Source organism: Papaver somniferum, chromosome 10, assembly GCF_003573695.1.
Source record: "Papaver somniferum cultivar HN1 chromosome 10, ASM357369v1, whole genome shotgun sequence".
NCBI classification, from domain to species: domain Eukaryota; kingdom Viridiplantae; phylum Streptophyta; class Magnoliopsida; order Ranunculales; family Papaveraceae; genus Papaver; species Papaver somniferum.
In genome coordinates, this window is record NC_039367.1 from 132,051,575 (window position 1) to 132,123,663 (window position 72,089).

Genomic DNA, 72,089 nt, shown 5'->3' on the forward strand with positions numbered 1-72,089 from the left:
TACAAGTAAGAAACCCGATCATGTTATCTGTCATCTCTAAGTTCAGTCACTCTTATGAGAATCTCGATGTAATCTCAGCGACATGTATACTATGTGACTCTAAACTAACTACAAGTTGGAGCTTTCTTATTCACTATTTTACACAAAAGTTGAAAATTTCATGAAAAAATTACAATGCAAATGCTTAACCAATCCCCCACACTTAAACTTTACATTGTCCTCAATGTAAATTGAGTCATCCAAAGTAAGTCAAGGTGGGAAATTCTAACATGATATGTGACAAGAAATCAGAAAAAGTAAATGCAAGACAAGAAAAAAAACTAAAAACAAGACAAGAAAATAAAAATAAGACAAGAAATACTCATCCTATGGGTTGCCTCCCATTTAGCGCTTGGTTTAAAGTCGTCAGCCCGACTATCTCCTTGCTTGCTAGCCTTAGCTAGGGTCCCATACGTTATGGACACCAGAATGAACATCACTTGGATACCGCATGACTTCAAACATATTGAAGCGAATTATCTCATCATCAAACTTTATAGTGAGTATTCCCTCGTCCACATCAATGACGGTTTTAGCCGTCTTCCAAGCAGCAGGGGTATGGATGCATCCGAACCATCTTCCATTTCTAGAACACAAAAATCAGCTGGAAAAACTAGTTGGTTTACTGATGAGTGCCAAATATTGTATATATTTATCCCTTTTTGTTGGCATTTAACTCATCTTTTGTGCATTAATTCTACATTTTATCCCATATTCTGTATTTTCATTGTTTTCCAGAATAAATATTTTTCTTACTTAATTTTGCATTTTTAGGTAATAAATAAAGTTTGGATGAATAGCAGAGCGGAAAAGAGCAGAAAAGTAGTGAAAAGCCGGGAGGAATTACACAAGGAAGCCGCGAAGAATGGTGTGCACAAGACCAAAAGGCTAGAAGTGGGCTTGAAGAAGAAGAATTGTCCTTAAAGAAGATATGGGCTTGGCATACCCAAGGCCCAAAACCCTTACTCAAACACATTTCCACTATCCAAGCCCGTCTCGGATTTCAGCCGTCAGATCGAAGCATCTCAGCATCCTATGGTCGCTCCATCATCGCACATCAAACTCCGAAGCCCCCGCTTTACATCGCAACGCCCATCTCCATCTTGGGTCGTCCGTTTTGCTACATCCCTTCATCCGACGGTCGCTCCACGCTTACCTCCGTATCGCCGTTGGATCCACCTACCATCTTCCCATCCATCGCTCCTTGTCGCAGATCATCAAACCGCGCTATCCCCGCTTCACACCCTAGCATCCAAAACCATCGACCCAAAACAAACACCCACCTTCTTCTTCCCCAAAACTCACTTCCCCCAAAATCTTTCTTCTTCCCCCGACAGTTGCAGTCGAGCTCTGCTCCTGCCTCTCTTCCATCTCCACCACGACCACAAGGACACCACCACCATCACCTACCTCTTCCCTAGTCGTGTCTGTCTTGTTCTTAGCATTAATTTTTGATGCTACCAAGAAGACAAACATAGCTAGGGTTTCACAGTGGAGAGAAGAATGAAATTGGAGCAGCGTTCGAGTAGAAGATTAGCAGAGGAGGAGAAGTACAAGCATGGGTCAGCGCTCAATTGCAGAGGAGACAACGAATTCAGAGGGTACGGTGAGTTTTCCCCATTTTCCCAAGAACCCTAATTTTATCAAATTTGGGGGAAAACATTGTAAACCCCAATTGAATGTTTTGGGTATAAATAGAGATGTAGGATGAGTGTAGAAACATCTCTGGGCTAGCCAGTGAGCAATATTTGCAGTTCATTTTCAATTCATGTTGAATCTTTCTTATGCATAAAAGTTGAATGTGAATTGTATGCTGTGTAATGTGGAGCATGTTTATACCTGTTAGTATCATGATTACAAGCATGTCCATGTTCTAATTCACTTGCTAGGGCTTAGAGGAAGCTCTTGATCATATGCTAGGAATGTTAATGTATTTGTGTGTTCTTTTATTGAGCTGATTTGCCTTAGGATGAATGCTTAGTCATTTGGGCTACCTGCTTGTGATCACCTGTGCTGTTAGAAGACAGCTGATACTAGGAGTGGAGCTAGGTCTTTGGCCAAGAATTCAATCCACTAGAGAGACTGCTTTAAGCCAAACTAGCTAGAGAAGCTAAATGCCTGTGATTAGTTGTGCTGATTAAAGACAACTGATGCTAGGGGTAATTTGGCTAGGATAGTTAGTAGTATCCTCATTGTAATCTTTCAGGAAAGAACAAGACATACATTGCATCATAATTTCCTTAGCCTAGGGTCAAGTAGTAGAATCAAAAGCCTTAGTACCTTCCTTTGAACTCAGATAACCTTAGAAATTTAGAAAACTTTAGCAAATCCTCCAAGTCCCTGTGGACAAAACCATTATTTACTTTTTCTTGCTTCAACTTCCCTGTGCACTTGCAGGCTAGTTTAGGTACTTCTTTCCTTTTACACCAAGTTTTTGGCGCCGCTGCCGGGGACTCGGTAGCGGTTTGCTTGTTTTCTGTTTTCTTTCTTGTTAATCTTACTTGTCCTGACCTGCAACTTGTTCCTGTTTTCTGTTTGCTCCTGCTCTTGCATTGATCTTGTTCTTGCTTCACTAAGTGCATTGCCTTGCACTACCTTGCACTGACTGTTATCGCAGTTGCTGTTGCTGTGGCTGTTGCTGCTGTGAAGCTGCTGCTGTTGTTGCTGTGAAGCTGCTGCTTGCTGCTGTTGGAGCAGTTCTGCTAAAGTTGCTAAGGAAGATCCAAGCCCAACTGGGCTAGTGCAACAAAAAGGGATAAAAAGCCCAAATTTGGGCTCCCTCCAAAAATCAAGTAAGCCTAACCCATGAGCTAACCCAACTGGGCCTCATTAAATTTATTTGGGCTTGTATTTAAGTATTTATATTTGGGCTTGTAATTATTTGTTTGTTATTTTTTTTTTTCTTTTGTGGGCTTGCACTTTAATTTGGACTTTAGGTTTATATCCCATCTATTGGGCTCCTAACCTTACAAAAACAATTCTGTTGGGCTGTGAGTTAAGACTTTAGGTTTATATCAAATACCCCTTTGTCCCAATTAATCCAAAATCTTTCTAAACCCATTGTGAAACCAAAACCCAACAAAACCAAAAATTCTAGGTCATGTTTTTTTTCCATTGACTGTGGGCTTGTTAGATGTTATTTCATCGATCAATGATCTTGTTAGGATATGGTTGTGACCTTTAGAGACCAATCAAACCGACTAATTAGAGTCAATCCAATAGACCCAATTGACATACCCACATCTTCTGAGGAAAACACACCGGACCAACCTGAGATAATGGAAGAACCCCGTAGCCTCAAGGATTACATGTATCCCACAAGGACAAGCCAACCCTCGTGCATTGTTTTACCAGAAGCTACTGGTCATTATGATCTAAAATCGAGCACAATACAAATGCTTCCCATGTTTAGAGGAATTGAAAATGAAAACCCTTACCATCACGTGAGAGAATTCGAGGAGATTTGTGGAACTATACGTTTCACTCAGATGTCTGACGAAACCCTAAAATTGAGACTATTTCCTTTCTCTTTGAAGGAAAAAGCCAAGTCATGGCTGTATGCTTTACATCCACAGTCAATTAGGACATGGGACAACCTCACAAAAGAGTTTTTCAAAAAGTTTTTTCCTAATCACAAGACTGCGACAATTCGTCAAAATCTGAACAGCTTTGTACAATTAGAAGGTGAAACCTTAGCTAGATATCTTGAGAGATTCAATGAATTGTTGCTTAAGTGTCCCCATCATGGTTTTGAGAAATGGAGACTTGTGCAAATTTTGTATGAAGGTTTAGATGTCTCCACCCGAACAATTGTAGAGTCTATGTGCAATGGACTCTTCACAGATAAAAGTGCTGATGACTCTTGGGCTTTCCTAATTGAAGTTGCTGAAAAAACTCAACAATGGGAGTCCATTCGTGAACCTAGAAAGACTACACCTGTAGATAAGGTCCATAGAATTGAGTCTAATTTTGAGGGAAATGCAAAAATGGCAGCACTTGCAAGAAGAATAGAAGCATTAGAACTTCAGAAAAACGTAAAACCTTCTACCACTGCTTTCTGTGAACATGTCAAAATGGCTATCTGTGATATATGTAACGGTTCTGACCATCAGGTCAGTGATTGTCCGGAAATGCATGCATTCCAAGAATCTAGGCTAGAACAGGCACATGCTATGTTTCAAAAACAAGAGCATAACCCTTATTCACAGACCTACAACCCAGGATGGAGGAACCACCCCAATTTTTCATGGTCTAAAGGACCCATTCAAGGAGGACCATCTCAACCCACTCAAAGCTATCAAAACAGTCAAGGCTATCAATACCCTAAAAGTCCTCAACAGCAGTCGTACCCTCAATACACTGCTGACAAGAAATTGTCTAGCATTGAAGAGAGTATCAATCAGTTGACCCAACATCTGATGAAGAATGAGAAAGCAACTGATCAACGAGTCTCCGCTCTAGAACTACAGATGGGTCAAATTTGCGATGCACTGAATACAAGAGAAAAGGGTAAACTTCCTAGCCAGCCCCAACAAAATCCAAAGAGGATATTTCAAGCAGGCACATCATCTTGCAATGAAACCTCACCCGATCAAGTCCAGTCCATCACCACTCTCCGAAGTGGTAAGATTGTTGAGAACAATGTAGGCATACCACAGTCAAATGAATCTGAGCCAAGCATATCATTGCCTACACCACCAAAGAACACCTCCAACTTAGAAAAGAAGCCTGAGCACATTAGCGAAGCCGACAATCCCACTGTTGTGAATATCCCTCTAACTCCTAATGCTCATGTTGCTCCATATCCTCAGAGGTTAGTTCGCCAACAGATAAGCACCCACTACAATGAGATGTTAGAACTGTTCAAAAGAGTCAACATCAACATTCCTTTTCTTGAGGCAATTAAGCAAATCCCTGCATATGCCAAATTCCTCAAAGACTTGTGCACTCAAAAGCGCAAGATTAATGTGCACAAACGTGCTTTCTTAGCTGAACAGGTGAGTTCCATCATTCTGAACAAAACTCCACCTAAGTTTAGGGACCCAGGTTGTCCAACAATTTCTTGCACTATAGGAAACCACATGGTCAATAAAGCTTTATTAGATCTAGGTGCAAGTGTGAACCTCCTGCCATATTCTGTTTATGCGCAGTTAGGTCTTGGAGAATTGAAGCCAACACCCATAACTCTCCAATTGGCGGACCGATCCGTCAAAGTCCCTCGAGGTGTAATTGAGGATGTTTAATTAAGGTTGATAAGTTCTACTTTCCTGTAGACTTTATTGTCTTAGACACTCAACCTGTACAAAACCCGGATAGTCACATTCCTGTCATTTTAGGACGTCCTTTCTTGGCGACGTCTAATGCGATCATCAATTGTCGTAATGGAGTGTTGAAGCTGTCTTTTGGAAACATGACTGTCGAGCTGAATGTGTTTAATGTTAGTCAACAGCATGTGAATCTTGATGATGAGGATGTACATGAGGTCAATATGATTGAGAGTTTGATACAAGATTCATTGACTGGCATTATGTCAAAAGATCCCTTGCAAGCATGTTTGGAAGATGTTAACTTGGAGTTGTATGATGATGAATACATTGGTGAAGTCCAATCTTTGCTCGAATCTGTACCTCAAATGGACATCACTAAATGGCAGACTACAGTGGAACAACTCCCACTCTCTGAGAAGTCTGTTATATCTTCGGATGAGTCTCCTAAGGCCAAACAGGAATTGAAACCATTACCTGATACTTTGAAGTATGCATTTCTAGGTCCTTCTGATACTTTACCTGTTATCATTTCTTCACGATTAAACATAGAACAGGAAAACAAGCTTTTAGAAGTACTTAAGGAGCAGAAAGAAGCCTTAGGATGGATCATCTCAGATCTCAAAGGGATAAGTCCCACCATTTGCATGCACCACATTAATCTTGAAGAGAATGCCAAACCATCTAGGGAAATGCAAAGGAGACTTAATCCTAACATGAGAGACGTTGTTAAGAGTGAGATCTTGAAGCTACTTGATGCGGGTATCATATATCCGATTTCAGATAGTAAATGGGTTAGTCCCATTCAAGTTGTGCCTAAGAAGTCAGGCATTACTGTAGTTCGGAAAAAGAATGAGTTAGTCCCTTCACGTACAACCACAGGATGGCGAGTATGTATCGACTACAGGAAGTTGAACACAGTAACAAGAAAAGATCACTTCCCCCTTCCCTTCATAGACCAAATGCTAGAACGTGTGTCTGGACACAGTCACTACTGTTTTCTAGATGGCTTTTCCGGTTATAACCAAATTCACATTGCACCGGAAGATCAGGAAAAAACTACATTCACGTGTCCATTTGGGACATTTGCTTTTAGACGTATGCCCTTCGGGCTGTGTAATGCACCTGCTACTTTCCAGCGTTGCATGATGAGCATTTTTTCAGACATGATAGATAGTTTTCTCGAGATCTTTATGGATGATTTCTCTGTGTTTGGTTCTTCTTTTGACGAATGTTTGGACCATCTAGTCCTTGTGCTATCAAGATGTAAGCAAAAGAATCTGATTTTAAACTGGGAAAAATGCCACTTCATGGTGAACTCCGGCATAGTTCTAGGACACATCGTATCGGAAAAAGGAATTGAAGTAGATAAAGCTAAAGTCGACCTCATTCAACATTTACCCCAACCCCACTCTGTGAAGGGGATTCGATCATTTTTAGGTCACGCCGGATTTACAGGATTCATCAAAAACTTTAGCCAAATCTCTCGCCCTTTGTGTAACCTACTTGCCAAAGATGTTGTCTTTAACTTTGATGCTGCTGTGTGAAGGCGTGGGAAGAACTCAAGACTCTCCTCACCTCAGCTCCTATTGTCCAACCACCCGACTGGGAACTACCGTTCGAACTCATGTGTGATGCCTCTGATTACGCCGTTGGCGCTGTTTTAGGACAGCGTGTTGATAGACTACCATATGTGATATACTATGCTAGTAAAACTCTTAATGATGCTCAACTCAACTATTCGACTACCGAGAAGGAGTTACTTGCCGTGGTATTTGCATTAGACAAGTTTAGATCTTATTTGATAGGATCTAAGATCATCATATACACTGACCATGCGGCTTTGAAGTATCTTCTTTCTAAGAAGGATGCTAAAGCTCGCCTTATTCGATGGATACTCTTATTACAGGAATTCGACATCGAAATCCGTGATAAGAAAGGTTGTGAGAATGTGGTTGCTGATCATTTGTCTAGATTAACCATTGAGTCTATTGATGAGTCCATGCTAATCAGAGAATCATTCCTGATGAGCAATTGATGTCTGTGTCAAACCTTCCTTGGTTTGCCGACATCGTTAACTACCTTGCTGCAGGTAGGATGCCCTCACATTGGTCGAGACAAGACCGCTATAAGTTCTTGGCTGAAGTTAAACATTTCCTTTGGGATGACCCATATTTGTTTAAGTACTGCCGGACCAAATCATTAGGAGATGTGTCCCCAACATGAACAGAAAGATGTGATATCTTTCTGTCATGACCAAGCATGTGGAGGCCATTTCAGTGCCAAGAAAACCGCTGCAAAGATCTTGCAGTGTGGATTCTATTGGCCATCATTGTTCAAGGATTGCCATGATTATTGTGTTGCTTGTGAACGCTGTCAAAAGCTAGGAAGCATTTCGAGGAGAAACATGATGCCATTGAACCCCATTTTGATTGTGGAGATTTTTGATGTTTGGGGGATCGACTTCATGGGTCCATTCCCTATTTTGACGGTAGATTGTACATCCTAGTCGCAGTTGATTACGTTTCTAAGTGGGTAGAAGCCATAGCAACCAGAACAAATGACCACAAGGTGGTACTTTCATTTCTAAAGGAAAACATATTTGCACGTTTTGGTACCCCTAGAGCTATCATCAGTGACGGCGGTTCACATTTTCGTAACAAGTACTTTGAGTCTTTAGTACGCAAGTATGGCATAACTCACAAGGTTGCTACTCCGTACCACCCTCAGACTAGTGGACAAGTAGAAGTTTCTAATAGGGAATTAAGCACATTCTGGAGAAGACGGTCAACCCGTCTAGGAAAGATTGGTCATTAAGATTGAATGATGCTTTGTGGGCCTATAGAACAGCTTATAAGACACCAATTGGCATGTCCCCCTATCGTCTAGTGTATGGAAAGCCGTGCCATCTACCTGTGGAATTAGAACATCGTGCCTACTGGGCAATCAAAGAGCTGAACTTCTCTCTGGGCGAGCTGGAATTCAAAGGAAACTTCAACTCAACGAGTTGGAAGAATTGAGAAATGAGGCTTATGACAGTGCCAAGTTATAAGCAGAAGATGAAGATGTTTCATGATAAGCGTATTCTGCGCAAATCCTTCACCCTGGTCAGAAAGTTTTGCTGTATGACTCCCGGTTACATCTTTTTCCGGGAAAATGCGTTCCAGATGGAAGGGTCCGTACCTAGTACGCACAGTTTACCTCATGGAGCTGTGGAGCTAGAAGATGTCTCCAACAAGAACATTTTCAAAGTCAACGGGCAGAGATTGAAGCCATTCCTTGAACCATTTCCACCCGACATTGAAACAACCAACCTGGAGGACCCGGTCTATGTGGACTAAACTGGTCCACTCTTTCCCTAAATAACCAAAAAGTTTTCCAAATGTTTCCAAAAACCAAAGTTTTCCAAATGTTTCCCTAAAAACCAAAATTTTTCTTTTTCCCATCAAAACCAAATGTCTCCCGACAAAACCAAATTTTTCCCAAAAAGTCCAATCCCATTAAAAACCAAATTTTCTTGTAGATAATGTGTTAGTTAAATTTCCTTTTGTATATATTTTGTGCTCATCCATTGTGACTCCTAATATGATGGATTTTTGCCTTGAATAACGGAGTTTTAATCGAGCTTTCGCCGTACAATCGGGTATTCTCTCTCCTTTTACTCTACTCAGCATGTTCCTCTTCATATATTGTTTTATAATTCTTTCCATACTTTGAAACATTGAGGACAATGTTTAGTTTAGGTTTGGGGGTATAGAGTAGATACCACGATAATATGCCATAATTGAAAACAAAACTCCATCTTTTTGAAAAAATTGAAAAATTCCAAAAAAATTAAAAATCAAAAATTAAAAAAAATCATAAAAATGGAGCTCATTTACCTTGAAATGTTGACTCTTGTGCAAATATGTAATTATTAGGAGTCTTAGTCTAGATATTTAGGCACCCTGATTCTAGCACAATTCACATAGTGATAAGAAATTTGCACGCGCACGATCTACCAATACATGTATGGCCTCGATCTTCAAGGTGTTTGATAGGAAGTTACGATTGCCAATCACTTTAGAATACTGAACGAAACTTGACTAGCTTGTTCTTTGGTTGGTTGGGATAGAAGGTGGAGGTTACATTAAGAAAGACAACCATCGAATTTAACTGGGTGCATCAAAAAGGGCTACCTCTTGCAAAGTGTCATGTAATCTTTTGTTTCCTTTTGTATATGTATCAAAAGTGTTTCTTTTTAAAAAAAAAAAAAAAAAAAAAAAAAAAAAATCAAGTATTTATCAATTCCATCATCTCTTGTTCCAAAAATAAAAAGAGAGTAGTCAATGTAAATAAGAGTCATGTAAAGAGTCATTTTGTTGTTTTATTGTAATAAGCAAGGAAGGGTGTATGCCATTGATGTACAACGCGAGTAATTGTGAAATACCTCCAACTCATTCACAATTCTCGTAAAGTCCGGACAGCTAGCTAGATTTCGACCTTGGTTCTTAGCCTGAGAAACTATCTCTTGGTGATTAGTAGTCATAACATCCGATATTTCTTTACACATGTGTAGATACACTTTACACTCTTATCACATGTCTTTATTTGTTATCAGTGCTAGGATTGTGCCTTCGATAGCTAGATTGACATCTCCATTTTGTTGTGAGCTTAACTGACTTGCACATGTCACATTTGATGGAATCTGAGCTTATATTTTGACCTAGAACTTTGTAGGTACGTTCTAAGCAAACCTTCACGAGACTTCAACTCGTCCACTAGGGACACTTAGTGGTTTAAAAGGCTTAGTGCATACGCTAAATGCATTCGAGAGACCAGCGACAGTGGTATAGGTAGGATTTCCTTAGTTTTGTTTTACTTGAGGACAAGTAAAATTCAGGTTTGGGGGTATTTGATGAGTGCCAAATATTGTATATATTTATCCCTTTTTGTTGGCATTTAACTCATCTTTTGTGCATTAATTCTACATTTTATCCCATATTCTGTATTTTCATTGTTTTCCAGAATAAATATTTTTCTTACTTAATTTTGCATTTTTAGGTAATAAATAAAGTTTGGATGAATAGCAGAGCGGAAAAGAGCAGAAAAGTAGTGAAAAGCCGGGAGGAATTACACAAGGAAGCCGCGAAGAATGGTGTGCACAAGACCAAAAGGCTAGAAGTGGGCTTGAAGAAGAAGAATTGTCCTTAAAGAAGATATGGGCTTGGCATACCCAAGGCCCAAAACCCTTACTCAAACACATTTCCACTATCCAAGCCCGTCTCGGATTTCAGCCGTCAGATCGAAGCATCTCAGCATCCTACGGTCGCTCCATCATCGCACATCAAACTCCGAAGCCCCCGCTTTACATCGCAACGCCCATCTCCATCTTGGGTCGTCCGTTTTGCTACATCCCTTCATCCGACGGTCGCTCCATGCTTACCTCCGTATCGCCGTTGGATCCACCTACCATCTTCCCATCCATCGCTCCTTGTCGCAGATCATCAAACCGCGCTATCCCCGCTTCACACCCTAGCATCCAAAACCATCGACCCAAAACAAACACCCACCTTCTTCTTCCCCAAAACTCACTTCCCCAAAAATCTTTCTTCTTCCCCCGACAGTTGCAGTCGAGCTCTGCTCCTGCCTCTCTTCCATCTCCACCACGACCACAAGGACACCACCACCATCACCTACCTCTTCCCTAGTCGTGTCTGTCTTGTTCTTAGCATTAATTTTTGATGCTACCAAGAAGACAAACATAGCTAGGGTTTCACAGTGGAGAGAAGAATGAAATTGGAGCAGCGTTCGAGTAGAAGATTAGCAGAGGAGGAGAAGTACAAACATGGTTCAGCGCTCAATTGCAGAGGAGACAACGAATTCAGAGGGTACGGTGAGTTTTCCCCATTTTCCCAAGAACCCTAATTTTATCAAATTTGGGGGAAAACATTGTAAACCCCAATTGAATGTTTTGGGTATAAATAGAGATGTAGGATGAGTGTAGAAACATCTCTGGGCTAGCCAGTGAGCAATATTTGCAGTTCATTTTCAATTCATGTTGAATCTTTCTTATGCATAAAAGTTGAATGTGAATTGTATGTTGTGTAATGCGGAGCATGTTTATACCTGTTAGTATCATGATTACAAGCATGTCCATGTTCTAATTCACTTGCTAGGGCTTAGAGGAAGCTCTTGATCATATGCTAGGAATGTTAATGTATTTGTGTGTTCTTTTATTGAGCTGATTTGCCTTAGGATGAATGCTTAGTCATTTGGGCTACCTGCTTGTGATCACCTGTGCTGTTAGAAGACAGCTGATACTAGGAGTGGAGCTAGGTCTTTGGCCAAGAATTCAATCCACTAGAGAGACTGCTTTAAGCCAAACTAGCTAGAGAAGCTAAATGCCTGTGATTAGTTGTGCTGATTAAAGACAACTGATGCTAGGGGTAATTTGGCTAGGATAGTTAGTAGAATCCTCATTGTAATCTTTCAGGAAAGAACAAGACATACATTGCATCATAATTTCCTTAGCCTAGGGTCAAGTAGTGGAATCAAAAGCCTTAGTACCTTCCTTTGAACTCAGATAACCTTAGAAATTTAGAAAACTTTAGCAAATCCTCCAAGTCCCTGTGGACAAAACCCTTATTTACTTTTTCTTTCTTCAACTTCCCTGTGCACTTTCAGGCTAGTTTAGGTACTTCTTTCCTTTTACACCATTTACCTGCACAAGGACATCCTCAATAATACCCCTAGGGTAAACATTAGTACGATCCGCAAGTTCAAGCACAATATTAGTTGGTTTTAATGGACCCAACTTTAAAGACTTATAAATTGATGCCGGCATGATATTCACGGATGCTCCTAAGTCAAGCATAGCCTTTCCAATTCTTTTATTACCAATCTCTACGGGTATAGTGAAACTACCTGGATCCTTGCATTTGGGTGGGAGTTTCTTTTGCAAGACCACCGAAGCGTTTTCCCCCACACCCATAACCTCATTACCGGTTAGCTTTTTCTTTTTGGTACACAAGTCCTTCAAAACCTTAGCATACTTGGGAACTTGCTTGATAACATCAATGAGTGGAATGTTTACATGAAGCTTCTTAAAGATGTCTAAAATCTCTTTTCCTAGTTTCGGCTTCTTAGAGTTAGCAAACCTGCGAGGGAAAGGTAAAGGAGGAACATAAGTAGAAACAGGAGTTTCAGAGCTAGAAATAGGTACCTCAGAAGTTTGGGGAAAATCATCATTCTTTTCATCCAAAACAGGTTCCTTTTGGGTCTCCGTATCACCCACATCAACAATTTCAGTTTGCACAAGTTGTGTACCGCTTCTCAATGTAATAGCACTAACATTCTCTCTTGGGTTAAGATATTGAGAAGGGAGTTTCCCACTACTTTGTGCCTTCAATTTGTTTAATTCAATAGCCATGGAGCCCATTTGTGTCTACAACTTCTTGATAGCACTCTTAGTTTCCTGCTGACTTTCTTTAAACATGGTAGAAATGTCTTGCATCATTGTTTGAAGCTTTGCGTCGATATCGGAACCTTGATTTTGCATTCATTGTTGTGGTTGTGGTTGCTGAAATTGTTGTTGTTGCGGTGGAAATCCACTCGGACGGTTGAAAGTAGGTTGTTGGACTGCACCTTGCTTGTTGGCATAGCTGAAATTTGGATGATCTCTTCATCCCGGATTGTAAGTGTTGGAATAGGGATCATACCGTCTTTGCTGATTTGAAAAGACCGCACTAGCTTGCTCCAACTCTTCACCATATGAAGGTAAAATAACTGCAGCCATCTTTTGCATAATTTGCTTCATGTTATCCATCCTTTGATCACGGTGTAATGATGAATCCGTAACTTCATGCACTCGCCTAACCATTGGTTCACCTCTTGTGTAGAATTGTTGCGAGTTTGCAGCCATGCTTTAAATCAACTCGGTAGCTTGGGCCACCGTCTTGTTCACTAGAGCTCCACCACCCGCTGCATCAAGAAGATATCTATCACTTGTTTGGAGGCCTTCATAAAATTATTGGATTATCATAGCGTCACTGAATTGGTGGTGTGGACATCTTGCCACCAATCTCTTGTATCGCTCCCAACATTCATACAAAGATTCTCCTACGTGTTGCTTTATCCCACAAATGTCTTTGCGAAATTGAGTAGCCTTTGACGCAGGAAAATACCTCTCTAGAAAGAGTTTCTTCAACCCGTTCCATGTAGTGACACTTCCGGATGGTAAATAATACAACCATTCCTTAGCATTGTCCGCCAAAGAGAATGGAAAAGCTTTCAACATTGCACCATCGGCATTAGTCTCCGGTGGTAGCATGGCCGCGACTATGGTATGGAAATCCATGAGATGCTTGTTTGGATCCTCATTCGCTATGTCATGAAACTTCGGTAACTCTCTAATCAACACCGGCTTGATCTCGAAGGTTGAGTTTGTTTGGATACACCATTGTTGTGCATCAATCCTATGAGAAGCCAAGTCCTTGAGTGTACGATTTGCATCACCCATTGCTTCTTCTTCTTCTTCAACTAGTGCTTCTTCTACGAATGGAACCTCTTGTTCTTCATCTAGTTGTAACTCTTCTTCCACTTCTAACTCTTCTAATTTCACTTTCTTACTTAACTAAATAAATGAAGTACGTGGTAAGAAAGAGTTCGTTCCCACAGAGAGGCAATTGTTGTTATAAAAATTTCAGTTTCTTAGTAACCAATGGGGGGATTTTTGTTTTAGCAAAGTAATAAGAATAAATTGACAACAAAGTAATAATTGGAATAATTAATAGAAGAAGATATTGGTCACGGGATAGTATCATTCACAAACATGTATTTTCATCAATGACTAGAATTGATATTTTAATCTCTCATTTACTAAAAGTCCTAGGATACCTTGATCGCAAGTATATCCCGTTAATTCCCTGATTTCATCACAACCACATTAAAAGATGTATATGTGAATTCTTCCTATAAAGCAACCTAAAGTGTAAAAGCACAATTAAATTTAACTCCCTAAAAGCACTAAGTTGTATGGAATAAGACTAATCAAGGCAAACAAACGTGTAAAAGCACTAATTCGATTTAACCAAGGTTATGATTCATATGTGACTGGTAGGATATATTACTACAAGCACTACTCACATTTATGCTACTTGTAATCAGGAATTTATCACTTTTTCGTATAATAAAACTTAATCTAGCAATAGATATGAAGACCAATCTAATTGATTCCGGACTCAATCAAACTAGCACTCAAATCATGCAACAATATTAACAATGAATCATAAACAATAAAGTTGAGATAAAACTAATCCATTGATTTAAATATCATGCTTGAGAAATAAACTTTTATCCCATAACCAATAATATGAGTTTAATTACTCGTAGTTTTTGAGTTCATCATAATCATAATCAAAAATGAAATGAAGAAGATGAAAAATAAACGAAAGCAAACGCTATTCGCCGCTCTCCAAAACTCCCAATAGAAAAATACGTGATCCCAAAAGTAAAAACTTTCTCTTTTTGTAGCTTTTCCTCTTTCCAAAACTAGGTCTTCAAATCTCAAAATCCAATACAAAGATGTCCACCAAGCCCATATGTGAAGAATACCCAAGTGAAAATATATCCCAAAAGTAGTCGCCGGAAAATTGGTACATTGGCCGGAATCTTGCCGGAAAAAAGTATTTCAGGTGACCGGCAAAGTCCACCCGGTCACCGGTCAAACGTGTTAACTCGGAAAGTCAGACCGAGACATGATGAGTCATCTGAGTTAAGACCGAATCAGCATCTGACTTGGCTGAGTGAGCTAACTGGTAAAGTCTAGGCCAAGGCTGTTGCAATCTTGCACAGGCCATTCCCAGTGTTGCACCAACATGGCGCTTCACAACCTGCAATATCATCTTCTCAGCACCACCTATGTGCAACTATAGCCACTGCAATAGAATAAGCTCTAAGCACAATCCACCAACCCTTCTATGTTATCTTGCACCTACACTTCCATTAGTCTGCCAACCTCATCAACACTGTCACAAACTCACATCTTATTGTTGTCTGAAACAACTACAGATCCTAATCGAGCCCACAACTGTAACCGCCAGTTCAAACACCAACATCTCCAACTGAACTGTAACTCCATAGTAGCTCCAATTCAATCTGAACCTACCAGAACTACCAATACTCCGCATCCATCTGAAATCCCAGTCTCAAGTCATTCTCCTTTCCGTTCAGCTCGACCACCTGCCACTTCATAATTTATCTCAACTGCAACTTTGCATAACCACTTGAGCCATCATCTCAGGCTAACCAACACCTCTGAAACTCCATACTCCATTCCTGCAATCTAACTGCAACTGCAACTGCAACACAGGCACAACTGCACAGTTTCAGATCCTAAACATTCATCTAGAGCATACAACACATATGAATCTGGCTCTCTTTACATCCCAGTTAACTCAGCTACAACTCCAATCTGCTGCTTCATTTCAACACAAATAAACCCATTTCAGTTCTTTCTTCTTTGCTGCTTCTACTCTTGTTGTTTTCCACGGCAACACAAATATCTCTTCCTCCTTGGCATGGCAACCACCAACATAAGCAACAACATCATCTAGTATTTCTCCCTTGCACCAGAGCCGCACCAACTGCAACAACATTTCTTCCATCTGTAGCTGCACCTCAAACACCACCAAATTCTCTGGACAACAGCTGCAATCTCAGTTCAACTGCAACTTACATTCCCTGCTCAAGCTTTGAGTCCCCAGCTGCAATCCATCATCCATACTCAGTATCACCATTGCTGCAAGTGCAACAAGCCTACAACTGACTCTACAACACAATCTTCACTTGGAACTCTTTGTAGCTCAAGCATCACTCCTTCTACAATCTCAAACACCTCCAACAAACTTCCACCTGCAATTGCACAACAACAACTCCATAGTCATATCTCAATCCTAGCATACATCTAGGTTTACATTCTTCACAGCAAACACATAATTGCACTGCACTGCAGCTCATTCCTCCATAAACTGCACTTCACATATCCATTCAATCCTGAGCATTTCATCTCCATAATCTCAATCCAAGAGCACCAGCCATGGCTAGCTAACTAACAACATTACATGCTGCTCAGTTCCTCAAGCTAATACAATATCATCTCATCATCTTCATAACCAATCTTCATTGAGTCTGAACCAAACCCATTCTTAATTCATCATCATAATCTTCTTAACTACAACAACAACCACCATATGCCACCATCAAAACCAATAATTCCTCCATAAACTTGTCTGCTTGCAAAATAAATTTGAAATCCCATCTCAGATTCAGTACCACCAAACCCTTAAGTTTGCAAGCATAAACTTAGTCTATAAGTTGATGTCACTTTTATATTTTCCATAGAGTTAGTTTGATATGTGTGCAATCTTATAAAAGAGTCTATAAGCTTATGCTTTCCTACATGACTAGGGTGTACAACTAGTACACGTGTAAAAAAAATTGACTCCATAAGCTTATGCTTGCATAAATCTAGGGTGTACAAACTGGTACACATGTAGAGAATTGACTCCATAAGCTTACGCATGCATTAATAACTAGGGTGTACATGTGAAAAAAATGACTCCATAAACTTATGCTTGCCTAAAAAAGTAGGATGTACAGTGCACATGTAAAAAATTGACTCCATAAGCTTATGCTTGCGTAAAATTAGGGTGTACAAACTGGTACACATATAGAAAAAATGACCCTATAAGTTAATGCTTGGGTAAATAAATGGAGTGTAAAACTTGGTACACATGTGGAGATTTGACTCCATAAGCTTGTGCTTGGAAATTGCTACACCTTCACGTGTTAATTTGTACATAGCTGTGAAACTGTTGATTGTTAATGTATACATAGTTGTACACCTATTCATTATTAATGTGTACATAGTTGTACACATATTGATAATTAATGGTACAACATAGTTGTACCTATTCATATTATACTCTGGTGCACTTTTGACAATCTTTTTTTAACAGATGCATGAATGATAGACAACATATCACTTGGTCAAAGTTAATAAAAATATGACTCCATAAGCTACGACTTCACATGTTGATTGTTAATGTGTACATAGTTGTACACATGTACAGTGTTGATGTATACGTAGTTTGTACACCTATTTAATGTGTATATAGGTGTACACATGTTGATAATCAATGGTACAAAATTATACTATACCCTGATGCACTTTTGACATGAGTCCTTTTTTGCAGCGGATGCATGAATCATAGACACCATACCACTTGGTCGAAGTTAATGAAGATTTTCAAACATGGATACGACACAAAAGCAATTACCTATTGACTATATTGATTATAAATGGCGGCTCATTGGTGTAAATTTCTTTTTCTTAAATATAGTATCCTTATTATTTTGCTTCTATTAGGGAATTCAGTTTAGATAAATTATTTGGTATTCAAGTGAATTTCACACACAAAAAAAAACTTTGCAATTGAACTCAAAACCTTATTTTGAGTAAAATTGACCCTAGTAATCATGATATGCCACGCTTCATACTCATTAGCTACTATTTGGTTTTATACTCTGAGGTTTGCAGAGGTACCCACACTACCCTGATGCAAAATGCGACTACGGTATGATCAGAGATATGCTACAACTACTCATGCTGCTTGGAAACCCAATGATGCTGAGAATAGAGCCACTGAGCCAGTGATGATGGTTTTGCCATAACTAACAATTTCTTAACTTTGCAGGATGTGATTCCATCTAGATCATCTATTCAAGGTATTCTGAGCTTGTCATGTGACAAAGGTACTCCGAGTTTTTGTCATTTAAATTGGGTTGCTCCTGTGCAATAAATATACGGGAGATTTCAAATAACATAGGTTTGCGACGAGCTTTTTTTACCAGATTCATACTGATTAGTAAAACTATGCCTACAACATTATCATTCGGCACTATGGATTTTCCTTTGTTGGTTTACTTATTTTCTTTTCCATTTGTATCCCATTTGTTCGGAACCCCTCATTTTCATTCCAATTTTTCCTTTGTCAGATTGGGTTGTGCAGAAGATGGATAGCGTTAACGATGTTTTGGCACATTTGTTCGGAACCCCTCATGGATATATTGTGTGTTATGTGGGTCTGGATTTTAGCAGCGGTGTACATAGTTGTACACAACGTTGTAAATTAGAATTCTAAAAAAATGATATAGTCATATGGGTATTCATTTTGTAGATCTCGGAAAGAGCTTTCCGAATATATAAGGTTTGTGAATTTTGGACGAGCAGTTCAAAAGATAAATTATTTTTTAATTATTTTTATATTATTTAAAATTTGTCGACATCATCATGACTCACTTTGGACTAATCTGTAAATATTTGGACTAAACTGTAAATCAGGAAGGTTATCTGTGTATTTTCCATATTTTAACATGAAAGGTAGTGTTAGTTTGCACCCCTTGTGACACAATCTCAGCTCCCCCATCCGCTTCGGCTCCCTTGGCTAGGTTACCCATAAGGCTCGCTGGTAAGCTAGTACCGCAACCTGTTCAATTAATGTAGTAGTATGCTGCTGGAGCTTGGCTTGTTAGGCTTCCAACTAGTTAATGTAATACTCTTTATCCATTAATAAAATATATATTTATTTTATTTTGGACTAAATTGTACCTAGTTAACTCGTGATTGACTAATCCATACTTTTTTTGGACTAAATTGTAAATCAAAAAGGTTATATGTGTATTTTCCATATTGTAAATCAGAAAGGTTATTTGTGTATTTTCCATATTTTAATTAATTTTTGGACTAAATTGTACCTAATTAACTCGGAATGGACTAATCCATACTCTGTGACGCGGTTTTGAACTAACCGTTTCGTATAAGTATCATAGGTAAACCATCACTGTGCACCTAAAATCGTAAAACTCCATTAAATGGCAGAGACACTCTTCTTCTATATTGAGATCGGCAAAATTTATAAACAAAGATTCCGTTGATATCCTGTATGAAATTCAAGGAGTGCTCTCTCGCTCGAATGAGCTAATCCAAATGCTAATAATTGCTTATTTGTTCAAGTGCATCAAACTAGACCAAGATGTAAACTCAGTGGCATGATGATTTACAATAAACTTGAAACAATGGACATAATGTACAATTTGAAAGGATTTGTTTACCTTCTTTATCCATTACTAATTTATTCTTGTGTCCAACTTTAGGATAATCTTCGTACAAACAACAGTTCTGAACTTCCAATTCCATCATTTTTTTCGGTTGGATACAATGGTAAATTAAAGAAGCAAAACTATACAATCAACAGAATATGAAAGGGAGAGAAGACAGGAACAGGAATTTGAGAGACAATCCAGACCCAATCAAGCTAGTCATGCGTAATTTCATACGAAGGTTTCTAAGTTAAATCATATCCATTCTAACTGAAAAAGCTTATAAATTATCTTACACAGTAAAATACTTGCTCTCTTCATAGTTGGGGAACATATACAGAAGTATCCGTCTTCCATGACCAGTTCCTAAAGCTATATCTCACCCACAAATCAAATGAACATAAAGCAGGAAGTCCGAACTTTATTGGTTAACATGAAAGAGACGGCAAGTCATCCACCAAATCAGAGAGAGAAAAGACAGAGACAAAGAGTGAGAACATCTAAACTCCAATACACCTTGTATCAATCAGCATCCCTATCAAAATAAGATATTTTACTTTTTCTTACCAAACTAGTCACTCAGATCCTGTATTCTCATCAGATCTGGCACGTCGGATTTTTCAGCAGCATCTTTGGAAGGAGAGTTCTGAACCTGATCCAATGACAGAGCAGATCGGTCGTCGAGATTTGATGAAGAAGCTTTGAGCTTTTCAGTACCTGACTTGCATTGCTTCTCAAACATCATTTGAAGATACCTCCCTTGTTCTTCTATTCTCAACTGTAGATTTCTTTGAATCTGCAATAATACGTCCTATAATTTAAAAGACGAAAATAGAAAAGATAATTGCTCCAGAGTTAGCAACGAACAGACACGAGCATCGTGGGCCAGATATTACTGAAAGAAAAAGGTTAAATAATGTAAATATTAAAATGCTGAAGTGGTAGGACAAATTTTCAGGGTACATCACCAAATTCAACTTGTATGTGATGGAGATTCCCAAATGGATGCCTGATTTTTGGTTTCAACATCCATTCACAAGGTCCTTCAGTTCAGACCTCTGACAACTCTTTCGCTCAGACCCCCTATAGAAGACCCAGCCAACTTCCTAACTGACCTGATCAAGTCTAAGTTACCTTCACCGGACCTGAGTCACCAAAAAAGTTTGGTACTAACACATACTACCACCCTCCCATTGTTGTCATAAAGATTAGCTACTAACCTTTTTGGGGCCTTTCAGCCAATCCTAAGCACTATGACTAAAATTCAAGATACAATGAAAGATAACAAGCCCAATAGCCAATGCATTTACTCGTCCAAACAACTCAACTGAATAGTGGCCACGAACTTAGTCCACACATTAGCTAGTAAGAGGACACATGTAGAATGCAATTCTGACACCACTCATAAGGATCTAGAATCCATACCTCGAGTTGCTCATGCAGCCTCTTTTGAACTTCCATTTGCAACCGCAGTGCCTCGGTAATCTCAATACCCCTGTTATGCACATCAGAGACAGTTAGTCCAAATTCTAAAGGTTCCAAAGAGATACTGGTAAAATCTGCATAAAAAGTTTGAGATCATTCATCGAGTAACTTATCAAAATTATTATGGTAAAATGTATGTTTTTTCATGCAGCTGCTTCACAGAAATGCCAACATCAATAATGGTTACAAAGGTGAACATTTCCGCTGAACGAATAGCGAAACAGCATACTAGACAAGCCAAGTTACGACCATAGCTAACCCATGAATCCGAACAGACGTTAATAATTTTACTTCAAAGGAGTCGAAAGTGAGTTGGCTAACTCAAATGATATTGCTTTTGACAATCAAGTTGGAGAAACACTTCCAATATCCAAAGAAACAAACAAACAAAAAAAATCCTTAATCCAAGCCATTTAAACTATCCTTCTACAATGATTGAATCCACAACCATAACAGTCTGCCACCCCCACATTGCTGTCATTACCCAGAACACACCAACAGCGTCTCTACGAGGCTATTAGTCCAAACACACCATCATTACCACCCAAAAACGTGAGTCATAACTATCACCAGAGCAACACCACTCCCACTAGCTTCAATCCATGTGCTACACCACCGACATCAAAACATGACTTCTTCACCATCTTTACACCCACCATCCTCTACCTGTCATTTCTTCACTAATACCACGATGGACATCGAAAGAACATAATCATACCCATCACAGACTCCCAATACGTGACCCGCTTTTTTGTAGCAAAAGTTTTTCTAGTAAATTAGAATGATTATCAACTATCTGGGAATTTAAACATCCCTTAATAGTAAAATGCCATGGTCTAGGTCATGTTATAGAAATGCTTAATTGCATGGAATGGAGTGGCATAAATACATCATTTTGGTATGACGAAGAGTCCTTTTACTAAGCATGATCGGTTCCTTAACACATAACAAGAGTAATCACCCTGTCGACTTTCCATCATTAAAGAGGAACACATGCAAGAAATTAATATGTTTGACAGATTTAGTTCCAAAATCAGATACTCTATGTTTTGGATCTTTGGTGCTAAAATGAGTCTGTCATTCAGAAGTAGCGAGACAGCATGTAGGAAAATATTAAATTTTAGAAACTTCTCAGCTAATAAAAATAAAATATCCAACTTACGTTTTCAGGTCTAGAGATGACATTTCTTCAATCGTGGACATCTTTCTCTCCGAATTTCCTAAACAAAATGAGGAAAACAATTACGAGACCAAAGGACACATTAACATCTCTAACCATATCCATGAATATATATAGGTTCATACATTAGCCCAAAGGAAAAAAAAAAAGTAGGGCTTGTGGAGGAACTTAAAAACTTCTTTAGATCGTGGCCTAAAGATTTACATGACTTTGGGATTAATATACAAGTAAAATACAAATTACTGGTGCATATGAATTTGACAACGGCCTCCATAAAGATAAAACAAAAGACAGACATAAAACACAAAAACAATTTCTGTTGAGGTTCATAATATCAAGGTGTATTAACAAGTTTAGACAATATTAAGGTTTATGAATAACGATCAAAAGACAGACATAAAACACAAAAACAATGTGTGTTGAGGTTTATAATATCAAGGTGTATGATAATAACAAGCTTTGACAATTTTAAGATTTAAGAATAATGATCGAAAGACTGACAAGTCAAGAATAACCTTCGAAGAGAGCAAAAAGTACAAACTACAAAGGAGAAAAGAACAGAAAAGAACCAAACAGATGCCCACACACACAAAAAACTCTACAGAGAAGATGATATTGAGATAAATATTAAGTACCTTCTGACGAGTCTGGTCTATACCGTGCTGTTCTGTACTTCTGCAATTTAAAAAGAAAGAGTCAAAGAGTTATAAATCCACTCACAGATACATATTTATCTAATGATAAAGCAAAAACAAACCTGCAGGTGGCTTTTCACATGGTAAATGGTTAAGCCTTCAACTTTCATGAGCTTCAGCACACCCTTGGGAGTAGCTCCTGTAGGTCATATATCACTATTAAGTACTAGAAGAAGAAAAAAAATGATTCCTCTAGCCAAACAACGACCAATTAGTAGATAAAGGCATAAAGGGCTACCCACTTTCACTGCCACCAAGTTGATTCACCGCTTCTACAAAACGTTCATGAAGTTCAGGTGTCCACCGCATGCGTGGCTTGCTCGCAGAACCGTTGGATGAGGGGCTAGAGACACCACATAGATCTCCAGAATTAACAGGAAGCTGTTGATGACTTTGCGATTGGTGCACCGAGAAATTTGAAGATGGTTGCTGGACTTGATACGCTGACTAGACACAAATAGAGAGTTGCATATAAACATAAGTTAGTGATTGCTTAAAATGATGAGACAACGGCATGAATTAAAAAATTCAATCGCCTATAAATAAAAATGATCCAACCTTCTGTTCAGGATCAAGGACACCGGTGTCTACAAGAAGCTCACTCCAATTTGGAGCCAAAGCGTCATCACCAGTTATTAATTGGTCTGCCCAATCCTGCCATTCACTTGGTTTGTTGTGGTCCTCTGTTCCTATACCACCCACACTACTGCTTTCCATTTGACTGTTCTGTATCGGGATATTCTCAGGAAAATCAAGAAAACCCTCCATAGGATCTGCACACCAGGAAACATCACTACTATCTTTTATATACTGACTGGATGCTGTGGATTTAAGTACTCCAGAAGGAAAAGGTTGATTTAATGGCAAAGATGATCCATAATTTGATGACTGTGAAACGAATGGAGCGTTTCTCGAATTCCTTTCATGGGGTGATAGACTGGAAAAATGATAATCCGAAGAGAAGCCTGAAGCTGATGAAAAAATATGTCCAGCGACCTCGCTGCTGGAGGGGAATGAACTTGCATGTGACATGGCCATGGGATACGGTAACAGTTCTCTTGCCGATGAGACCTGTTGACACTCCGGCAAGTTCGGATACTTATCTTCAAGGGGGATGGGAAGTACTGGGAAGGACGATGACATAGGCACGGACACTACACCACTAGTTAGTTGTTTTGCACCTGATCGATGGATGGATAAAACAGGGCGTGCCTCCATCCTTTTCCATATAGCTAAACAGTCACATAAAGTAAAAAAAAAAAAAAGTCCTTGCAACTTGTGAGCTTTAATTCACTTTTAGAAGCTCGTTGAGTACCCTAAAATTTTCGATTGGCAACCATAGTGAACATTAAGTCTCGAGGTGGGTATCACAAATGGATCAACTGGTCTTGGATCTGGAATAAAATACATCAATATAACACATCAATAAGATATCCCCAATGAAAATATTCCTAGCATGGAAAATTTTGACTGATTACAAAACATGAACATAGGAAAGTCAGATGTAAGAAGATTCGCAACAAGGTGCTATTACTGAGAAACATGAATTTAGTACCAAGAATGAGGTTAATCACACTAAAAAAGTCAGAATCTCGCTATGACTCAAATATGTCAGAACGGAAAGCAACAGAATTGCATGACGTGATAGTAAGAAAATGTTAAGCTACTGTCTTCTTCAATGACGATTAGGCTCATTATTACCTAAGAAGTCGCAATAAGAAGATATCGGCCTGAAGTATTCACCTTATCTGAAGACTTCACCAAATCTGATGCTGTCATACTTCTTCTTGACTACGATGCATTTCTTGTTCATTCCCATTTTCCTTTCAATTTCCTTACTTGGATTTGATGAACGCTCTCTGCTTAGAAAACTGATTCATGGATTCTTACCGATAGGTATTAAAAAAAAAAGCAACACGTGGGACACAGTATAGATTCAGGTGGTCCACCTAAGGTTCTTGAACCCTAACAGTGCCAATGAATGAAGATTTTCCAACTATCTTATGACAGTACATGATTCCTGTTTGACCCTTCCACTCTGTATAGGGCCCTATTTACTTTCTTCCTTACTTCCTTCCTATCTTTATCCATGTATTTCAGCGTTCCCATATCCATCAATCAATAACCTTCATCATCCAATAAAACCAACATATCTACTCTCACCAACATATCTACTCTCTCGTGACAAAATCCAAACAGTCTAGTTTGCCAAAAGCTAAAGGTGCCACTCTGACCTTGGATCTAAACATGCACACCCATTCCACCTAACGTGACCGTATTAAGAACCCGTCATTCATCTACCCTAACATCATTATAAGGGTAACTTTCATTCAATATGTGCATGTTGTTTCTCAATACTTCATAAACATAGTTCCACGTCCTAAATTCTGTTAAGCTATCAAAATCTAGCACCCAGACCATCAATACAATAAAACTAAACCTGAATTGAACTCAGAATTTTCATTTCCCCCTCACCCTGATACACAAAGGGGGGGTTTCAAAAGCTGTATACCATCAAACCAGAACAATATCAAAATCTAAAAAGAAAGGAAAAAGAATCCTCTTATGATACGCATAAAGTAAAACACAACAACAAATCAGAATCCACTAAGAAAAATACATACACTAGCATGATACTCAATTGAATAACCGAACCCCCATTTGAAATTTCGAATTCTAATACAGTATTCATCCAAACACAATTCAATATGAATAATTGAGATTTCAATCCAACATCATGTATGAAAATGAATAAGATACTCTTCTTCACAACAAAAAAAATACAATATTATTTTCTAATCTAAAAAGAAAAGAGTGGGGATAACGAATTCTTACCTAAAATGAACGAAACTCGTAGATTTGAACCTTGATTTAACCTTCAAAATCGTCTAGGGTTTTCAATAAAGGCTGCAAACGCACCCAAAAAAATTTAAGATATTCGCCCCTCTCTCTTTTTTGTTATTGTGTTATTCCGAATTCCATATCAGAGTCCAAAACAAGTGAACAATAATAAAGACTCTCTCTCCCTCCGTGGAAGAAAAGAGTTTTCGCTCGCTTTGGAAAGAGAATGTGGGACCCACAACCACTGTTGATAAGAGAATATTTATGTGGGGTCCACGTAAGATTAGGTATGGAGATGTACAGAACAGGAAATTTTGATGTGTTCAGAAGTCAGCAAAGTTTGTGAAGTCGTTCTTCTTCGGGTTAATTATCCTTAGGGCTTTTTAATAAAGTGGTCATGTTTTTGTAATGTATTTCACAAAATGGCCGTTTTTTTGAATGTTTATATAAAGTGGCCGAGATTGACCTTTTCCATCCGTTTTTTTCAAAAAACTGTTAACAGTCGTTAAATACACGCGTGTCAGTTAACCTCCTTAGTAAAAGACAGTTTAACCCTTGGTGAGTCAGTCTGGATTGGTGAGTCAACTCGCCTGAGCCATATTCAAGCCATTATACTCTTCACCCGTGCACAGTCCTAGCATACATCTAAGTTATTTCTGTATCTTCTCTGCAGCACAACAACACATTGTTTTGTTATCTTGGACCTGCAACCCATTGCAATTTCATTTCAGCTACACCGACACCTATAAGCTCCACTAAAACCACATCAACCTTCAATAGCACCACAAACTCGTATACTACAATTCCAACACCACCAGAACTACTTGATTTCTCTTCAGCCAAGACTCATTCAAACAAAGCCATCCTCTTACTCTCCTTATCATCTTAACTGACATCGAACCTAGTTATAACACTAATGTCATCTCAGTTTCATCTTCCTGTAATGAACAAGAGAAACAAATCAAACCCATTAATCCTTGCATTTTGTTGAACTTAGAACCCCTGCAACAACTTCATGATCACAACATGAGCCAACATATGCAGCCACTTCTCATTTTCTCCCTGTAACAACCACCAATTGCAACTGCACCTGCGATTTCATTTCAGCAGCAACATCATCTTCTTAGCCAATCAACCACAACAACTCTTCTTCCTTTCTAAAAAACAACAACACCACATGAGTTATCATCTCAGCTCAAAACTACTCACAACTTGAGCTCAACTCAAGCAACTTTTCATAACCTGGTTATTGCTTGGTTAACAACTATCCATTTTACATCCTTGCCAGTGACTACCAACACCTGCTCATCATAAACTAAAGCAGCAGAACATCAAAATCTCTTAATACTTGTCAATTTGAATTCAAGAACAAACCCATTGCTTCAAATCTGTCACAGATACTCAACAACTACTTGAACTGCACTTCAAACCCTGATTTTTGTCAATCTCCCCAATTTCTTTCATGTCTTATATATATTCCATTTCACATCATCTCGACAAACCCTAACTTCCTAGTTCATCAAAAACCCATGGAAATCAACATTCACAGCTTCTTCTTATATTCGAACACGATCCTGCACTTTTCTCTTCTTGAGTTCAGATAATTCAAATCAATCAGTATTTGTTCCTCTTTGTTCTTCTCTACATCGATGATTCAATCACAACTGCAAATCAAGTCAATTGATTAAAAAAAAAAAAAGGAAAGAGCCCCAAACCTTAGAATTCAAACAATCGAAATCAATTGATTTCACCATCCAAACATGTGTTTTCATTAAAGACTAAGTTAATTAACGTGTGGGTTCTAAAATTCTTACCTGGATTTTGATTTCTTCATCCCCGATTTCAACTTCATCTTCGATTTGTACTTCAGCTTCGCTGCTGCATCCAGCAAAACCCTAAAAACTTCAAAATTGTCAAATATCACTAATAAACCATTCTTCTTCTTCTTCACTAATAATTACATCTTCGGTATTGACTGCTTGTGAGATCACTTCTATTTTTCATCAATCACTTGAGTTCAAAGAGAAGAATTGAGAGACAGCGAGAGACAAACATAAACAAGAAGAAATGAATGAAAAGAAGAATCGATAACATAAGGGTGAGGATGTAGTGGTAATTTTAAGCCCCATGATTGACTAAGTCAGCTTGGTGGACCATTTTGGTGGGACCAGGTGTTATATCTAACAGAAAGGCCACTTTATAAAAGATTTAAATTTTTTGGCCGGTTTATTAAATATATGGTAGGAAGCTGGACACTTTGTTAATTTGCCCTTATCCTTATGACCCTAGAAAACATGGGTCTTACACTCTTGGCCCTAAGGTCATAGAAATAATTATCTAGGAATTACTGGTTAATCCTATATGTCCAGAACACGTTATTGTGTAGTCCATCACCAGAATAAAATTATCCGCTGGTCCAAAAACATGTTTTTGGATCAGATTCTTTACTCAATAATCCAGCACACGTGCACAACTTATCATGTACTTCTTATCAATTCCCAAAATACCCTTACGTATATCATTATCATTCTAAGTAACCACGCATTTCATTTTCTTCAGTTTCTATTCGACATCAAAGCTCTACTATTCATGCAGATGAGGTTTTACAGAATCACAAAATAACACTCGATGATGGACCATTCTTGCTGTTTGAAAAGCTAAGTCTTATTATAATTCTTCTAATTTTGATTTTAAACATCTTTTAGTTGTTGTTCAAAAGGGAAAAATATTTTTTAGGGTTTTCAAATATCATCTTTTGATTCTTCTTTGGTAAGTGATAGATTATATCCTTTGCCACCACTATCAGCTTGTTTTTCCTGATTTGATCAATTCAGATTATATTAGGTATGAGCTTCATGTTTAATTTTGATTTAGATGTGGTCAATTTTGAACTTTTACTTGAGAATCGACTAGATTATACGGATCGATTTGATTTTTGGCGCGTTTTCGGATTTTTTTTTTATGGTGATTAGCTTAAACGTTTTTGATTTATTGGATTGCACTTGTTGATATGTGTTCAAAATCCATTTGATATTATCTTCAAAAAAAAATGAATTCATGTTTGCATGTACTGATTTTTCACAGTACATATTTGCCCGTAGTGCTTTCGCATTACATATGTTTATGTACTGATTTTGCATTTGCATACTTATCCTATGTGTTACAGTTTAGACGGCGGGAATGGGTGATAGTGGTGGCAAAGGATAAAATGTTAAGCAAAGAAGTTTCCTGAAAGGAAGACAATGCTAGAGAAGGTGTCAACACAAGGAAAAGGTGGTGTTTTTAGCCCCTGAACATCAATTTAAAGGAAAAAACTAGAGATATGACCACGTACTCATGGTAAGAATTTTACAGATACAAGGAGTTGGGTCTTGGTAGTACATTAATGAACACTATCTACATAATTCTAACCTTATCTATTGGCGTAATCTATGTATGTGCTTTATGTACCAACGTTAGTTTTATTTGTTTCATTTCTAAGACCAAATTGTAGTACCAAAAGGAACTTACGAGATATGAATATGATCAAATTTCGTTAGCCGAATGTAGACCAAATTGAGGCGGATGAAAAGATATTTAGTGAAACTTGACTGGACAAGAACAAGTTGCTCGGATTTAGGTAAGTAATCATCGATCTTTTTTATATAAATTCGGATTTAGCTCATCTGGGAGGGGCTATTTGAACTTTCCATGATCCGACGTTATGATAAGGGTAACCTAAATGTAACCTTTCTGTTCTAAATGGTAGATTTTTACACCGTACATAACATTATCTATTCAATTATTATTTTCTTTTGGTACATATGTATATGTACTGTGGTTTTTCATTTTGAAATGTGTAAATGAATTGACTATAAGATATTAATTGAATGCACCATACTCATTGACTCTATTTGTTATATATGTGGTGTATTTGTATGCTCCATATTCATTCAATTATTATACCCTACAGTAGCTATGAACCTTTATGGAAACTCAGTTGATTAGTGGTTTTAGAATGATCTATTTTGAACTATGCGAATCTCTTCTCATTAGAGGTGCAAATCTCTAAGATACATGCCCATATATCTTTGGTCTAAATGCATTTGATTGTTCATTGCGCTTCTAATATTAGTTCTACCTACTTATGTATTGTATTTGAATGGAGTTCATGTATTCATCTCCAATTTTGATAGTGTTAACATGTATATGGAACTAATCATAACTGTTATTTAGAGTATATATCAATATCTATTAGTATTTACTTGGTACATATCAGTATTTACTAGGTTTTACACATTACATATCTTCTAAAAAAATTTAGTACATTTTGTATATGTATTATAATTTTTCATTTTGAATTTCAACTTTTTTTCCCCATTTCTTTAGTGTAGATGATTAAAACTTTTTAACGGAGGTCAATGGTATATGGGGCGCTGCCCCCTCGTAAACACGAATTTTAGTGGTATCTTTTCAAGATCCTATTGGTTACTCAACGGTATAGGTTGTTTAAGTCATTAATGGTTAAGTCTTTACTCGATAGTTTTGTTTGCGTCTTTGGCAGTTGACAGTTCTACAACAGGAGTTGGATGAAATAAAACAAACTATGGTGGAGTCTGAGAAATCTCAAATTTAAAAAAAAAACAACAGTTGCAGTTGTGTTCCCTGGAGATGCCGCTGACAAGTTATTAAAGTTAGCGGACTGGCGGGCATCAAGTTTGTGAGAGAAACTAGAGGAACATGAAGATTTGGATACCCAGTACATACTGATATGTATTACTGTTTCACCTCATACATATCGACATAAACTCTAGGGTTAAATGCGTCTGGACTTGTGGATCTTGATTTTATGATGGAGTTGGACCTGTATTCTCAATGGGCGAGCTTGTTAACATCTCATTGCACTAGATTCTATTCCTTTTGATCAGGTACAATTGTATTCCTCTTTCTTAATAATAAAAAATCCTCTCTCATTATACGGTGCAAATTTTTAGGAGACACGCAAATATGTATTTTATTCTAAATGCATTTGATTTTTCATTGTGCTTCTAATATTAATTCTAGGTTGTGAAAGAAAGAGAAACGTAAACTAGTTTTTCTTCAGTACATGTGTATATGTATAGTGTCTTTTTAATGTACTTTCATAAGAACATGTGTATGAAATATTATGACTTGTGTTTATCGTGAGCTGAAAAGCGTTTCGTCATTTCCTTGCATTGGGTTTCACTCAGTACGTATCAATATGTACTAGGATTTCACTCAGTAGATATTGATATGTACTGGGGTTTCACTTAATGTTTAAGTCCTCGACTCAGCAGCAAACCAACCTTTTGCAGTTCGGTTAATCTGATTTTTAGAAACATTGATGTGGATGACTAACCTCTTCTTGATAGTCTATTCATCTCTTTTGGGTTAAGCAATATAACATGTATGTTTTCTTCCCATGTGTTCAGAAAAATTGGGGAAACAATTGGTCAAGAAAATTTCTTTTCATGTTCGGCGATCAGTATTCAGGATTTTAAGGAATCATTTCTTTTAGGTTCAGGAATCTAAATAAAGTCATTGAAGTTAGCAGACTTGCGGTTACTAAGGATGGGCCAGAGACTGCAGGATTCATCTCATCATCTTAAAGAGTCTGATAGTCAGTACATATTGATATGTACTAGGGTTTCATACGATACATGTCAATATGAACTGCAAGATTATAGAAAATATACAGTTGCGAAAAAGTATATGACAAGAAAATCAATAAAAAATGGTTGTATAGAGATGATTCTCGCATCTCTAAAGGGATGATATCTTTGTAAACAAACCCAATTAATAGCTACCATATTATCGCATCTCTAAAGCGATGATATCTTTCACCATACAAGATTTTCGTTGTACTGATTTTGTCAGCATTCTTGAGAGTATTATATTTATTTATATTATTGTTTCTATCCCTGGTAGACACTAATGAAGTGTATTTTATACAAAACAGGCTTTATCTTACTTGACAAATACAGTTTCTCTGCTGGATATTATGACTGCGAACATTATTGTTGACATAATGGATGAAAAAGAAGTGTATTTTTATCCTAAAGGATGTTATTTTCTTAAAACAAATCAAATAGAAGAAAAAATACAATCTGAAAAAACTAAAATCTTGATAATAATCAAACTTTCTTTCAGTCTACTTAGAAAAGATAACATTAACTCTAATCATCAGCTTCTTCAATGACTATAGTGCCCAAATCTTTGAGACCTTCTGCAAAAAGATTTGCTACAATTACAAGTGAGTAGAGCTCTTCTTTTGCATCTTCATCATCACTCCTCTTGCGAGCAATGCAGAACCTAACTCTTCTTGATGAATCTTGTGATGGGAAATAACTGCAAAACATACTGAAAGATTATTTACCGACAAGAACCCAAAATATTACTGGACCTAAGTAACAAATCACAAGAACATTTTTTGTTTTTTCCTTTTGCAAGTTAGTAGTACATATTGATATGTACCTAGAAGGCTAGTACATATGCAATCTGAGTTTCCAGGTACACATCAGTATGTACTGATGAATATGTATTGTAAGACAGTTTTTCCATCAGTACATATCAAAAATACCTTCTTTATGCAAAGTAAAGCAACACAAATATAGTTCAAAATGCACTGTACATATTGGTATGTACTGGGATTTAACAATACATATATATTGATAAGAATTTGGAAAATGTTTTTTGATTACCCACCCGCTGGTTCAGTTATAATACATTACGATGCCTCACTTATTGATAAGAGAGAAAAGACCCTTAACAAACATACTGTCAATGTGTATTGTTAGTATTCAAACATCAGAAAATGAAATTTTCCATCGATATGTACTAGGGGTTAGCTAGTACATACCAAGCATAAAAGGCGTTTACCTAGTACATATTGATGTAACATAAGCAACTTGTATCCATCATATATATCCATCTTTACATGTTGATATGTAGTAATTTGGGAACAAATTACTTTCAACGGTACATATCATACATACAGTAGGGTTCTTAACAGTACATAGTGATACTTATGTTGGATCATACACAACATACGTACAATACATATCAACATGTACTGTAGGATCATCCACAACCTATGGTTTTTAGCGGTACATACTGATATGTACTGTGGGATCATCACAACATACATGCACTACATATGAATATGTACTGTAAGAAATATAATCTGCAGTAGAAGGGATAAACAGTACATATCAAGGGTTTTTAGCAGTACACACTGATATGTACTGTAGGATTACATAAGGAAATTGGTATCAAAAATCAACAAAAATAGAAGTAAAAACACAATACAAAAATAGGATTATGTCACTACAACCAGCAAAAATGAACCCTAAAATCAAATACCACCCGACAAAATTCATTGTAATAAATTCAGTTTCACTCTTAATAATCCATAAACCATAACAATTGCAATAAACCCTAAAAAATCCTGCAAAATCAAATCAAGTCAGAACACATCTACCAAATCAACAAATTACCTGTTTATAAATCTTCAATCAAATTCCAAGAACAGAAACTGAAAATCGTGCCCGAAATTTACTATGTTCCCCCGTTACTTCTTCTTGTACGATTTACTTCTTTGATTTCACCATTTTTTTTGGTTTAGATCTGGTTTTTCAGTTGATGTTGTGATGGTTTCAATTGAATTTTGTAATGCTTTCATCGAATCTAGGGGTTTTCTCGTTTATTTTGTTGAAGATTGATTACGAAGATCATTTCGATATTACGAAGAAAAGAAGAAGAAGATAAAATAAAATGAGAGGTATTTAAGGCTTCCTGGAAAGATAAAAGTTATTTCTCTAATTTCTGCACGTACAATAAAAAGGGAAGGCGGGTCTTTTTGCAAGACTAAAACATTTTTGGACCTCCAATTAAATGTTTTTTATGCATGGACCATAGATTAAACGGGTCGCGGGTTTCTGGACTAATCAACAAATTTCTCAATAATTATGCAAATTATTCTCATGACCCTGAAACAATTGTGAATATTACCTGCACAGATTATAGTCGTGGATATTTTCTACACAACTTCATATTAATGTGTTTGTGCATCTTTAAAAAACGGTTTTCTAAACTTATTTAATATACATACTATAACATAAATAATTATGAAAGGTTAATTAACATTGTGGATAATATCTGCACACTAGAAAAACACTGTGGATAATAACTGCACACTAAAATAAGTCGTGAATAATATCTACACACTAAAAAAGATACTATGAACAATAGTTGTACTTTTAAAAAATTATGTGGATAATATCTACACACTAAAAAATAAGAAAAAAAAATAAAAATTTAAGGAATAAAAAGTTCTAAAAATACGAATAATTTGATATTTGTATTTATGCTCGTTGGATTGGTCTTTCAAAAACCTTTCTAAATGTATAAGATTTGTCAAATTCCTACGTATGGTTTGTGAGATATGTTATATTGAAATTGATTTGTCAATTATACCCTTCAAGAATAGAGTTTAACATCTTTATTCATATGACCCTCCTTCTTTTTTAAGGGTCATTTCAATAAAGTTGGTTATTTTTTTTAAATGGGCTTTAAACCCAAAGCCATAAGAGTAAGAAAGAGTGAGGAGAGGGTCAAACACTTAATTCCCACTTCTTCTTCTTGTGTCGTAAAAAAAACTTGCTTTTGCAAGTGCTCCTTTCGTCCCACCAAAAGTCACATTATTGCCGGTTTTAATTTTTATGTTTTTGTCCCGTGTGGATTTAGACTTGTATTTTGATAATTTACTTTTCTTTCGATCTTTATGTCTTTTTTTTTGTAAGCAACAAGCTTTATATAACAACTAAACGTCTTTGACAAGACGGGGCAAAGCCATCCCCGATAGATCATTATACAGCTCAAACAAAATATCAGTAGGTGGTTGATCGATCCACTCATCAAAAACTAAAGGATTAACAACCTTATTGGACAAGGCATCCACAACTATATTAGTCTCGCGAAGGTTATGAACAAAAATTACATTCTGAAAGGACTTAGTTATACTATGAATATCAAAAAGAATGCCTTTCAGATACCACGGCGGGGTGGACTGTGAGTTGCAAAAGTCGATTGTAGAAGACGAGTCACTATCAACAATAAGATAAGCGATGTGCAGCTTGAGAGCAAGAAGAAGGCCGTCACGAACATCCCAAAGCTCAACAACAGTTGAATAATTGGAGAAGAGATGATGAGCAAAAGCCACCTTAAAAGACCCTGAACAGTCTCGAATTACACCACCTGAACCTTCAAAAAAGGAATAAAAAGTTGAAGCCCCATCACAGTTGAGTTTGTAATAGGGGAAAGGAGGGAACTTCCATCTTAAACAAACAACATTCTTGTGATTGTCAGTAATGGTCTTTGGATGTTCAACAAGATTCCAATATTCCATAGCTTGAGTGTAAGCAAAACGCAAAACAGTGTTAACATCGTAAGGAATATGCTGGAAAACAAGCTTATTTCTAGCAATCCAAATATTCCAAAGAATATAAGGATAAAAATTAAACCAAGGCAAAGTATCAGAAATACCAAGGAATGAACAAGTATGCAACAAACCAGATAGAGAGATATTCATAAAGGGTAAGGATATATTCCAAGAATATTGAATTTTCATCCAAACATGTGCAGTCACAGGGAAAAAAACAAACAGATGATTCAACGTCTCATCCTACAAATGACATAAGGGGCATTCTGGGTTTATTAATAAACCAATGTTTGATAGGTGTGCTCTAAGTAGAAGTTTTCTGTGGGAAATAAGCCAGATAAAAAGTTTTACCTTTTGAGAGCACTTTGTGTGCCAAAGTTTTCTCCAGGCATTGTTTTTTAAAGCCACATTAGAAACCAGATGATTATAAACTGATTTAACCGTAGGCAAACCAGATTTTGATAAAGGTCAAACCAGTGTATCAGAAACAGTTGAACAAGATAAAACTGGAATAGGATTTATGAGATTCAAAATGTAAGAAGGTAAAATACCAGCCACACAAGAAAGATTCCATTGACCAGTAGAATGGTTAATGAGATCAAAAACTTTCAAGGAAGAATCAAACTGCGAGTCTGAACTCAAAAACGAAGACAAAGGTAAATTTTGGACCCAAACATCATGCCAAAAGTTAACTGACAAACCATTACTATTTGCCACCTTATACAGTCTCTAAGAATGTCCCTACCCTTCAAAATGCTTGACCAAAAATAGGAAACTCTAGGAGAAGAAGAACAATACCAAAAAGAATCAGACTTGCAGTACTTAGCATGAACTAAGTTGTACAAAGGAGAGTCTATATTAGAATAGATTCTCCAAGCCATTTTAGTCAGAAAAGCAAGGTAAAAGCCGCAGAAACCTCTCTGAGCACTAACCCACCAGAAAGAATAGGTTGACAAAGAATTTTCCAAGCAATAGAGTGAATCCTACGATGTCCATTAAAATCTTCCCAGAAAAAGTCTCTTCTCATTTTATCTATTGCCTTAGTCACACCTACATGAAGTCTAAGGGTAGACATCAGATGGTTAGCTATCGGATCTACTGAGGCTTTTATCAAAGTATTGCGACCTGCTAAATTTAAAGATCTCTTTTTCCAACCAGAGTATCTTTGAGCAATTCTGTCAAATAAGCATTTAAAAGTTTGGATATTGGTCTTAGTCCACAAACTAGGAGTACCGAAATACTTACCTGGATTGACAGAAACCTTAACATTCAACAAGCTAGCTAGATTTCTTGCATCACTAGGAAGAACATTAGAAAAAAAAAAAAGACTAGATTTTTGAAAATTTATTTTTTCACCAGACCAAGAACAAAAGAGATCCAAAAGAGATGAAAGATTAAAAAAATTAGAATGTGTTGCCTTCAAGAAAATGATACTATCATCAGCGTAGAAACTATGAGTAATCAACGGAGCCCCCCTGCAGGCTTTAAAAACCAACTAAAGATTTATTAGTGATAGCCTTGTCTAAGAGCAAATAAAGGAATTCTAAGCAAATAATAAACAAATAGGGGGACAAGGGATCACCCTGTCGAAGCCCTCTAGAAGCTAGAAAAGAGGTAGAGGGATAATCATTAACAAGAATTTGAAAAGAAGAAGAAGAAACACAAGATATTATCCATTTGATGCAGACAGGGTGAAAATTAAAAGCTTCGAGAGCAAGACTCAAAAAATCCCAGCTTATCCTATCATAAGCCTTCTCAAAATCAAGTTTTAAAGCAAACCAACCTGATTTGCCTTTCTTGCGCTTGAAAGAGTGAAACAATTCATTAGTTATCAATACAGAATCAAAGATAGACCTGTTTTTAACAAAAGCAGACTGCGACGAAGAGATAATACAGTTAAGAAGAGGAGCAAGCCTAGAAGCTAAAATTTTAGTTATTAACTTATGAAAAAAGTTACACAAACTAATAGGCCTAAACTGACTTGCACAACACGGATTATCTAACTTAGGAATTAAAGTTAGAAAAGTCTTATTAAGTTCAGGTTGCATAAACCCAGTCGCAAAAAAAGAGCGAATTAAACAAGAAACATCAACACCTACTATATGCCAGTATTGAACAAAAAATTGGCCCTGAAGACCATCAGGTGATCTTTATGTCTTGGTGTATTGAAACGTGTATTTAAACAATTGAAATTGTTTTATTCTTTCTCCTTCCTTCCTAATGGCGGACACTGGCAATTTCGGAAATGTGGGAATTATATAAATAACCCTTTTTTTGACGGGCTTCAAAATTACACTAGTACAAGTATAGGCTTTGGTGACAGTTCACGCGATTTAACTGTTACAAAAGATATTCCTCCTAGGTATAGGTAACAGTTTCTTACCAAAACTCATACCAATAGTATTGAACAATGGTGACAGTTTTTAAACTGTTACTAAATAATTATGCAGTGACAGTTTTTTCAGAAATATGTTATTGTACAATGATGTACGATAACAGTTATAAACTGTTACGATTCTCAAGCTACTGCAACTGTTCAATACAAAAACTGTTACCGAAGTGCAATCATATAGATAACAGTTCTATGGTTAACGTCACACTTCCATTTATAGTGACAGTTCTGATCCAAAACTGCTGTCATACCATAAAGCATTCCCAAACACAGGATGTTGTCGGTTTGAGTCCCTAACTAGCCAGTAGCCATTATCTAGTGTGGTGGGTCTGTTTTGTAACTTCTATTAGTGGGTCTCTCGCAATCTTCGCCTCTCATTTTACTCGAAACCCCAAAAGAGGAAGCTTAACTACAACTTCTCACTACCATAGCAACCTTCGCCTCTCAGTACCATTACCTTTACCATCGCCTCTCATTTTCATTTTTCAGTAATTTCCCCTTTGCTTAAAAACAAATCCGGATAGGAATCTCAGAATGAGAAAACCCTTCGAAGAAGAAGAAAAAAAAATGAAACCCTATAAATTCTCAGATTCAAGAAACTCCAAACTCAATTCAAGAAAGGATTCTCAATTCGGAAATTCTCAGATTCAAGAAACTCCAAACTCCAAACTCAATTCTTCTGCAAGCCCAATTTTCGATTTTAATTTTTCGATTCGTTATATATATATATGGCATCGATTCAACGTCGATTCGTTAGGTATAAGATTTTTATGAATTTTACTGACAATCCCTAGTTCTGCTAGGGTTTGTAAACTGAATCGGTTTGTAAATTTAGATATTGTAATTCGATTCCTAGAGTATCAAGATTTTGTTTAAGTGATGGATGGAAACAAAGATGAGCCTGTGAAATGTTTTAAAATTGGGGAAGCTGCATTGAAGGTTGGTGATCGCACTCGAGCTTTGAAATTCATTAATAAAGCTCGTAGACTTGTATGAATAGTTTTGAACAGAAACATTATTTATTCATTTTGCTTTTGATTGATTTTGTAGGATTTCAAGCTTGTCAATCACCCGGCGTGGGACCTTTGTACTTGATGCCTTAAGCTAATTTTGTAAGTTTTTCTTGGTTCAAATTTCTATAGTGTTTGATTCGGTTAATGATAAGTGAAATTGGAATTAAAGTTTGTTGGTAAACAAATTAGTGGTTTCATGTTTCTGGACTAGTGTTTTGGTTCTAGCTGGTGTGGAGTGTGGCTTGTTTTATTGTTGTATTCTTGTATTCAAGGAACTTGAGGAGGAAAAAGATATTAGTTATTGGACTGTGCAACCACAGATGAAGAAAGTCTTTGGTGATCGTTTTCCATGTTCTTGGATCTTGGATTTCCTCTCCATCAACCTTGTATGGTGATTATCTCTCATTTCTTATTATTTTGAATTCATATTTGTTAAATTAATGCTACCATATATGTGGGTAAGACTGCCGCATATACATTTTTAACACGAAATCTCATTTTTATAGAATTTTTCTGCTGCAATATTGCTTTTTGTTAAATTAATTTTCCAATTAGTTTTGCAAGTGCTAGTAGATAATCATCTATTAAGCCTGAAAATTTCATAAGTTGAATTGCTTGTTTGAACACCCAGTATGCATGTGCTTATATTTGAGATGGTGCAGAAGTCAACCATATCATTTCATACTTAGCTTTGCAGTTTGTGAAGGCTTGGCAGAAGTTTTAAGATGCTTATTGTGATGTAGAATGGCTGAAAGTATACGTTTCATTTAATTCATTATTGTGGTAGTGCAAATGAACTGATGAACAAATGGTTTTCCTTAGTGTTGAATTAGGTTTCCTGATAATTCAACTGGGTTAAAGAGAACTGAAACAGGTGAACTTATAGGCCGTACCTGTTATTTCATTTGCTGGGAGTGAATTTTATTCAGAGTGAAATATACGATACACTGAAACTGAATGTTCTTTATCCTCTTAGGCTGGCAAATATGTAGCTATGACCAGTAGTGATAATGAATTAGGGGATTATAAATCATAGTTTTCTTCCAAGATAACGTATCTTTTCCTGTAATTAGGATTGTAGCTTTTACTTCTATAGATGTTAAGAATTTAGTTCTGTGACATGATCACCTGTTGTGTATTTTTCCACAGACAGAAGTTACTCTGGCAGAGAAACGACATGCTAGGTTTATTCATGAGGAATACAAAGAGAAGATTTGGGTGATTAGCGATCTTGTTTTTGTAGTCTTGATATATTGTTGCTCCATTTATTTATATCTATTATAGCTGTAAACTTTTTGCTTAACCTAGTTTTTCCATATGACTTGTTTGGAATGTGCCAAGTGAATATTTGATTCACTTGCTTACGTGATTCACTAGTTACTTGAGGATCCAGGGAGTTGGATTTATAATATGTCGTGCCAGTTAGCGTGATAGGTTCACTAATGGGGCACAAAACCTTAAAAGCCACTGCAAATGAGGGAACAGGTTTTTCTTATTTGCATTCAGGATTATTAATGTCTGAGCTACATTCTCTAATCAAAGTAATTAAAAATATCGTTGCTTAATTGTATGCAGTTTCTCGTGCTTTTGGTAGATTTATATTTGATTTTACGTTTAGTCTTCTTTTATTTTCATACCGAAGTTTCTTATCAAATTATTAGTTTGCATCGGAACAATAATTATATCCAAAATGATCTCCTAGACTTAATAAATGTGAAGGTGAAGTGCCCCTCCAGTTTTCAGCACCAGAAGAAGGTTGAATGCCTCGCGATTAGTGGGAATTTTCTGAACTTATATATAGGATTGTTTTTTTGCTAAACTTTCTAGCCAATACATTTTTATTTGGGTGACTAAGTTTTATGGGTTCCAATGGTATGTCCAGGTATGACGGGCCATCTATGATATGGGTTTTCCCCATGAAAGCAAGGAATTTTCAAAGGTATGCTTACTTTGAGTATATTTCCACAAATTCAGAAACAACTCTCTTTTTTCCTATTAGTTCAGTGGGCCTTGTAAAACTGTTGTTACTATTTCATGCTTGCTCGTGTAGATTAATTTCTTTTGCCGATTTGTCAACAACTTAAGATAATATACCCGAGCCATGTCGTTGACTTCTTTTTGCGCAAAGCATCCCGTGATCTACCCATCAGTCAGCAAATCATATACATGGAGTGGGAAATTGTGGTTCCTCTATATACAATTGTTCCACTTTGTTATTGATGATCAACCAGAAAGTCAGGGTTCATGTTACTGCAATAGATGGTGAACCAGAAAATTGGGGTTCATGTTACTGAATATATGCTAATTCTGAAAATTTGTGTACCAATGAGATATCAATGGGACAAGAGTTGTCGAAGTTCTATCTGTTGACTAAGTTGCTTGAAGTTCTATATATGTTGCTTGAAGTTCTATATGTTTAGTTGTTCATTTTCTCACTCACGCTATCTATCCAATGACAACTGCATTCTTTGTTCGATCGAGATTGTTCAGAAATATGCAGGGGGGGGGGGGGGGGGGTATTTTGTAGGCCCTTTCCATAAGAGCATTTTGGAGGCACTTCCCCATGTATCTTTTTGAAGCTATCTTGCATTGGTCAAGTCTATGATGTAAACTTCTGTATTTAGTTATTGGTGGAAACATTCCACAGAAATTTGAAAGCTTGAGGTGGCTACTGAATTGGTTATCCCTCAATTCCTGGGTACAAAATTTCAGCTTGGATTGGTTGTTGAAAGCATCAAAGCTAATTTGTCAGTGAAGAGAAGGTTATCATATGAGTACGGACAACTAGTTTATTATGCTAAGGTGTGTCTTAGTATCTGCATATGTTGATAACCATTATATTCATACATATTTTTTCTAAGTGGTAGTTGACATGGTTGGATTGTTAACTTGGGTTCTTTGTAGGAAGATTATGCAGTTAGATAGTTGAGTAGAATACGGTCAAGAAGTGTATGCTGACCAGGCTCACTCCTGCCTGTCTGCAAGGGCTTGTTAGCTGTCTTGTTCAAGAAGTATTGCTATGGGATTGACTTTGCTGTGTAGGTATCTCCTTGTGAAGGATCCTTTTATCTTGTAGGGGTCTTGTCGTGTGAGCTTACGGTGTTTGATTTTATTTTATTGTTGGTTTGATACTAATGTTTGTTAGTTGGTGATGCTAAATACTTAAGTATTATTAGCATTTTGTAAAAGGCATTGATACAAGCGAGTCTGTAAAAACATTTTGTTTAAATAAATGTATATTCCTCTTTATTTTCCATGTATTCTTACTATATGTGATCATGTTGACCATCTACCTAACGGGAAATGAAGACTTGCAGAACTGTTGTAAATTAGACTTTACCATGACAGTTTCATGAAGAAACTGCTACCTTAATACCGCTTATGTGACAGTTCTTTTTAAAAATGACCCCCTATGCAGAAATCACTAGTACAAATATGGGATTTGGTGAGAGTTTTATTTAACCTCGCGTTTTTAGGGGCCACACTAAAGGATTTAGGGGCCAACAATAAAACAAAAAAGGTCACCCAAAGGAAAAATGTAGCCAGTCCTTATCTCGCGTAATTCGTAATGGTGAAATTACCCTTATATATTCGGAGGATATGATAACATTTTTATCCTCCGATTGCAATCAGAAGCCAAAATATTTCCCAGACTTCCGATTGTAGTCTGTGCAGTATTAGAATGATTTGTGTTCATTAATCGGGAGTGTACACAGCCAGCCATAACCACTTGGTTCGTGTTTTGGATGCAGCGTTAATCGGGAGTTAAATATATTACAAAACCTACCGATTATAAGTTGCCCCAAATTCAAATTTTGAAAGCTACCATAATCGGTAGATATGCTAAATACAATACTTATCGATTATTGGTTTCTCCACATTCAACTTTCGTCAAATTAGCCGTTGGAGTTTTTGGGGTATTTTGTAGGCCCTTTCCATAAGAGCATTTTGGAGGCACTTCCCCATGTATCTTTTTGAAGCTATCTTGCATTGGTCAAGTCTATGATGTAAACTTCTGTATTTAGTTATTGGTGGAAACATTCCACAGAAATTTGAAAGCTTGAGGTGGCTACTGAATTGGTTATCCCTCAATTCCTGGGTACAAAATTTCAGCTTGGATTGGTTGTTGAAAGCATCAAAGCTAATTTGTCAGTGAAGAGAAGGTTATCATATGAGTACGGACAACTAGTTTATTATGCTAAGGTGTGTCTTAGTATCTGCATATGTTGATAACCATTATATTCATACATATTTTTTCTAAGTGGTAGTTGACATGGTTGGATTGTTAACTTGGGTTCTTTGTAGGAAGATTATGCAGTTAGATAGTTGAGTAGAATACGGTCAAGAAGTGTATGCTGACCAGGCTCACTCCTGCCTGTCTGCAAGGGCTTGTTAGCTGTCTTGTTCAAGAAGTATTGCTATGGGATTGACTTTGCTGTGTAGGTATCTCCTTGTGAAGGATCCTTTTATCTTGTAGGGGTCTTGTCGTGTGAGCTTACGGTGTTTGATTTTATTTTATTGTTGGTTTGATACTAATGTTTGTTAGTTGGTGATGCTAAATACTTAAGTATTATTAGCATTTTGTAAAAGGCATTGATACAAGCGAGTCTGTAAAAACATTTTGTTTAAATAAATGTATATTCCTCTTTATTTTCCATGTATTCTTACTATATGTGATCATGTTGACCATCTACCTAACGGGAAATGAAGACTTGCAGAACTGTTGTAAATTAGACTTTACCATGACAGTTTCATGAAGAAACTGCTACCTTAATACCGCTTATGTGACAGTTCTTTTTAAAAATGACCCCCTATGCAGAAATCACTAGTACAAATATGGGATTTGGTGAGAGTTTTATTTAACCTCGCGTTTTTAGGGGCCACACTAAAGGATTTAGGGGCCAACAATAAAACAAAAAAGGTCACCCAAAGGAAAAATGTAGCCAGTCCTTATCTCGCGTAATTCGTAATGGTGAAATTACCCTTATATATTCGGAGGATATGATAACATTTTTATCCTCCGATTGCAATCAGAAGCCAAAATATTTCCCAGACTTCCGATTGTAGTCTGTGCAGTATTAGAATGATTTGTGTTCATTAATCGGGAGTGTACACAGCCAGCCATAACCACTTGGTTCGTGTTTTGGATGCAGCGTTAATCGGGAGTTAAATATATTACAAAACCTACCGATTATAAGTTGCCCCAAATTCAAATTTTGAAAGCTACCATAATCGGTAGATATGCTAAATACAATACTTATCGATTATTGGTTTCTCCACATTCAACTTTCGTCAAATTAGCCGTTGGAGTTTTTGGGAAAAACAAAAAGAGCCGTTGGACCGTAAACCTATATGAAGAAACTCATATCTATCACCCCAATTGCACCAAACTCTTTCCTCTCTTCAGTTTTAATTTTCATAACAAAAAACATGGATATTGCTTTTGCCGAAGAAGAAGATTGTGCTATTTATAGAGCGTGGGTTGTGGTAACTGCTCATGATCGTGTTCACAAGCTCCACAAATCGGAATCCGAAGAGCAGATATGGAACCATATCTTAATGGTATTTGAGGCCTTAGATGGTAATCGAATTCGAAGATCATCCAATGACATTAAGATGAGAAAGAATGCGCTCGATAAGGAGATTGACAAACTTGAAGATGAGGAACGGTTTGTTAGGAACGCTTTTCCTTGGTGGACGTATGAAAAACGAGTAAGTATCTCTGTAAATCCAACTCACATTAACAAAAGTTAGTACTAACTTGTTACTCATTCGTAATTTCAGAGAAATCTTGCGGATCGCCGGTATGTGGACCTCTACGGGAAACGATTTGAACATGAAGGATGCTACAAAATCAAGAGGGACAATTTCTATGGTCACTGGAAGTTATGATCTGTTTTAATACTTTTATGGTCAATTAGGAGTATGGATTTAGGTGCTTTTGACGAAATTGTAAGGTTAAGGCCGTTTGAACTTTATGTAATGGATGTAATCGGAGTATTATTAATATAAAAACTAGCCGATTATACGAAATCGGTAGATTATTTTGTTAAACAACCTACCGATTGTAATATTCGGTTATGTTATGAGTCAACTTTATTTCCGATTATGGTGTTGTTTGGTTCCAGGAAACAGTTTTTTTTTGTACTTGTAATATTCGGAGGATAATTTTTTTGTAAAGTTCCGAATGTACGATGGCCCAAAAATCAGAATTTGGAAAAACTTATACTTTTCAAATTTTGTCTTTGAAATAATCGGAAGTTAAATTAGTTACCAAAACTTCCGAATATGGGCTGTCTAACCTTCAACATTGGCCCTTGGAACCACCTGGAGCCATGGCGTGGTTTGTTTTGAACTTGTAATATTCGGAGGATAATTTTTTTGTAAAGTTCCGAATGTACGATGGCCCAAAAATCAAAATTTGGAAAAACTTATACTTTTCAAATTTTGTCTTTGAAATAATCGGAAGTTAAATTAGTTACCAAAACTTCCGAATATGGGCTGTCTAACCTTCAATATTGGCCCTTGGAACCACCTGGAGCCATGGCGTGGTTTGTTTTGAACTTGTAATATTCGAAGGATAATTTTTTTGTAAAGTTCCGAATGTACGATGGCCCAAAAATCAGAATTTGGAAAAACTTATACTTTTCAAATTTTGTCTTTGAAATAATCGGAAGTTAAATTAGTTACCAAAACTTTCGAATATGGGCTGTCTAACCTTCAATATTGGCCCTTGGAACCACCTGGAGCCATGGCGTGGTTTGTTTTGAACTTGTAATATTCGGAGGATAGGTTTTTTTGTAAAGTTCCGAATGTACGATGGCCCAAAAATCAGAATTTGGAAAAACTTATACTTTTCAAATTTTGTCTTTGAAATAATCGGAAGTTAAATTAGTTACCAAAACTTCCGAATATGGCTGTCTAACCTTCAATATTGGCCCTTGGAACCACCTGGAGCCATGGCGTGGTTTGTTTTGAACTTGTAATATTCGGAGGATAGGTTTTTTTGTAAAGTTCCGAATGTACGATGGCCCAAAAATCAGAATTTGGAAAAACTTATACTTTTCAAATTTTGTCTTTGAAATAATCGGAAGTTAAATTAGTTACCAAAACTTCCGAATATGGCTGTCTAACCTTCAATATTGGCCCTTGGAACCACCTGGAGCCATGGCGTGGTTTGTTTTGAACTTGTATATTCGGAGGATAGGTTTTTTGTAAAGTTCCGAATGTACGATGGCCCAAAAATCAGAATTTGGAAAAACTTATACTTTTCAAATTTTGTCTTTGAAATAATCGGAAGTTAAATTAGTTACCAAAACTTCCGAATATGGGCTGTCTAACCTTCAATATTGGCCCTTGGAACCACCTGGAGCCATGGCGTGGTTTGTTTTGAACTTGTGATATTCGGAGGATAGGTTTTTTGTAAAGTTCCGAATGTACGATGGCCCAAAAATCAGAATTTGGAAAAACTTATACTTTTCAAATTTTGTCTTTGAAATAATCGGAAGTTAAATTAGTTACCAAAACTTCCGAATATACCACACAAATCATTGTCATTTGAACTTGTCTAACTTAGTTACCCAAACAAATTTCCGAATGTACAACAAAAATCATTGTCATTTATCTGCTCTTCTTTACTTTACGACCGTGACTACCTCCCAGTCCTGCACGACCACGGGTTTGAGCACCTTCAGTTGGAGCAGCTTCAGCGCTCGATGAAGCTCGAGTTCTTTTACCCGTCTTTGATACTGCCACCTTGGGCTGATGCCTCTTCGTGACTTTCTCCCCAAACTGGGCAGCATAATCTTCGTTATCCATATTATCAACTAGATCTCTAGCCTCTTTGATCTTCTCAGCTGGCATGGGATCTCCGCTCTTCAGGCATGCAGTTAACATTTTGGAAACACGCTTGAACCTATTCACCTGTTTTTTATACGTAATGACATAACATCAAACGGTAATTACCTAAGATTTATAGGAATAATATAAAATGAACAAAAATATAAGAACACGCACCAGTCTATCATAACCAGCTGGTTTGTCTTTGATGATACAATTATAACTTGAACCCGCCGCAGTAGTGTTGGATTTGATTTCACGGATAACCAAAGGATGTGATACCTTGTTATACCAACTCATATAGTCTGGAGAATTTTCATCACCTCGGGTGGTTCGTCTACCAGTGTCGATAATGAAGTCATTCCTCTTATCCCAGTTATCAAGAACAGTAGGTGGGCCTGTGTGAACAATCGTGAGATTATCACCACTAGAAGAGCACAACTCCAACTCCAATTTGTAGTAATCCCCCATTTTCTCCACAGGTTGCTGTTGTATATACCCGTGTTGTCGCATCACCCTAGAGGGGTTATACATCACATATCCTGTGGGGTGCCACAACGGTCCAAAATAAAGGGACAAGTCCGACCGAACATTTATATGCCCACTGGATCGATCTTCCTTGTATGGATCAAAGCATACGTCCGAGGCCTTCAATTGGTCCAAAATATCCCTCATGCGAATCAACTGCTGCTCTTTTGTCCTAGAACGGTTGTCTTCAAATATATACTTTGTTCCTCTAGGAGTACCTTTGCACCACCCCGGGTTCTCTCCGGCCAACTTCAGGATAGGGAAGTGGTCATAGATCCATGCCTATATACATAAGAAACCAAGTTTTAGTAAATAGATGTGTATATTCGGTAGTAATTTCCAAACTTTATTTCCGATTATATATAATCGGAAATAAAACTGAATACCTATCCGCCGAATACCAAACATTCGGAAATAGAGATGGATCATTTACTACCGAATATGCGTCATTTGGAGTTCAGTAACCTATAGTTTTTCTGGCCTGTATATTCGGTAGTAATTTCCAAACTTTATTTCCGATTATATATAATCGGAACTAAAACTGAATACCTATCCACCGAATACCAAACATTCGGAAATAGAGGTGGATCATTTCCTAACGAATATGCGTCATTTGGAGTTCAGTAACCTATAGTTTTTCTGGCCTGTATATTCGGTTCTAATATCAAAAGAATATTTCCGATTGTATATATCGGAAAACAAAGTAGTACCAACCGAATACCAAACATTCGGAAATAGAGATGGATAATTTCCTACCGAATATGCGTCATTTGGAGTTCAGTAACCTATAGCTTTTCTGGCCTGTATATTCGGTTCTAATATCAAAAGAATATTTCCGATTGTATATAATCGGAAAAAAAGTAAGTACCTAACCACCGAATAACCAACATTCGGGAAAAGAGATGGATAATTTCCTACCGAATATGCGTCATTTGGAGTTATGGATATGCATCATATGTATTGTCTACTGAATAACTATAGAGTGAGTTATAGAGTTAAAGAAAAAACCTGCAATAGAGCCACATTCCCGGCAACTTGGTAGGTTCCTAGCCTCGAAGCCTTTCTCAACTCTTCCATCAAGAATGCTAGGCATGCCGTGCCCCAAGAATAGTCACCGACTTCATGGAGAGGATCCAAAAGTTGTATAAGGTTGGCGTCGATCCGGTTGCCAGAAGTATTGGGGAATATGACACATCCCAATACACAAAGGAGATATGCGGTGGCAGCGTGGTTCACTTGCTCATCAGTTAACGTTCCATTCTTTTCCTTCTCCAAGGTGCCTCGAAACATATTCATCAAAGCTGTAATGTTGATCTGTCTTGTTCTGTAACTTGCATGCCTCCTAAACTCTGTTGTTGTTGTCTCTTCATCCCAACCTAAGCACTTTTTAGTTAGAGCATAAAGTTGTGCCCAACTTAACTGCTTTGTGTAGTTAAACTTCACAGCTGTGCCTTGGTCGGGAAGGTTAAGAATCTGCACAACATCATCCGGAGTAATCGTCATCTCCCCAAACGGCATATGGAAAGTATCGGTCTCAGGATACATTCTCTCCACGAACGCCGATATGGCCACACGATCATGTTCCAACAATGAATTCTCGGCGGCATTAGCTAACCCCGAGTTGGCAACAATTGACTTGAACCTTTCACATTCACCGGATAAAGGCCACAAGCATTTTTGTTGGTGCGGCGGTAGGTTTGAGTAGACGGACCGCATCTTGATGATCCTATTAAAGTACATAAAAAAATACTTAATACAAATATTACGATATAACACATAGACAATACATTAATAAAAAATAGTAATTTTATTACCTCGGTTTCGTATATTTCTCTGGCCCATGAGTCTTTGTATCCAAATAGCAATTTTCCTCCATCCGCCGGTAGCCCAAGGATTGTGCCTGCTAGAATACCCTTCTTCAAGTGCTGAGGGACAAGATGTGATGCTTTCTTAGCAATATCCTTCTTTACACCATCTTTTCCTTTTTTGGCTTTTTGGGTACCACTTGGTTGTCCTTCTTTTCTTGGCACTGGATCAACTGGTTCAATTTCATGGTGGGGTGTAACTTGTGGAGCAGTTGGTTCTGCACTTTGTTGAGCGGCTTGTTCAACACTTGGTTGCACCCCTTGTTCACTGCCTTGTTCTACACTTTGTTCAGCACTTGGTTGCACTCCTTGTTGACTGCTTTGTTCTTGTAAGCTTTGTTGAGCACTTGAATTATCTTTGGCGCTCCTTTCCCTCCTAGCACTAGCTGTCACTTTCTTCCTCCTTTCTCGACTTTGTCTAAACAACAAAGAAAGGAACAATATTTACAAACTATACAATCGGAAGACAAAGTATGGAAATATAACCCGAATGAACACATTCGGAAGTAAAAAGACACATACTGTTCCCGAATACAAAACAATCGAAATATAACTAAACATGTTTACAACCGAATATGCATCAATTGGAGTTCAGAAGCTGTAAATTTTTCATCCTACACAATCGGAAGACAAAGTGCACATCTATAACCCGAATGTACAAATTCGGAAGTAAGAAGACACATATTTTTTCCGAATGAAAAACAATCGGAATATAACTAAACATGTTTACAACCGAATATTCATCAACTGGAGTTCAGAAACTCTAAAATTTTATCCTACACAATCGGAGGTATAAAACATTATATTGTCTTCCGAATAAATACTGGCCCCAAAATGGGATTTTTCCTATATCAGAAATTTTGAGATTTTTTCAATATATACATTCGGTAGTGAGTGTTCTTCCGAATACTCTGTGTCTACTTAAATATATTCGGTAGCCAGAAAATTCATTAAACTACCTATTATTAGCAGTTTGTATCCAGGAAGATATGGCCACCAATATTCGGCAGATAATCATCAAATCTTTCTCCCAAATACTGTCGATGTTCTTGAGAAATGAAGAACACGACTACATTCAGAAGTAAATGAGCATGAATATCGTCCGAATCTGGATAAATAACCGAAAACCCTAGAATTTTTTTTCTCGATTCGACGAATTAAAGCGAAATAAACACCAAAAATGATAGATTCTTACCTAATTGGGGCCATTTGAAGTTGACGAAGTGTTTGACTATCAGAATCGCAACCACCGATTACATCGACGGGTACTTCTTCTTCGCGTTCTTCTTCATTTGCAGCAACAATTTTTTTATTTCTTGCTAAAATCCCAATCTTTGGATCGATACCCCGAGCAACATTTTTGGTTTTAGGTCTGTGGGTTTCATTTCCCTTATCCATTGTTTTATAAACGAATCGACGATGTTTTGATTTTACGATTCGCGGCGATGTTTCGGTTGAACGAGGAAAGTTTTTTTTCTTCCACAATCGGAAGATATGAAACTGGAAGAAGAAGAGTTGAAATGAGTAGAATTTTTTTTGATTTGGTTTTTATACGGTTTTACCAGAAGGGCATTTATGTAACTTCAATATCATATAGGGTACCCCTTAACTAGAGTCTTTGGATGGGTATAAATTGATGGCCCCCAAATCCTTTTGAGTGGCCCCTAAAAACGCGAGGTTATTTAAACGATGTTACCGTAACTTGTGAACAATGACAGGTTCATGTATAAACCGTTACCTTAGTGAAAGAATTCAATTTTCTGATGACAGTTTTACTAATAAAATGTTACCCTAAGTAGCCAACAATGACAGGTCTTGACAGAAACTGTTACCATACAATAACGAATTTGTAACAGTTTTTTAAAGACCTTTCGTAACAGAGGCTTTAGTGACAGTCCAAATATTTTTGAAAACTGTCATATAAGTATTATGGTGACAGTTTTTAACCGTCACATAAGCCCATTTTTGTACTAGTGTTACCCTTATGAAGCAATAAAAATACCCCCCTCCATTCAAAGCCCGTCAGCGGCCCAATTAAATTTCTGCTAGATTACTACATTACCCTTTGTATATAATTAATATCTTTAAACCAAAAACCAGTTGATCCAATGGAAAGAAAGAAAAACGAGAGAGAGAGAGCTGTTCTTCCGTCAGCTGTAAACCAGAGAAAAAATTCGAAAAATTCTATGTGAAATTAACAGATTCAACAACAGAAAATCATCTTCTTCTTCTGTTACTGAATTTCTTTTCATCAACATTGTTCGTATCTTTTGAATCTCAGATCTGAAAGAGTTTCTTCATCAAAAACAGAATCAAACAAAATTTTCTCGATCTGAAACAAATTGGTAATGGTGATTCGTGATTGAAGATGAGTAGAGATTTATTTTGTACTTGCATGTTCGATTTGTAGTTTCTCAATCTTCATATTTTGATTTCAGATCATTTGTATTTTCAGTTGCAGAGATCGAGATTTTGGAAGCTTGATTCTGTGTGTTTGATTCTACTGGATTGATTGGTTCATTTACATATTATTTTAATTCGAGATTGTTATTCATATCTTCAACAGGTATTCTTCAATTCTCCAATCTCCAATCTCCGGTCTTTGATTTTTGAATTTCTGCTGTTTTATTTAGATCAGTTCATAATTCAATGTTAGGTTTGAGTTTTAGCTTCAATGCACTTTGCATGAACCAGTTCTCGTTTTGAATTATTATGGAGAATTTCCTAGTGTTGATATGTTAGTAGGAGAATTATTAGGATAATACTGATTGTTGAAGAATTATTTTGAGTATACTGAATGTTGATCCGTTTTGATATAATTAGAAGTTAGAAGTTAGTGTAATTAATTAGAAGTTACAAGTTAGTGTTTATATACTCAGTTTACATATCTAACATTCAACATCGAATATATCTTTCACGAGGAGGAGCAGCCCCCGAGTGATGTGCGACGTAATCTGAATTTGTATCTCAGGTGAGGCATTTTCTTATTGTTTGCAGTGAATTTAACATGGAGCATGTATTTTCATGTATTATTTCATGTTGCAGGTTCACATTTGCATCGATTGCATACTAATTCGATGCGTAGTAACATATATGACGCCGTTTTTTTGTTTTAAAGTCCTTGTTGTTGACATAGTATTTTGGATAAATTTCATTGTTGACACTGAAATTTTGTACAATATTCAGTTTATTTGTATCAACATTGGTTGTTGATTCAGGTTTGTTGAACCAACTTTCATTGTTGATGCAAATAACCTGGATAAATTTTTTATTATGGTTGTTGATAGCTGTTTTATTGGATCAACATTGGTTTGTTGATGCAGGTTTGTTGGATCAACTTTCATTGTTGATGCAATAACCTGGACAATTTTCTGATTATGGTTGTTGATAATTGTTGTTTCATTGGATCAACTTTGGTTGTTGACAGATTATGGTGTCAACATTGTTTTTATGTTTTATTAGATGTGATTTGTTGATCCAATTTGACTGTTTTATTGTTTCAGGCCAAAGATGGATGTTGCAGAGTTCACTTTATCCAATTTGACTGTATCGCATGCTGTTTCAGAGTCAACTATTGTCAGCGAGATGATTAGTATGGTGAAGCAGTACTGGCCTTATGTCCCTGGAGACCTCGTACTTTTTGGTTACAATCTAGATGGAAAATCACATGTGATCAATCATGATTTGGAGTTGAGGTTTTTCATTCACTATTGCATATCCAAAGGGATCGATGCGGTGAAGTTTAACATCTAGTTCAAGATTTTGTTGATTCTGTTCCATCTTCTTCTTCTGTTGCTCCTTCTTCGTCATCATCAAGTTGTGTTTCAAACAACGATGTGGCTATTGTAGAAGATTTGACGGATGATTCATCGTTGGTCAAAAGGGTCCCCAAAAAGTCAGATGCTTGGGCCAACATCTTAACCGGAGTAGGGCAGGTTTTTGAAAGTAAAATTGATTGTCGTGATACTGTTAAGAAGTATGAATATCATAGTGGTTACAAACTTGAAGTACGTAACAGTGACAAGAAACGTTACACTGTGCGTTGTTTTAACAAGAAAAGTCAAAGTTGTAGCTGGAGGTTTCATGCATCTCTCGTTGCCAATATTAAAGGTGTGTTTCAGTGCAAGACGTTTCACGGAGAGCATGCATGTGATTTAGCTTCTTCTGATCCAGCAAAAGTCAGGATGACAAAGTCGTTTCTGAAGGATATCTTAATAGATGAATTTCGAGCATAAAATAAGAAGAAGACTGTAGCTGATGTCCAAGATCTGCTCCATCAGGAATATGGTATTGATCTCACATATAGTCAGGCATACCATGGTTTACAGTTCACTAAAGAGTCTCTTTAGGGTGATGACATCAAGTCCTATTCAGACTTTATTTGGTATAAAGAATCAATTGAACGTTATAATCCTGGAAGCGTCATGAAGTTTGAGTATGATGGTGTAACGAAGCAGTTCCAGAGGTTTTTTGTTTCTTTCGAAGCTTCCATTATTGGTTTCAATAATTACTGTCGTTCGATGCTATTTATTGATTGCACTTTTCTCACTGGAAAGTTTAAGGGAGGTCTTATGGTTGCTTGCGGGAAAACTGGTAACCAAGGTATGTCTTTTAATCTTTTTTTTTTTTTTTAATTATCAAGTGTTTCAACTTTAGTTGTTGAATCACACAATATAGTCTGATATGTTCCTGGATTTCAATTCTATGGATCACATAACTTTGTTCATCCCATAATTATTGTTGTTGATCCCATAACTTTTGTTGTTGATCCATTATTTCAAACGTTGATCCCATAACTTTTGTTGTTGATCCCATAATTGCAGTTGGTGATCCCTTTTTTTTTGTATCAACTTTTGTTGTTGTTCCATAATTTCAGTTGTTGATCACATAACTTCTGTTGTTAATCCCATAATTCTTGTTGTTGATCCCATAACTTTTGTTGTTGATCCATTATTTCAAATGTTGATCCCATAATTGCAGTTGTTGATCACATAACTTCTGTTCTTAATCCCATAATTCTTGTTGTTGATCCCATAATTGCAGTTGTTGATCACATAACTTCTGTTCTTAATCCTATAATTCTTATTGTTCACCCAATAACTTGTTCATAGATTTCAGTTTTTGTGTGTCACTTTTTGAATCTTTGGTATTTTTTTTTGTATTTTCTAGAGATCTATCCAGTTGCTTTTGGTATTGTACCTTGAGAAAATTATGAGAGTTGGGAATGGTTCTTAACCAACCTGAAGGGTATTATTAGGGAAGACCGTCCACTGACCAACATATCAGACCATGGATCTGGCCTTTTGAAGCATGTCCCTATTATCTTCCCAAAGGCTTACCATTCTTACTGTTTGTACCACATGAAAGGTAATATTCCGGTTCCAAAGGGTAAGAGCAGGAAAACTGCTGTGAAGTTGTTTGAAGAGTGCTACACTGCCTTAACAAAGGAGAAGTTTTTTGCTGCTGCCAAGAGTATGAAGCTTGATTCAGTGATTGATTGGATGGTAAATATTCCATTCGAGAACTGGGCAGCTCATGCTTTTCAAGGAGAAAGGTTTTGTGAGAACACATCGAATATTGCGGAGAGTTTTAATAGTGTTATCAAGCATGATAAGCGACTTCCAACACTTGAGCTTGTGGATTGTATTCGTGCTAAGGTAATGGAGCAGAACTACAAGAGGTTGGTGGAGTCTAGTAAATGGAATTCAAGACTTACTCCCCGGATGCAAGCTAGGCTCGACAAGAGGTTACCGACTGCCGTTTCTACAAGTTTAGAAGATCAAGTGATAAAGTCTTTGAAATAATTTCTCCTACTGGAAAGTACACGGTCGATTTGGATGCTAGGACTTGCACTTGCAATTGGTGGCAGAAGCATAGTTTCCCTTGCACCTATTCGATGAAAGCTATGTTGCAGATTGGGCCAGACGAACCTTACAAGCACATCAGTCTGTATTATACCACTGAGTACTATAGAGGTTTGTATGCTCGTCCTATCTATCCTATTCCCGACCATGAGAGGCCGCCTAAAATTAATGAAGAAGGTTATGTCTTGCCTCCCAATGGTGGTCGAGCGTCAGCTGGAAGGCCAACTACTTCAAGGTACATGGGTTCTCGAGAGAAAGTTCGCAAGAAAAGGAAGTGCGGCCAGTGTGGGAGACTTTCCTTCCACAACCGTCGTAGATGTCGCAGAGCTCCTTTGGCTCCTCGTGCACCAGTGTTTCGCAGGGAGTCTAATTCAAGGATGATCAACTTTTTGAGGAGGATGTTGTTCTGAAGTTTTACTGGATGATTTACTATTTCTCTGAACTTCCTTTTTACCTTTTTATGCTAGTTCTTGAATGATCAACATGGATGTTAGTTACTTTTATGCTTTCCCTATATTTTCTTGTTGGATTTGTTGTGTTTTTAATGACGTACATTCTGTTTTATTTGTTTATTAATGTTATTCTTGTCAGTTTATGTCAGTTTGCAGGTTTACTGGTTTTTTTACAGGAAAAATTACTATATAAACTGTATCAACATATCAATGTTGATCCAAGTCAGGGATCAACTTCCATTTTGTTGAGGCTTGCTGAAAAGAAAAAATTTGCATGGTTACAAGTTAACTACTTTAGTTGTGTATACCTGCAATCTTTACTATATAAACTGTATCAACATGTTAATGTTGATCCAAGTCATGGCATCAACTTCCAACGTTGATCCCTCTTACTGCATCAACTTCCATTGTTGATGCTTACTGAAAAGAAATTTTTTGCATGGTTTTATCTGTATATATACAAGTTAACTCCATCAGTTGTCCATACCTGCAATCTTCAATACCAACATTCATTCACTTTTATGTGAAACAATCAATTATTCATCAATTATTTTTTTGACCCATTGATTTTTGGGATAAACTTCCATTGTTGATCCCAAAATGGATCAACTTCCATTGTTGATGCTCAATAAAAAGAAAAAAAAATCATGGTTTTATCTGTATGTACAAGTTAACTCCATTATCTGAGCATACCTGCAATCTTTACTACCAACATTCATTCACTTTCATAACCAAACCGTTCATTCACTTGATAATCACTTTCATAACTAATAGTAATATTAATTCATAACAAACTAATACTAAACATATCCTCCAAATTGTTTGAGAACATAAGCAGACTTTCAGATATAGATTTACAGTAACTAAAAGATGTCTTTTCAAACTAACAGTTTAAATAAATTAGCAGACCTACACAGAGTAACTAAATTACTTACCATCATATGTTAAACTACACCTAAGTGTGTTTTGCACTAATCTAATAGTTCAACAGAATCTTGTATGTTGACTACCTTTTCGACTGAGTCTGTAATTTCTTGTACTTGGTTACCTTCTAATGGTTCAACAGAATCTTGTATGATGAGTACCTCTTCGACTGAGTCTGTAAGTTCTTTTACTTGCTTACCTTCTTCCAAAGTTGATTTCCATGCATCGAATTCAGCTAACATCCTGGCAGCCATCTTCGCTCTCTTCCTGTTTATGTTCTCATGGTATTGGATACTCTTACCATCTAGATGCCAGAAGTCTCCACGCTTCACCAAGCACTTCATTAACAAGCAGACGTGCAATGCGCAGTCCAACCCCTATTGCGGTGGTACCGTGTAATGGTATAAAATTGTAGTTACCAGTCCACCTGTCTCAACATCTTTTATACCCATTTGGTTCAGGAGAGGAGTCAATGTTTGTACCATGACATTGTACTGCTCGTTGTATCCTTTGTAGTGATGAATGGTGTTGAAAATCAACCACCTTCCACGTATCAACGTAAAAAGCACCCAATGGAAGGGTTTCTGTTTCTTGTCTTGTAGACACATCGGTATCAAAAGTATTGCATCATCGTCATCCACTGGGTATTTTTTCCTCAACATATCTGGAATCCCACATTTTTCCACTTTCATTGCCTCTTTGCTAGCTACTGCACCCCTCATTATTTGCTGCATCATTTTCTTGGCATTTAGTTTGTTTTTGACAGATAACAACAATAATTCATTCATCATGTATACTTGAACCATCCTTAGTACACTAAATTGTTTCATCTCACCTAAATAAGGTTTCAACTACGATAATGTAGAACTAAATAAGTTTGTGTAACAAGTTATTCAAAAGACAGATTAAGAGTTTTCGTTACTTACATAAGCATTTGTAGACAAAATTAAGTGCTTTTTCCCGTAGTATGCTGGCTTAGATGGATCTTGCATCTTTGATTGCAGCATGTTGGTGTAGTAGTCAACAATCTCGCTGTTAATGTTCTGTTTATCCATTAGATATTGGATATGCCTTCCATAGACGATCTCTCCCACTACATTGTTGAAATAAAAGCTATATGCTCTGGTACTGCATTTGCAAAGATTATGTTAACTCCCTGACATAAAATAACATATTATTGTTGAAGCATTATTATCTTGACATTAGAAAATTCTAACTGCAACTTGGATTTACAATCGTTTTTTCGCAGATGTTGCATTTGTTTATACCTATGAATAAACAGGAAATTTGTTACAGAGTTACATACCTTTTTGTTGCTTTCTCAAAGAATGTACGAAGGACCTCTTGTTTATCCTTGGTGCAGGATTTCCAGAGTTTGAGTTTTTCTGGCTTCTTCAGCTCTTTTGGCTCAGGTGGCGTCACATCAACGTAATCATCAAGGTTGATGGTTTTCGGTTCTTCTTCAACACCTCCCCCTTTCTTCTTCTTAGTTCCCTTTCCTCCTTTGTTAATCCTCTTTACTTTAGCTGGAGGTGTGTATTTGTTTGGCGCATTCCTTGATGACCTTGTGTTATACCTCCTTGCTCTTCCAGTAGCTTCAGACTGATTCCTTTGGCTTTGCGTCGCTTCAGAATTATCATCGTCTTGGGTGGTGTCTTCGTCTTCAGTTGGGCCATCAATTTCATCTAATTTGTATATCACTTTAAGTCCTTCCAACATATTATCATCATCTAGAGTTTCAGAATCACTCTCTTCTGTTTTCTGTGTAGGAGTATATTCCGTTTGTTGAGTCGGAGCATCTTTCATCTTTCTGTAGGAGTAGGAGTAAATATTCCGGCAGTGATCGAACTGAAGCTTGGGGTAGTACCTGCAGGGAAATAATCCGATTAGATTAAACAGTATCAACATATCATTGTTGACTCATTGTTTTTTGGGATCAAGAATTATTGTTGGTTCTTCTATGGGATCAACTTCCATTGTTTACCCCACATTATCGTATCAACTTCTATTTTTGACACTTACAAAAAAAAAATCCTATGGAATCAACTTCCATTGTTTACCCCACATTATTGTATCAACTTCTATTGTTGACACTTACAAAAAATAAAAAAGTATGCATGGTTTTATCTGTATGTACAAAGTTAATTCCATGTAAATGCCAACACTCATACTCTTCTTTATAACAAACCAATCATTCATTATTTTGTTGATCCATTGCTTTCATGGATCAACTTTCATTGTTGACACTTCATTAAAAAAAATAAAAATGCATATAAACAACTTAAACAAATTAATTCATAAAAAATCAATAGATTATCCAAACTGGTATAACTAAAACATACTTGCATACAATTCTTAGAGTAACTAATGTCTTTCAAATTTATTACTTCTTCAACTGAGTTAAAATAGTACCTGTAGGGACATAATCCGATGTTTCTGGACATATAACGTTAATTGGAGGAGTTGAATAAATAATTACATCTCCCACGATCTCCGCTTCCTGCATGTTTGTACTCCTTTCTCCTTCTTTTACTTCATTCTCCTCTTCTATCTGTTGAGACGAGTTACCAATTTTTGCAACCACAGTACTGATCTGAAGATCTTTCTCCTCTTCTAACTGTTGATCTGAGTTACCAATATCTGCTATCACATTAGCTATTCGAATATATGTTTCTTCTAGTCTTCTTTTTTCTTCTCTTCCTGCATGGAAGCCCTTCTGCCAGTTTGTCTTCAAATCATCCGACACCAAAGGGTGTCCCTGGAATTTTAGTCCACTCTGATAACACTTCTTAAAGCTTTTTTCCAAATCAGTTTCACCTGCATCTGAAAGTGACAGTGCCAGGTGACTTGATTCTTGTTTTTCTTCTACATTCAAGTCAGCTTCATTCTGATTTTCAGATGGTTCTCCATTTCTAACAACTTCCAACTCAACTTCATTTTCCTTTTCAAATGGGTCTTCACCTTTATTCTCCATTGCAGTTAATTCAGTCTCAAGCATAGCATTGGCTGCTCTTCTGAATTCCTCTTGAATACTCTCTGTCAGAGCATAGCTCGGTCGACCTCTCATGCGTTGCTATCTCAAGCATGTTTGTAAATGTTAGTGATCAAAACTATGATTCTTGATTTCTAGCCTACATAGCTAAGTCTCGGACTAGGATAAAAAAGTGTAGTTGAGATCAAGGACTTCATGGAGATTCATCATACAACGACGAATATCTACACAAGAAGCCGTGGAACTTCATCAACAAAAAGGTATGTGGAGACTTGAACTTATCTATCACTCAAAAGTCTATTTATTCTATCTCCTACTTCTTATGGGACAAAAGTCGTATGCTATATAGACTAGATCATACACATTTGACATTTCGAGCTGAGCATTCATTGCTTATCTTTTATCTCGAAATCGTGTGTTGGTAAAGCGTTTCGCTTTGATAAAGTTTATCTTCACCTAGTGACGAAAGTCATGAAAACTTTCAATTACTTTGAGAATTGCTTTGACGTGAATCGGACTGTGAATAACAGCTACATAGCGTCCTCTGAGAATGTCTCAATGATTGAAATGAGAGTTTAGATTACATAACCATGTATTCCTTGAACCGAAGTTTTCGAACTTTGTTAATCAAGAGAAATCGGGAGGCTTGTGGAATTGGCTTGCCAAGTCCGCGACCCCAGTCCGCAGACTCAGTCCGCGAACTGCCGGAAGTTCTCGACCGAGAATTTCTGCTGGATTTTCCAAAACTCGTTTGTGTGCTAAGTCCGCGAACCCAGTCCGTGAACTGGCGGAAGTTCTCTTTCCGAGAATATCTGTTGAGTTTGGAAAACTCAACCGATTAACTTAAGTCCACGAACTTGTTTGTGAACTTAAGAGGTTATGATCTAAAAATGTGCTCTGAACATGAAACATTAAATTACTAAGGAATACTTTATGCAAACCGTGGCTATAATGTTCATGAGACAATTCAATCGAATCGAATCATCTTTGTTTCAATTGTGTCTTGTGTAGTTACATAAGATCTCATAACAATTGAACAACTCTTTAACTAGTTCATTTGAGTCAATTGAACTAGTTATGGTGAAGAAGAACAAGGTTAATATGAAATGCTCATATGGTTAACCTTTTGGGTTACTATGTTGAACCAACATACACGTACACGTTTGGGCATGGTTTTCACAAACCCAGTAAACGTCTACCCAAGTGTGTGTAACAAGCTAAGTTTTCGATCTAACGGTTGAGAAATATTAGATTGAACCTAAATTAGGTTTTCATCTAACGGTGAATAAGGATTACTTTGTACCTAAGGCAAAACCCTGATTTGAAGGCTACATAAAGGAGACATCTAGCATTGTGCAAAACTAATCCCCACACGTCTGTGTGATACTAGTGCGCTTGCTAGAGTCGATTCTCCTTTAACCTTTGGTTTTCTTCTCTAAAACCAGGTTAACGACTTAAAGACTTCATTGGGATTGTGAAGCCAGACCGATACTACTTTTATCATAGTTGTGTGATCTGATATTGCATCTTCTATCGTACGAGTACAATCGATTGATTGGCTTGAGATCGTGAGAGTTCTCCGATAGGCAAGATAAAGAAGTTACAAACATCTTTGTCTCACTGTTTGTGATTCCTCGACAAACCGCCTGTGTAGTCAGGAAGGATTGTAGAGAGGTGATTGATCAATCTAGGATGTTCTTCGGGAATATAAGACCGGATTATCAATTGGTTCATGTTCACCTTGATTTTATATCTTAAGACAGAACAAAACCTAGGATTTATCTGTGGGAGACAGATTTATCCTTTGATAGACTTTTCTGTGTGAGACAGAACTGTTTATTATCAAGTCTGTGATTTTGGGTTGCAACAACTCTTGGTTGTGGGTGAGATCAGCTAAGGGAATCAAGTGCACAGTATCCTGCTGGTATCAGAGGCGTAGGAGTACAACTGTACCTTGGATCGGTGGGAGACTGATTGGGGTTCAACTATAGTCCAGTCCGAAGTTAGCTTGGAGTAGGCTAGTGTCTGTAGCGGCTTAATACAGTGTGTATTCAATCTGGACTAGGTCCCGGGGTTTTTCTGCATTTGCGGTTTCCTCGTTAACCAAATTTCTGGTGTCTGTGTTATTTCTTTTCCGCATTATATTTTATATAATTGAAATAATACAGGTTGTGCGTTCGTGATCATCAATTGGAAATCCAACCTTTGGTTGTCGATTGATATTGATTGATCCTTGGACATTGGTCTTTGGTACCGTCCAAGTTATTCCTTGTATTTGATAAAGACTCGCTATTGTTTTTAGCTTGAGTAAAAATCAAATCAAGAGAGAGATATTAACTCCTTGAGATACTTTTATTTAGATTGAGTCTGACTGTCTAGTTGATTCTCTAGCAAAGTATTTCAGAGTTAGTCCATACAGATTGCTAATCGAAATATTGTGTGGTGTTGTTAGACCCCCGCTTTTTCACTCTCTGATCTTGCTTTCTTGAGATGATTCTCCTTTTCATTCCATAGCTTCACTTCATTAGCAATATCCTCAAGTCTCTCTTCTTCTCCAAGTTGCAACTGAATCATGTGCTTGTTGCTGTCAATGATTTTCTTCATGAATATTATGTGGCTCATCAATGCCTTTGCTTGGCCCTTCCTATGATAAGTTATTTTCTACTTTTCAAACTCAAGAAACATGTTTTGATCTTCCAAATTCTCATTCCTCCGCCTCTCTAATTCCAACACTCGTGATGGTGCCGACAGATCAATCAAATACATCTCTTCCTCTGTCACAGGATCAACAAAATCTTCATGAACCTGCAAATCGACATAAAAATATAGTTAGCAAAATATTTTTTTTTAACAATAATATTTTTTTCACGAGGGGGCACAGCCCCCGACTGATTTGCGACGTATATGAAATTGCAGTAATATATTACTGGAGTACATTTCAGATATGATGTCAACTTCCATTGTTGACACAATCAAAATGTGGTACATTTAAGTTACTGTGTAAACATTGGTTGTTGACTCCATACAATTGTATCAACTTCTATTGTTGATACACAAAATCTATTGTTGATTCCATTCATTGGGATCAACTTCCATTGTTGACACAAATGTGGTACATTTAAGTTACTGTATAAACATTGGTTGTTGACTCCATACCATTGTATAAACTTCTATTGTTGATACACAAAATCTGTAATACATTTAAGATGGCAACTCAGTATTCATTTATAATCACACATAAAATCACACTTGTTTTCCTAATCCTAATCTGAACCAGCTCTAATTTAAATACATAGATACAATAAATGTGCATAATCAATCTTTTTCTCTAGTAGATTTCAGTTATTCTCTAATCAGTATACATATAAAATGGATCAACTTCTATTGTTGATATACAAACCTTTTTTGTTGACTCCCTAAACTGGTATCAACTTCCTTTTGTTGACATGATAAAAACTGAAATCTATTCGAAATATAAATTGAGTAAATGAATTTTTTTCCTTATGAATAAACCAAGTCATGTCTATTATTCCCTTTTTAACTTTCTCTTGAAATTCTCTAACCAGTGTTTAGCACATTGCATGTTGGCTCCATCTCAGGAATCTGGGAGTTGAGCTTTCAAAATTCGACCTCTTTGGGATGTATTTTTCTGTATGTTCGCAGAACCAATACTGCATACAGAGAATCAATGAGTTTAGTTTGACATACAATATGCATTTTACTATCTTCAAAAAATAAACATTATATGAAATGAATTTCTTTTCTTACCGGCAGTAGAGTTGTGCAGCCAGGAACACATCTATTCTTTCCCTTCTGCTTTCCAATGTATTTAAGCAGATACTTTACTATGTGATCTGGCCATGAGACTTTGTCGATGTTCAAAATATGAGGAAGCCAATGCTTTGCTAATCCTGTTGAACCAGCATCTGTGAAGAAAAAACCGTGCACAGCCACATAGCAAAAAGTCTCACAAAATGTTGTGGGTCAGACTCATCGTTAGCTGCCTCCTTTAGTTTGAACTCAATTTAAGCCTTCGTTATTTTAGCACTGGTATCTTCATCTTTCCCTGGTCTTAACTTGTTCTTTAACCATGTAGTGACTGCAACATCTTTCTTTTTATTCAGCAACTTCTTCAACTCTTCACTCTCGGTGAGCCTTCTTATCTTAAAGATTATTGCGAAATCTCTTGCTTCCAGTGAGCACTCACAAGCAGCTTCATTTTTTCCAAACTTGAGCTTGTTTGTATTCTTATCGAATGCTCCAATAAGTAGCTGGATTGCAAGGTTGATTTTTTGGCTAACCACTTATCATTTGTTATATCAATCATGTCTGCTGTGTGGAATGGGCTGATGAAGTCATAGAACGGACATTCAGTGCTTTCCCATTGATTGTCTTCTTCTTATTTTTGGAATCTCCTACTTCAAACAGTTTGTATAGAAATTTACACATTTCAACCAACGACATCAGACATGATTTGAACTTGGTTTTGTTCTTCCTTGACCTTCCTGCATACGTGTAACTCATTCATTTATTTTTATAATTAATATAGAATGAATTTTATTCTATTGCAGCATACAACTGAACCCAATGTATTTTTGTTACCTTTTAGTTCTTGCTCTGGTTTGGCATTTGCGGCTACTTTTTCTTCTCCCTCTAATTCCTTTTCACCTTATTCTGATTCTTGCTCTGATTCTACTTCTTCATCCTCTGAATCTCATTCGTCTTCTTCTTCTTATTCTTCTTCTTCTTCTTCAATTACCATCTTTTTCTTTCCTTTACGTAGTTGTTCTTGTTCATTCTTCTTCTTCTTCTTCTTCTTTGCCTTTGCTTCCTGTTCTTGGTTATTCTTCTTCTTGTCCTCCCTCTTTCTTTTTGATTCTTCAACTTTTTTACTCTGTTGCGAATTCGTCTTCTTCTGAATCTCCTTCTGGTTCTTCATTTTTGCTCTTTCTTCTTTTTTCAACCTGTTGTTGTTCTTTAAGCAATAACATCTTGTTAACCCTCTTCCTTTTGGGGGCTACATTTTCATCAATCGGTTGTGAATCATATGCTTCTATACTCTTTGTATTTATCCTTGGTGATCTTCTCATTCCTTTCACCTATTTCAAACAACATTAATCTAGTCAGCCATCTTATTCATTCAATAATCACAACAATAATCGTTGAACAATTAGTAAAAAGGGATCAACATCTGTTGTTGATCTTATCTAATGGGATCAACTCATGTTGTTGACAACAATTTACTTGTATAACTCTTGTTGTTGATACCATCAAATGGTATCAACTCCTATTGTTGGTTCCATTTTATGTGATCAACTACTGTTCTTGAACCATGTTACTGGTATAATATGGCATCAACTATTGTTGTTGACACCAACAATAAAAACTATACCGCAGTTTGTGCATATCTTTCCTTACATGAAAGGAAGAGGGTACAATGAGAAGTTTGTGCATATCTATCCTTACACGAAACAGAACAAACCTCAAAACAAATTCTTCTATAACCAAAACAGATATTACATGACATTATTTTGTAAGTTATTAGTTGAGGTTCATTCATTCATTTAGAATCACTAACAACAATTACCATAACTTGTTCACATATAGACTTAGATACTAGTTTCATATCTAATAGAATACTGTAAAAAAAATTCCTGAGAAACAATTGTAGAATCAGCAAAGCATTTTATGGATCAACTCCAATTGTATTAGCATCAACATCATCTGAAACTGGTTTTTTTTCACAATTTTTTTCATCAACATGTAAAGAACTTACAAATCACACAGAACAAAGTATTTTATGGTATCAACTCCAATTTTTGATCCCATCTATTAACATCAACATCAACTGAAACCTTTTTTACACAATTTTGACATCAACATACACATATAGAAAAAAAGCACATACAGAGAACAACAAAGTGGGTGAAAATCAAAATTAACTGAAGAAATTATTTCTTACCTCTTTCATCTGAAACTGCAAAATCTGAAACTCAAAATCAACTCCAACTAACCTAAAATCAAAATCAATCAATTAGATACAAAACTAAGTAGATACCAACTCAAATCAAACACATTAGAAGCAGTAATTGATCATAAATCGTACATGTAACAACTTTTTTTTTCTTCAGAGAAATAAATCTGATTTTAGTTTATAAAATCATCGTCAAAATGTTTAGAAAAACATCATCGGAACCAAAATCTTCATCAATAACAGTAAGTAGAAGATGAGTTTACCTCTTTCCATTTTGTCTTTGAATCTTCAAAATCAGTAAAACCTAATTTTCTATCATTTCTTCCCTGATTTTTTGTTTCTTGAAACTGAAAATGATTATAACCAAATCAGTTACTCAGATTTATATAGGTTGACGGTTTATTATTTCAGTTTTGATCGACGGTTTCGAATTTGATTTTGGATTCAAAATTTTTTCTTCTTCTGCAGTTACAGAACCAGAGAGAAGAGATGAAGAAAGAGAGAGAGATCGTGGGATGCGTGCGTAACGACTACAGTAGTAAATGTCTCCCCAACATTATGATCGTGATATTTATTTAGGGGCATTATAGCAATCTGACCGTCCGTGTTTTTGAGGGGAGGGTATTATTATTTTGTGGGAGGGTAATTGTGTTGGGACTCTATATTAGGGGCATTTAATTAATGTACCCTTCGGAAATTCAAGTCCTAACTGCTTCCTTCCTTCTGATTCTCGCCTTATCCATGCTAACCCCCTTTCTGATCCTTCCTCTGATTCTGATATGATTGATTAACCTTCCTCTTCGTTATCTTTTAAAGTTGTTCTCACTGGTAATTCTCAAGACTGGTATTATCTTGATGATGATGTTTTCTTAGATTGTTTGGATGATAATCTTGCTTCTCTTGACGTCTCTGATGATGTCTCCTCTTCTTCTATTTCTTCTCTTCCTATTTCTTCTGCTTTACGCCGTCGTATTTCTGCTCCCTTAATGAAAGCCTTGATTGGTAAGGTTTTTGAGAAACGAGTTGTTGTTTTTTTCTTTTTTACAAGAGAAAGTAAATAAACTTTGGCAACCATCTGGTTCTCTTCAAATTCTAGACTTAGGGTTTGATTATTTCCTTTATCGTTTCTCTGAAAGTTATGATTTTAAAAAAGCTCTTTTCAATGGACCTTGGTTTATAGTTTGTCGTTTCCTTTCCCTTAAGATATGGAGGCCAGATTTAAACCTTCTGCTGCCAAAATCAGTCATGTCGTAATTTGGGCTCGTCTTCCTGAGCTTCCTATTGAATATTATGATCGTGAAGTCTTGTTTGACATTGGTAATTTACTTGGAAAAACTTTAAAAATTTATCTTACTACTGAACAAGTTGTCTGTGGTAAATTTGCTCGCATCTGCGTTGAATTAGATCTTCATAAACCTTTACTGCATGTTGTTCGTATTGGTAGACTTCTTCAGAAGGTGGAATTTGAAGGTATTAATACACCTTGTTTCAATTGTGGCTTAGTGTCTCATGTTCAATCTGCTTGTCCTCTTCTTCATGATTCTACCATTCCTGCTACTCCCTTTCTTGCTACTTCGAATTCTAACCCTTCTTCTGTTGCTAATTCTGGGCTTGGTCCGTGGACTTTGGTTCAATCCATGAAGAATTCTTCTCATTCTTCAACTTCTTCTTTAACTCGGAATCAACCAGCTTTGTCTAATCCATCGTTTTTTCCGCTTTTCCCTTCGAATCGTTCTCAACCAGGTCGGCTCAGCATTCTTCGTAAAAATAAGAATATTGGTAAATCATATCCGTTAAAGGTTAGTTCTGGTACTTTCCCTGTTAACAATGCCACCTCTTATTCTTCTCCTGCTGTGTTGTTTCCCATTCAACAACCACCTCAGACTACGTCTGATACTCTCCCCTCTCTTCTCGGCCCAGGTGGACAACGTCCTGCCATGCAGACGTGCATGTTGACTAACAACATTTCTAAACATATCTCTTCGTATTCCACTGTTTCTGATTCTGACAAAATTCCTCTTTCTAATTCATTTTCTTTGTCTGTTGTAAATCCTGACTCTTCTTCTTTTCTTTCTTCCTTACCTATTTCTTCTATCATTCCTTCTACTTCTTTTTATCTTCCTTCTTTTGTTTCGTTTGGTTGTTCTAATGGCGAATCCTCATCCTCTTCCAAACCTATTCTCAGGAGACTGGAATCAACCCTTTATAAGTTCATGGATTGTGAAGGAACTGAATCGGTCTTACAACAGTCGCAGATGAGACTTATTCTTGGGGGAGGATGTAGTGCAACAACATATTACTCAAGCTCTAAATCAACTGGAAATACTTCGTCAATTACGAGAGGAAATTTTGTTTCTTCACAATCGCCTTCTTCTTCGGGATTATCTCCACCTAGTTCCTCTTGCAGTGCTCGAAAACATAATCCCAATTCTTTTGGAGCCAGTGCTAGAACTTCAATCAGTTACCCTTCAACTTACTCAATAATAAATCCATACTCTAAACCTTTTGGAGATGAATCCGAGCCGAAGGTGCGACTCAAGACTTTGGCCAGACAACAAGATTCTGGAAATTTTTCTCCCTCCTCTAATGGAAACACCAGCTCTGATTCACATTCCGAACAACATGATGTTGTTTCAATTGGAAATTATAGCATGGTGGATTTGGATATGTTCGACCACAAGTTTTACCGATTCATGCTTCTTCCTATTTTTCAGGACCCTGCAATGGTTCAAGAACAAAAATTGATCCTCACTCAGCAAAGACTGTTGGATCATTTGATTCATACTTGCTATCCCAATCTGTTCCCTGTACCCAACTTTCAAATGAAGATTTTTTTTTGGAATACTCGTGGTACTTGCAGACCTTCTTTTGTTCAAGTAGCTAGAGATATTATTAGAGATCATAAGCATACTATAGTAGTTATTGTAGAGACTAGGGCTTTTGAGGATAGAGCTACTGAGATTGTAAATAAATTAGGTTTGCTAAAGCTTTTGTTGTAGATCCTGTTGGTTTTTCTGGTGGTTTATGGTTGATTTGGAATCCTGCAATTGTAGATATTACTTGCACTTCAACTTCTCGCTGGTCTATTCATGCAATAGTTTCTATGGTTAATTCGCCTTTGCCTATGCCTTGGTTGTTTTCATCAATTTATGGGAGTCCAAACCATGTGATTCGTCAAAGGTTATCAGCTGAGCTTGAGGCAGTCTCTTCGTTGTCTGGTTGTAGTTGGATGGTTGTAGGGGATTTTAACTCCTTTTTACACAGTACTGACAATATTGGTGGAAATCCAATGTTTATTTCTCAATCTCAGGAGTTAACTTCAGTCTTCAATAAATGTGATTTAATTGACTTGGCTTCTCCTGGTCCGAGATTTTCATGGAATAACCATTAAGTGGTAGACATAACATTAAAGCGAGAATAGACAATGTGGCTGTGAATGGTCCTTTTCAAGTTCAATTTCCTGCAGTCCAGGTAACTACTCTTTCTTATTTTAATTCGGATCATAGAGCTTTGTTAATAGATTTTAATCCTTCAAAATCTAAATTTATTGTTATACCTTTTCGTTTAGAAGCTATGTGGCTTGAGGATCCTAGATTTGATCATGTTGTTTAACGGTGTTGGTCTTCCTTATATGCTTATATTTCCAATCCATCTATTTTTGATAAATTTAGCTCTTTACAGAAGCATGCTGTTAAATGGAATAAAATTGTTTTTGGTCAACTTAGAGTTAATATTCAAACTGCTAAATCTAACTTAGCTTTTGCCCGTCAACAATTTGATCTCGTGCCTTCTTTTTTCAATAAGGATGTTGTTGTCTATTGTCTTAAGTTGTATTTGGATGCTTTACATCTTGAGGAAAAATTTTGGCATCAAAAATTTAGTGGATCAAAGCTGGTAATTTGAATACCCACTTTTTTCATATTTCCACCCTTGTTCACAGATACAGGAATCATATTCAGTGTATTAAGTGTGATAATAGTTCTTGGGTTACTGGTCAAGAAGAAGTTTCTAATGTACTTGTGGACTTTTTCAAAAATTTGTTTACTTCTTCTGGTTCTTCGTTTTGTTCTCTTTATATGTTGAACTTTATTGTTAAAACCCATGTTTTAGATGCTTCTAATTCAGATCTTGTTGCTCCTATTACTGATTTAGAGATCACTACTGCTCTTCATGCTATGGGTCCTTTGAAGTGTCCTGGCGTTGATGGGTTACAGGGTAAGTTTTTTGTTAAGTACTGGCATATTGTTGGGTCAGATGTTTCTAATTTAGTTAAGTCTTTTTTTGTGGATGGTCTTATGCATCCTATTCTTAAGAAAACTTACTTGGATTTAATTCCTAAGTTGGATAATCCGACTTCGGCCTAGCACTTTCGTCCAATCATCTTGTGTAATTTTTGTTATAAGATAATAACTAAGATTTTATCTTCAAGATCATCTCCTTTGTTGAATGTTCTCATTTCTAATTCTCAATCAGTCTTTGTTAAGAATAGGGCTATCTTTGATTATGTTCTTATTACTAATGAATTGTTTCATTCCTTCAAACACAAGAAAGGAAAGAGTGTTTGGTTTGCTTTAAAATTAGATTTTGAAAAGCCTATGACCTGATTAGTTGGGATTTTTTAGCTCTTGCTTTGCAGACTTTTGGTTTTCATAACAAGTTTATTCATTGGGTTATGTCTTGCGTTACGACTTCGTCTTTTCAAATCCTTGTAAATGGTTTCCCATCTTCCTCCTTTCTACCCTCTTGTGGCCTTCGCCAGGGAGATTCTCTGTCTCCGTCTTTGTTTAGTTTATTTCTTTACTCATTGATGTTGTTATTTCTAAATAAATCTCTTTCTTGTTTTAAATCTTATAGGGGGGTTCCAATGATTACTCATAGTTTCTATGATGATGATAATATCATCTTCCTAAAAGCTACTCATTCTAATTTTGGTCTACAAGCTCTTCTTATTCTTTTTTGTAGATGGACTGATCAAAAGATTAATTTCCAAAAGTCTAGTATTATCTTCTCTTCTAATATCTCTCATCATGATGCTAGGCGGTTTGCAAAAAATTTGAATGTTAAAGTTTCTCCTAATCCAGGTAAGTATTTAGGTACTCCTAGTCTTTGGACAAGAACTAACATTCAAAATTTTAAGGATGTGTTAGATAGAATTGCTCAACGCTTCTCAGGCTGGAAAAAAAGATCTTTAGATTTTGCTGGCCACAATACTTTGATCAAGGCTTCTATTGATCCTATTGCCAATCATTTAATCTCTATTATTAGGTTACCATTAGGAGTTACTAAGGCTATTGATAAAATGCATAGAGACTTTCTTTGGGAGGACATAAATGGCCGCCAAAAAAGACATTTTGTTTCTTGGGATACTCTTTGCCATCATTCTACAATGGGTGGTTTGGGTATTCGCAATTTATCTTCTAATAATTTAGCTTTTATGGCTAAAATGGCATAGAGAATTCAGTCCAACATGGATTCTCCTTTGGGTCTCCTACTTAGAGCTAAATACTTTCATTCTTGTACTTTTTGGTATGCTGATTCTAAGGGTAGATATTCCTTTTTCTGGTCTAGCATTTTGAAAGTTAAGGTTATTCTCAAGGAGGGCATTAGATGGCAGATTGGTAATGGGTTAACAGTAAGTTTCTGGCATGATATTTGGGAAAAGGATTTACCTTTGGCTTCTTTTTTGAGTCTTGATTCCCCTTTTGATTTTAATTTGAAAGTAGACCTTATTAATTTAGGTACTGATCAATGGGATGTGTCTTGTGTTGCTGGCTTTCTTCCTTCTTATATTTTGTCTCTTATCAAGTCGATTCATGTGATAACTTGTCCTTCCATCCCTGATAGAATGGTTTGGCATGCTTCAAAGTCAGGTTTACCAACTGTTAAGTCTATTTATTCTCATCTCAATGATAATGTTTCCTCTTTTGATCCTTTATGGAAAAAACTTTGGCATTTTCCCTGTTCTCAAACTATTCTTATGGCTGTTAGCACACAAAAAGCTCCCAGATAGAGCTTACTTATCACATACTTGTTTAGATATAAACCCTGAATGTCTTCTTTGTCATTTTCATGATGAGACTTTGGATCATCTGTTTGTTGATTGTCCTTTGACGACTCAGGTTTGGATGAAATTACAGGATTCTTGGAATATGAACTTACATTCAATGCATATTTTTTTTGTCATGTTTAGTTGCTACTACTACTTCTTATTTTACTAATGATGAGCTGCCTTGGTCAATTTTCTATCCTTATATTCTTTGGAATATCTGGACTACTAGAAATAAATTTGTTTTCGACCATCAATCTTTTGATGCTAGTCAGATACTTTCTTTGGCTTATTCTCAAGCTCATGAACATTGGGTTATTGTTGAACTTTCAAAGATGAATTTGAACTTACGAAAAGAAGTTATTTTCCTTAATTGGCAGGCACCTTCTTTTCCCTTTCATAAGCTTAACTGTGATGGGGCTCCAACTTTAACATCTTCTTTTGCAGGTGCTGGAGGTATAAATCGTGATAGTGTTGGTCTTTTTGTTGCTGGTTTTGCTCATCACTTATGGCTGAATTCTTCTACTACAGCTGAGCTTTGGGCAATTCATAATGGACCTCTTCCTGCTCTTAAGATGAATATTTCTCATCTTGTGGTGGAAAGTGACTCTACTTCAACTATTTATTTTTGTAAATCTGATGTTTCTCCTCCTTGGTACTTGAGAGGTCTTCAACTTAACATTCTTCAACTGGTTAACTCCTTTCAAGTAGTTATTTTTGTGTACAATCCTCGTGGGGAGAATATGGTGGATGGTGTTTTGTCCAAGAAAGCTTTAGTTCCTTCTGTTTCTCAGGAGTGGATTGCTCATCCTCCTCCTTGTATTTTGTAAACTCTTCGTGATGATCATATGGGGATGGCTTTGTCCCGTGTTGTCAGAGCCGTTTAGTTTGTATATAAAGCTTGTTGTTTAAAAAAAAACGTGTATTTATAAAGTCTATACAGGGTCAAGTGCTAATATTTTGTGTAATGGTTTGGTGCCCACACCATAGAAAATTGGTATACCGGTCGTTACACTGGTTTTTAGCTTGGAGTTTACAAGAGGTTTGACTTAATAGCAAGATGATCGCGCCTCGGGGTTCAACAAAGAACATTATCGAATGACAAATGTTATACC

The 72,089-nt window shown here is 36.7% G+C and overlaps 2 protein-coding genes and 2 long non-coding RNA genes across 7 annotated transcripts; 2 read left to right on the forward strand and 2 right to left on the reverse strand.

Moving 5' to 3' along the window:
- Positions 1–19,648: 19,648 nt before the first annotated feature.
- On the reverse strand, positions 19,649–25,818 carry LOC113317992 (protein PHOSPHATE STARVATION RESPONSE 1-like). Of its 3 annotated transcripts, none has more exons than XM_026566119.1 (9): positions 25,641–25,818; positions 24,121–24,199; positions 23,364–24,037; positions 23,048–23,252; positions 22,868–22,944; positions 22,746–22,785; positions 22,093–22,150; positions 20,871–20,940; positions 19,974–20,241 (listed from the first exon to the last, which is right to left on the reverse strand). In XM_026566119.1, exons 3-9 carry the CDS (start codon positions 24,021–24,023, stop codon positions 20,017–20,019), a joined length of 1,335 nt encoding a protein of 444 aa, XP_026421904.1. In that variant the 5' UTR covers positions 24,024–24,037; positions 24,121–24,199; positions 25,641–25,818; the 3' UTR covers positions 19,974–20,016. The 3 variants fall into 3 exon arrangements, with proteins under 3 accessions (XP_026421903.1, XP_026421904.1, XP_026421905.1); XM_026566120.1 differs by adding an exon at positions 24,549–24,676 and having other exon boundaries at positions 23,364–24,199; XM_026566118.1 differs by having other exon boundaries at positions 19,649–20,241; positions 23,364–24,199; positions 25,641–25,816.
- A 6,004-nt stretch (positions 25,819–31,822) lies between these two features.
- LOC113316223 lies at positions 31,823–35,477 on the reverse strand. The gene is made up of 3 exons (XM_026564442.1): positions 35,437–35,477; positions 34,520–35,122; positions 31,823–31,994 (listed from the first exon to the last, which is right to left on the reverse strand). The coding sequence occupies exons 1-3, from the start codon at positions 35,475–35,477 to the stop codon at positions 31,823–31,825; spliced, it is 816 nt and encodes a 271-aa protein (XP_026420227.1).
- A 2,366-nt stretch (positions 35,478–37,843) lies between these two features.
- Positions 37,844–41,744, forward strand: LOC113318443. 2 transcript variants are annotated; one of them, XR_003344543.1, is made up of 4 exons: positions 37,844–38,416; positions 38,528–38,589; positions 38,763–41,292; positions 41,395–41,744. It is a non-coding gene; the product is annotated as an uncharacterized LOC113318443 (long non-coding RNA). The 2 variants fall into 2 exon arrangements; XR_003344542.1 differs by having other exon boundaries at positions 38,528–41,292.
- Positions 41,745–42,415: 671 nt separating this feature from the next.
- Positions 42,416–43,145, forward strand: LOC113319593. The gene is made up of 2 exons (XR_003345674.1): positions 42,416–42,693; positions 42,796–43,145. It is a non-coding gene; the product is annotated as an uncharacterized LOC113319593 (long non-coding RNA).
- The last annotated feature ends 28,944 nt before the right edge of the window (positions 43,146–72,089 follow it).

Coding starts and splice junctions, on each gene's coding strand:
- LOC113317992 (XM_026566118.1), bottom strand. CDS start 24,023: ATGGAGGCACGCCCTGTTTTATCCATCCATCGATCAGGTGCAAAACAA. Junction 22,945..23,047: donor TCAACTTGGTGGCAGTGAAA/GTGGGTAGCCCT, acceptor TATGACCTACAG/GAGCTACTCCCAAGGGTGTG. Junction 22,151..22,745: donor TAGACCAGACTCGTCAGAAG/GTACTTAATATT, acceptor CATTTTGTTTAG/GAAATTCGGAGAGAAAGATG.
- LOC113316223 (XM_026564442.1), bottom strand. CDS start 35,477: ATGCCTGGAGAAAACTTTGGCACACAAAGTGCTCTCAAAAG. Junction 35,123..35,436: donor ACACAAAGTGCTCTCAAAAG/GTAAAACTTTTT, acceptor TTGGATTGCTAG/AAATAAGCTTGTTTTCCAGC. Junction 31,995..34,519: donor ACTGATATTTTGTTTGAGCT/GTATAATGATCT, acceptor TATGTTTTGCAG/TTATTTCCCATCACAAGATT.